This window comes from Haliotis asinina, chromosome 4, assembly GCF_037392515.1.
Source record: "Haliotis asinina isolate JCU_RB_2024 chromosome 4, JCU_Hal_asi_v2, whole genome shotgun sequence".
In the NCBI taxonomy this organism is placed as follows: Eukaryota; Metazoa; Mollusca; class Gastropoda; order Lepetellida; family Haliotidae; genus Haliotis; species Haliotis asinina.
In genome coordinates, this window is record NC_090283.1 from 69993430 (window position 1) to 70065518 (window position 72089).

A 72089-nucleotide genomic window follows, 5' to 3' on the forward strand; every position below is an offset into this window, starting at 1 on the left:
TCAATAAGCTCAAATTACACTCTTCACAAAAGGAACACAAAACCCAAATATGAATGAAAATTTGGTGTTATTCAAGGACGTATAGATCAGCGGAAAACAAAGATACATGAATGAAATTTTGTGGAGCAATGCATTCCTATCTTGTCCATTTTTGCATGAGAATAACAGTCATCACCGTCATTACTGCTGTCCACCAGGTGGTGTTGAAGTCAGTACCTCGTATGACCATCTCCAGCTGCTACCACTGCCCGTCACCTCCTGGGTACATATCGAATCAGTCATTGGATGTTTCGTTGTGGAATCCTTCTCCATTCCGCCTGCAGCATGTGGAACAACTGTTGAAGATTCTGTGGTGGATTACGACGTCGACGTATCCGTCTATCGATATGACCCCATAGGTGTTCGATGGGGTTTAGAGTACTGATGTTGTTATTGGCCAGGTAGTCCACGGTGGCACGTGCTGTGTGGGGCCTGGCGTTGTCCTGTTGGAAGACTTGTCGTTGACGGTCAACAAGGTGAAGGACGCGAGGACGGAGAAACTGGTCGATGTATCGTTTGGCCGTCAGATTGCCTAGGACAAGCACAGGTTCCGATCTGCGGGTGTATGAGATCTTCCCCCATGCCATAACACTTCCATCACCGAATCTGTCCACCTGTCTGATGCAGTTAAGAGCAAAATGTTCATGACGTCGTCTGTGGACACGGTCCCTACCATCACGTCGCCGGAGAGATAACGGGATTCATCGCTAAACCATATGAAACTACAGTTGCCAGGCTCCATAGCAGCACCGTGTTACACCACCTCACTCGTCGACGTCGATGTAGTCGTGTCAAGGAGGGGGCAACTTTTGGACGTTTAGTAGGTATTCCTATCTCTCGGAGACGGTTCCTGATTGTCTAGTGGGACGCTCTTCGGGCGGTACCCGGGCGGTACGATGGCGGTCACGTAGGTGGGTTACCCGGATGTACCGATCTTGGGCAGGTGTGGTGACTCTAGGTCTTCCTGATCTTGGACGGTCATTTGTCGAATTTGTTTGACGAAATCGATCCCACATTCGAGTTATTGTGATGGCATGAACGTTGAAGATCCTTGCCATCTCACTCTTTGATTCGCCAGCTTGCAATCGTCCAATTGCCTGATTTCGAGCAACAGCGTTGAGACGTCCCAATTTTGTGTACAGTACTTAGAAAGATCGTGGATGGAATTGTGAGATTCATTTGGGTTTTTTATAGCTACATGCTGTACTCGTGCTTTGCAGGTGAGAAACAATCATTGTGCCTGATATTCCTGCTGCATGACATCCACGCACATCATGACAATCCTGATTGTTAAAACCGTTCAAAATCATTTTTGGTAGCGTCTGGTCAAGCATGATTTTCAAAGAAATTCCAAACAATGAGCAATCCTAAAAATGTTTCAGTTTAGATATGTGTACACAATTGCATGTGTCATCTTGGATTTTCATTTTGCGTTTCTTTCTTTGAAGAGTGTATCATATTAATGTTTATTTCCATGAAGTACGTTTCTTTTCAAATAGCTACAAGCGCCGTGTCATCAGCAAACTGTGGAACGCCATCTTTTAACATTCTCGGCGTGGATAAAGGTCCATTAAGAAACACTGACTGGCTACGTTTGCTTACATAAGTTTTGAACCAGTTAAGTAACTTTCATTCAACACTATACATTTCAAATTTGAACAAAAACTCTTTATGTCATACTCTATCAAACGCTTTAGATACATCGCAAAATACCATAGTCTGGTTTTCTTTGTTGTCGAGTGACATACAAATTTCATTATAAATTTCATTTAGTTGATGAACAGTTGAATGACCAGTTCTGAATCCACATTGATATTTATACAATAAATTATTGTCTAAAATATAGTTGTACACATACCTAAAAACTGCTCTCTCAAACAACTTTCCAACACCACTGATAAGCGATATAGGTCTGTAGTTTGACACAACGGAGTGGTCACCGTTCTTAAATAAAGGCATTACATTGGCAATTTTCCAATTATTGGGATACACACAGCAACTGAAGGACATACTGAACAGTAAGCACAGTACAGGTCTAATAGAGTTAACCGTTTTCTTAAGCAATTGATTCTGTTTTATCCAATATTGTCCAATGTTTCTAAGGTTCCATCTTCGTCTAAAATGCATATAGATTCAAAATATTCATTCACCGTATCAGCTTTTTCCAAGTCAGAGAACGCTAGCGGACCCTCCTTGTTGCTATTTCTCTGTGGAGCGGAAATGCAGGACGCTGAACCGGACTTTTTTACTGTTTCTTTACAGTTTAGAATAGTTCATCGAGGTTGGAATAGGAACTTTCTTTAGCGTAATACTTCATACTGTTAACTGTTGCACTGTTTTTAAAATTTAATTAGGTCTTCATCCCCTTTCGACTTCCTTGCTTTTTTTTCTAACCCTTGCGCTACATTGACGCCGTAAGTGCGAACTGATTCTGATGGAAAGTGGTCTGATTGTAACTTTCTGGATGAAATACGTTGCTTTGTATAATCAATAATACGTTCATAAAATACATCACAATCATCTTCAACGTTTTCACAATTGGAAAACAGTTACTTCCAATCAGTAGTGTTAACACGATCGTCAAGGTTTTCATAATCTCTATCCTAATACGACCAAACCTGTCTGGTGTAATCAATACTAGTACAGATGTTGGCACCAGTAAACACATACGTTACCCTATGGTCACATATTTTCTTATGAGATTCGATCACTCCACTATCTCATCGATCTCATAACTTACAACGACTGGTTCTATCAGTGTACTTACTGAATCAGTTATCCTCGTATCACTTATCGCATTACGCAAGTTTATTTCTTTCTGTTATGTCCTTAATATCAGAATCAGACAATTGTAACTTTCTCAGACATAACTAAAGCTGTATCTTTACTGTCTAATCTGCTCCAAAAATCTATTTTGTTACTCTCTGGTTTGTAAACGGCACATAATATTAATGACTTTTGAGGAAGAAATACTTTTATCCAAATTGATTCGTCGAATACATTTCAATCTCACACAGTCGCTTAAAATCTAAATTCTTTGATATGTAGATCATCACAACTACTCCAAAGCATTCCTGTCCTTATGTTCTGGATCATAAAAAGTATCCTGTGTTGAGCGTTCATTGTCATACTATGCATCTAAATGAGTGTCAGTGAAATAAACAATGTCATACTTAGATAGACATTCTGACAGGTACGACTGTATGTTGCGAATGCTTCTCGCATCGAGATGAAACACAGATAGCATGTTTTCCGACAGACTAAATGAACCTGGGTTAGATTCAACGTCGCTAACAAGCTGAAGTAAGAAAAGAAGAGTGAGCTTGGATGATACATAGATGCATAACTAAACCACAAGCTTTATATTCAATTAAGAACAAATCAAGCACCAATGTTGCTTAAACACAGATAAATCGTGCCAGTATGTATTTGTCAGCAAAAATAACTTTGAAACTCTTGATATACTTTCTACTACATGCGTTACACATGAACAACCCGATGGAGGCACTGTGTGGTGGAATATCATTACCCGTTTGGTATGTTCAACTGACAAAGAAATGTCATAGACATGGGAATTGGGGATCGGGTTATTTGCCATTTTGACATAACATAATACTTATAGGGAATTTGTTCAGGCGATGCAGACTCTCTTAACCCAAACGATGCAGTTTGGTTAAGCACTAAGAAAAGAAGTGATACAAACGTGGATGTACTCGTGCAGTAGAACGAGATGTAAACAACAAAGGTAAGCAAATAAATTATGAATATATACAGTAGGATATGGATAGCAAAACTAGGTGATCCTTATGTGTGATGATTGAATTTTCGACATAATATCCAATAGCTGGTAGATAAATCTAGAAGACATGTTCCACAATACAACTCATATATTCCTGCGTGACACATTTATGTTCTGTATTAGTCCAGGTGTAATTCTCTCATCACAGTTAGAACGCGTCATTCTGGTTGTTCACAAAGGTAAACTTTAGGATCGTGTGTCCATGCTGAGTAGATCTTGTGTTGTTTCTTCAGTTCTCGTGTCATCTTGAAAAAATAGTTGTGTTTTGTGAGGTCCTCATTGAAGTAAACGTTTTGTCTCTTTTCGTTCACTTTACGTTTGTTTCTCAACACTGTGTTCTTGTCGGCATAACTTACAAACTTGACTAATACATGTACGATCCTCGACACATCTGGTAACTTCCTTCCTTGGCACCTGTCTTGATCCGTCAGTGAGATATCCTTTTGGACATCGATCCTTCAGTACATCAAGCACAACTTCATATACATGTTCTTCTTCACCATCCTTCACCTCCTCTTTACCCCAGTTATGGTAATGCTTTGACAGCACTATAGACACCTAAACACGTGACCTAAACACGTGAGTAAGAATATGTGATATCGTAGACATGTGGCAAAACCAGATCAGTGTCATGTGCTCGTTTGTCAACATTAACAGTAATGTGTTCATTTGTCCATATTCAGGGCATATGATATAAAATACTTGAATTAGTCTTTCTTCACCTATATATTGATAGTGTAATTGCCTTATTTGTCCATGTTCGTGACATAAATGAATATGTATGACATAAATACAGGACAGTCTTTCTCCAGATGTATACTGATCCAGTAATATGCTCATTTGTCAACATTTGGGTTATGTGACATAAAATACGGACTTAGTTTTCAGGACCCCCTAGGAGGTAACGGAATGATTTACAGCAAATTTGAAGGAATTGCATCTCAAATGTAAGTAAGTCATGCCCTTAGAGGTTGTTTACGAGTGAACATCGGAAGCCTCAAGGGGCATCATTTATAACGAACGCTCTTCTGCAGTGACGATCTTTCCTAAAACATAATCAGTAGCCCCGACAACGCCTCATACCTAAACGCATTCAACACGGGTGGCTAAAGATGGATAATTAATAAACTGAAATGGTAGACACAAAACTCACCAAGACGGGTGCTCCTTCCAATGACGCCATGTTTTGATGTGTGAGTTTCAGGACGCGACCGACAAATCAAGGAACGGAGCCGTGAAATCGCCGAGAGATGGCCGAGGGGGTTTCAAGTTATACCGACATTGCTTCGCATAGGGGTGTTGTGTTTATTATCGCTAAACTACCGATATCGCTGCAATTGTTCGGCGTGTAGACTGTGTTTGTTTACATTTGAGATGCAATTCCTTCAATTACTAAGCGGTGCCTGATCTTTCTTCACATGTATATTGATCCAGTAATGTGATCATTTGTCAACATTCGGGATAGTTAAAGACAGAAGTACAGGCAAATCTTTCTTCAAATGTATCCTGATCCAGTTGAGAGGCAGAATGATATCATTCTTTTTTTTCTCCAGTTCTAAAACTCATTGTCGCGTTCCACAAATGGATGTACCATTATGTCACTGCTCTAAGGATGAGACATTTCTTTCGAGCATTCATTTCAACATCTGCTCCAGAGATCAGCTTCAACCTCACCGCGAAAGGCGTTTCTGTTGATACGCCAAATGTCAACCACAAGGGTGACATATGCTCCAAGTCAAACACCCTCAAAACTTCATTCTTTGAAATGTCCAGAAATGTAAGTTTCGACTTTACAGCATCAAATACACCGCCGAATCTCAAAACAGTTTCTCTTTTTGAGATTGTGACACATTTCACATGTTGTCCATGTTTCCATATCTGCTTGCAGACCCAATCGTGCTTTCGACACAAACACAACACAATGCACCAAGAGAGTTCGCCAGTTGATACTAAGGCATGTTTATCCAACGCTGTCTCCTCAACAACGCCTGTCTCCAAAACAGGTTCTCTTTTCCGTGATTTGATGAACTCTTCGTCAAGGCCAGTTATGTCAGCTTCCACCTCCCAATACACAGGTTCATGATGAATTTGACAAGGTGCTGGATGAAGCGGCTCGGAACCGGAAGTGCCCCCAAATTTTCGAAATCGTACCTGACTGGGCTCCTCGTCCTTGGTGTCCGACGGCAAGTTGGTTAACTCCCCATCCTCCACACGGCACCATTGTGTATTTACACGATGGCTACACATCCTAAATCTGGGACCTGTGGGTATTGAAAGACCAGTATTACACTCAATCATAGTTTATTGATATTTAATTAATCGACCTATGCAGGTTATCAACACTTGACATGAAGCATATACATCATGCGCAAATAATAGCTAACGTAATATAACACCCTGAATTTGAAATGACACATGCCAAAATGTGCATCAATGAATGGATATCAGTCAACAGTAATATACTTTCGTTTCCGATGCAAATATACCCATCAATAAGATGAGCCGCTAAACCATAATCAGGATTGCTGTGGTCTGGTTTGTTCAGATGAAACAGATTACTATGAGACAAGTACTTATGCAAAAAAAGAATGTAAATGTCGATATCGCGAAAGAATATAAAACCCGGTTTGACTGCTGTTTCAGAAGGAATAATCACTGACAATAATCTAGTCATTGCAAGAGAAGAAAACCTTTTTCCATAGCCTGATGAAGTTATAGTTAATGTAGAGACACTCACAAACGATGAGAATGTTGTCCAGACTATTTCGATGGCTGCCAACGCAAACTACTTTCCGTTCCAGTGCTAGAAAAATGAGTGAATGAGTCCTGCTTTAAATAGTATTGTATTGATGTGTCAGTCTAAACAGGGAATAAACCCCGAATTACACAGGTTGTGGAGGGTAACAACTGCTTCCGTTAACACATACATTTTGTCCTAGGATCAGTCCTACAAAGTGAGTGAGTAAGTTTAGTGTTAAGCCACACTCCACACAGCGATATTCCAGCTGTATGTCGGCGGTCCTACAAAAGGACCATAATCCAAGTAATATTGTCATTTGTAATGTTCCTTGCGGCGTTTGCCCATGTTAACAAAGAAATATTCTCACGTGTTTAGCACATGATGCAGGACAGGAAATTGGTTATAACTTGAATAACTAATTTTACATTGTTGAATTACGAATGTGTTTGTTTCGCTTCAACTCAAACATGTGAAATCACCGATTGGTACAATAGGCAACGTTCGAAATACCATTTGGCTACGGTGACACTCTGTCTGTAATAACACCTTGTCTAACACCCCTCTCCATCCAGCCTGCCCATTCAAGCAAATATTATTGACGGAAACCATTAACTGTCAGATTAACATATATAAAAAGAGAGAGGCAAATGTACTGCGCACCTTGCTCAAGGTGTCCACATCTTTTTCGAAAAACGTCGATCGTTTCATTCAGAGATGCAGTTTCCTGTAACAGAAAAAAAATATATCTCGATCTAACCATTCACTGCAGCTGAAATATTGACAATGTGGAGAAAGGAAAAATACATTTTATGAATTTCTTACCTTTTCGGCTTGACACAAAAGATCCTTCTTCAAATTCGTTTCTCTAATTAGTTCTGAAAGAGTTATGTTTGTAAAGCATGTTATAAGTAAAGAATATTCTAGTATGTTCATGATGTTTCATGCTAACTGCACGTTTTGCGTTGGTAAACACGTGATTTTAAGGTAATCACAAAGGTTAACTGCACGTTTTGTGTTGGTAAACACACGAGGTTAAGGCTATCACAAGTTAACTGCATGTTTCGTATTGGTAAACACATGAGGTTAGGGTTGTGACAAAGGTACCATATACGACATTAACAAATAAACTGTTCAAATTGAAGACGGTAAAAAGAGTGACTCGAATACATACTGTCCTCCAGATCGCTGCATCGTTGTTCTAGGAACGGCAGGTTCTCCAATTTCTGTTACATAAAAAATATAAACGCAAATGTATACTTAGACATAGATGTTTGCACTGATGTCAGGACCGAGCTCAGAGACCCATTATTCAATATTCTGGGGAATCATAGATTCTTATTAAAATCTTCACTTATTGGATATAAAAGGAATTATACCTTGTCTTTCAAAGACGAAACATTCTCTGCGGACTGCAACTGTTTCGCCTTTAGGTCAAGTTCTAGGAAAAAATGCATTCGAAAAGTTAGGAATCGTTCATAATGTAGGGTGTGAGTGTGTGTGTGTGTGTGTGTGTGTGTGTGTGAGAGAGAGAGAGAGAGAGAGAGTGTGTGTGTGTGTGTGTGAGAGAGAGAGAGAGAGAGTGTGTGTGTGTAGGGGATGGTGTGTGTGTGAGTGTTTGTGTGTGTGTGTGTGTGTGTGTGTGTGAGAGAGAGAGAGAGAGAGAGACGATTATATTTTATGGAAAAGCATGTACAATGCGAAAGACCACCCCCTTTAAATTGTATGTACAAAGTAAGTGACCCACATGCATGTCAAACACAAATCAGTGACCCACATTTCCATAACTGTAAGCATAAATAATGTTTAACAGAATTATGTACACAATTGCTGACCCCCTAGTACATGGCTTGTGAGCATTTCCATACCAACACTGTGTGTCGTTAACCTGAAATCCACTTACCTCGCCTTGCAAACCCAATATCTTTCTTCATCTGGGAAAACGTGCTTGTCAGGCTAGCTATCGCCTGAAACATGAACAATGGCTATATTTCATCACTTGAGAGGCGAACAAAGAAGATAGTTCTGCTACATGTGGCACGTAGATGTCTAACACATGTGGCATGTAGTTGTACAGTACATTTGGTACGTAGGTGTCTAGTACATGTGGCACGTAGATGTCTTGTACATTTGGTACGTAGGTGTCTAGTACATGTGGCACGTAGGTGTCTAGTACATGTGGTACGTAGGTGTCTAGTACATGAGGCACGTAGGTGTCTAGTACATGAGGCACGTAGATGTCTAGTACATGAGGCACATAGGTGTCTAACACATCTGGCACGTGCGTGTCTAGTACATGTTGCACGTAGGTGTCTAGTACATGTGGCACGTAGGTGTCTAGTACATGTGGTACGTAGGTGTCTAGTACATGTGACACGTAGGTGTCTAGCACATGTGGTACGTAGGTGTTTAGTACGTGAGGCACGTAGGTGTCTAGTACATGTGACACGTAGGTGTTTAGTACATGTGGCACGTAGATGTATAGTACATTTGGCATGTACGTGTCTAGTACATGTGGCACGTAGATGTCTAGTACATGTGACACGTAGATGTCTAGTGCATTAGGCACGTAGGTGTCTAGTACACGTGGCACGGAGATGTCTAGTACATGTGGCACGTAGATGTCTAGTATATTTGGTACGTAGGTGTCTAGTACATGTGGCACGTAGGTGTCTAGTACATCAGGCACGTAGGTGTCTAGTACATGTGGCACGTAGATGTCTAGTACATGTGGCACGTAGATGTCTAGTACGTGAGCCACGTAGGCGTCTAGTACATGTGGCACGTAGATGTCTAGTACATGTTGCACGTAGGTGTCTAGTACATGTGGTACGTAGGTGTCTAGTACATGTGGCACGTAGGTGTCTAGCACATGTGGCACGTAGGTGTTTAGTACGTGAGGCACGTAGGTGTCTAGTACATGTGACACGTAGGTGTTTAGTACATGTGGCACGTAGATGCATAGTACATTTGGCATGTAGGCGTCTAGTACATGTGGCACGTAGATGTCTAGTACATGAGGCACGTAGATGTCTAGTACATTTGGTACGTAGGTGTCTAGTACATGTGGCATGTAGATGTCTAGTACATGTGGAACGTAGGTGTCTAGTACATGTGGCACGCAGTTGTCTAGTACATGTGGTACGTAGGTGTCTAGTACATGTGGCACGTAGGTGTCTAGTACATGTGGCACGTAGATGTCTAGTACATGTGGCACGTAGATGTCTAGTGCATTAGGCACGTAGGTGTCTAGTACATGAGGCACGTAGGTGTCTAGTACATGTGGCACGTAGGTGTCTAGTACATGTGGCACGTAGATGTCTAGTACATGTGGCACGTAGGTGTCTAGTATATTTGGTAAGTAGGTGTCTAGTACATGTGGCACGTAGATGTCTAGTACATGAGGCACGTAGGTGTCCAGTACATGAGGCACGTAGGTGTCTAGTACATGTGGTACGTAGATGTCTAGTACATGTGGCACGTACATGTCTAGTACATGTGGCACGTAGATGTCTAGTGCATTAGGCACGTACGTGTCTAGTACATGAGGCACGTAGGTGTCTAGTACACGTGGCACGTAGATGTCTAGTACATGTGGCACGTAGATGTCTAGTATATTTGGTACGTAGGTGTCTAGTACATGTGGCACGTAGGTGTCTAGTACATGAGGCACGTAGGTGTCTAGTACATGTGGTACGTAGATGTCTAGTACATGAGGCACGTAGATGTCTAGTACATGTGGTACGTAGATGTCTAGTACATGTGGCACGTAGATGTCTAGTACGTGAGGCACGTAGGTGTCTAGTACATGTGGCACGTAGATGTCTAGTACATGTGGCACGTAGATGTCTAGTACATGTGACACGTAGATGTGTAGTACATGTGGCACGTAGATGTCTAGTACATGTGGCACGTAGATGTCTAGTACATGTGGCACGTAGGTGTCTAGTAGATTTGGCACGTAGGTGTCTAGTGCATGTGGCACGTAGATGTCTAGTACATGTGGCACATAGATGTCTAGTGCATTAGGCACGTAGGTGTCTAGTACATGAGGCACGTAGGTGTCTAGTACATGAGGCACGTAGGTGTCTAGTACATGTGGCACGTAGGTGTCTAGTACATGTGGCACGTAGGTGTCTAGTACATGTGGCACGTAGATGTCTAGTACATGTGGCACGTAGGTGTCTAGTATATTTGGTAAGTAGGTGTCTAGTACATGTGGCACGTAGATGTCTAGTACATGAGGCACGTAGGTGTCCAGTACGGGAGGCACGTAGGTGTCTAGTACATGTGGTACGTAGATGTCTAGTACATGTGGCACGTAGATGTCTAGTACATGTGGCACGTAGATGTCTAGTGCATTAGGCACGTACGTGTCTAGTACATGAGGCACGTAGGTGTCTAGTAGATGTGGCACGTAGGTGTCTAGTACACGTGGCACGTAGATGTCTAGTACATGTGGCACGTAGATGTCTAGTATATTTGGTACGTAGGTGTCTAGTACATGTGGCACGTAGGTGTCTAGTACATGAGGCACGTAGGTGTCTAGTAGATTTGGCACGTAGGTGTCTAGTGCATGTGGCACGTAGATGTCTAGTACATGTGGCACATAGATGTCTAGTGCATTAGGCACGTAGGTGTCTAGTACATGAGGCACGTAGGTGTCTAGTACATGTGGCACGTAGGTGTCTAGTACACGTGGCACGTAGATGTCTAGTACATGTGGCACGTAGATGTCTAGTACATGTGACACGTAGATGTGTAGTACATGTGGCACGTAGATGTCTAGTACATTTGGTACGTAGGTGTCTAGTACATGTGGCACGTAGGTGTCTAGTAGATTTGGCACATAGGTGTCTAGTAGATGTGGCACGTAGATGTCTAGTACATGTGACACGTAGATGTCTAGTGCATTAGGCACGTAGGTGTCTAGTACACGTGGCACGTAGATGTCTAGTACATGTGGCACGTAGATGTCTAGTATATTTGGTACGTAGGTGTCTAGTACATTGGCACGTAGGTGTCTAGTACATGAGGCACGTAGGTGTCTAGTACATGTGGTACGTAGATGTCTAGTACATGTGGCAGGTAGATGTCTAGTACGTGAGGCACGTAGGTGTCTAGTACATGTGGCACGTAGATATCTAGTACATGTTGCACGTAGGTGTCTAGTACATGTGGCACGTAGGTGTCTAGTACATGTGGTACGTAGGTGTCTAGTACATGTGGGACGTAGGTGTCTAGCACATGTGGTACGTAGGTGTTTAGTACGTGAGGCACGTAGGTGTCTAGTACATGTGACACGTAGGTGTTTAGTACATGTGGCACGTAGATGTATAGTACATTTGGCATGTAGGCGTCTAGTACATGTGGCACGTAGATGTCTAGTACATGAGGCACGTAGATGTCTAGTACATTTGGTACGTAGGTGTCTAGTACATGTGGCACGTAGATGTCTAGTACATGTGGCACGTAGATGTCTAGTACATGTGGCACGTAGGTGTCTAGTATATTTGGGACGTAGGTGTCTAGTGCATGTGGCACGTAGATGTCTAGTACATGAGGCACGTAGGTGTCCAGTACATGAGGCACGTAGGTGTCTAGTACATGTGGTACGTAGATGTCTAGTACATGTGGCACGTAGATGTCTAGTACATGTGGCACGTAGATGTCTAGTGCATTAGGCACGTACGTGTCTAGAACATGAGGCACGTAGATGTCTAGTACATGTGGCACGTAGGTGTCTAGTACACGTGGCACGTAGATGTCTAGTACATGTGGCACGTAGATGTCTAGTATATTTGGTACGTAGGTGTCTAGTACATGTGGCACGTACGTGTCTAGTACATGAGGCACGTAGGTGTCTAGTACATGTGGCACGTAGATGTCTAGTACATGAGGCACGTAGATGTCTAGTACATGTGGTACGTAGATGTCTAGTACATGTGGCACGTAGATGTCTAGTACGTGAGGCACGTAGGTGTCTAGTACATGTGGCACGTAGATGTCTAGTACATGTGGCACGTAGATGTCTAGTACATTTGACACGTAGATGTCTAGTACATGTGTCACGTAGATGTCTAGTATATTTGGTACGTAGGTGTCTAGTACATGTGGCACGTACGTGTCTAGTACATGAGGCACGTAGGTGTCTAGTACATGTGGTACGTAGATGTCTAGTACATGTGACACGTAGATGTCTAGTACATGTGGAACGTAGATGTCTAGTACATGTGGCACGTAGATGTCTAGTACGTGAGGCACGTAGGTGTCTAGTACATGTGGCACGTAGATGTCTAGTACATGTGGCACGTAGATGTCTAGTATATGTGGCACGTAGATGTCTAGTATATTTGGTACGTAGGTGTCTAGTACATGTGGCACGTAGGTGTCTATTACATGAGGCACGTAGGTGTCTAGTACATGTGGCACGTAGGTGTCTAGTACATGTGGTACGTAGATGTCTAGTACATGTGGCACGTAGATGTCTAGTACGTGAGGCACGTAGGTGTCTAGTACATGTGGCAAGTAGATGTCTAGTACATGTGGCACGTAGATGTCTAGTACATGTGGCACGTAGATGTCTAGTACATGTGGCACGTAGATGTCTAGTACATGTGACACGTAGATGTGTAGTACATGTGGCACGTAGATGTCTAGTACATTTGGTACGTAGGTGTCTAGTACATGTGGTACGTAGATGTCTAGTACATGTGGCACGTAGGTGTCTAGTACACGTGGCACGTAGATGTCTAGTACATGTGGCACGTAGATGTCTAGTACATGTGGTACGTAGATTTCTAGTACATGTGGCACGTAGATGTCCAGTACGTGAGGCACGTAGGTGTCTAGTATATGTGGCACGTAGATGTCTAGTACATTTGGTACGTAGGTGTCTAGTATGTGAGGCACGTAGGTGTCTAGTACATGAGGCACGTAGGTGTCTAGTACATGAGGAACATAGGTGTCTAACACATCTGGCACGTGGGTGTCTAGTACATGTTGCACGTAGGTCTCTAGTACATGTGGTACGTAGGTGTTTAATACGTGAGGCACGTAGGTGTCTAGTACATCTGACACGTAGGTGTTTAGTACATGTGGCACGTAGATGTATAGTATATTTGGCACGTAGGTGTCTAGTACATGTGGCACGTAGATGTCTAGTACATGAGGCACGTAGATGTCTAGTACATTTGGTACGTAGGTGTCTAGTACATGTGGCACGTAGATGTCTAGTACGTGAGGCACGTAGGTGTCTAGTACATGTGGCACGCAGTTGTCTAGTACATTTGGTACGTAGGTGTCTAGTACATGTGGCACGTAGGTGTCTAGTACATGTGGCACGTAGATGTCTAGTACATGTGGCACGTAGATGTCTAGTGCATTAGGCACGTAGGTGTCTAGTACATGAGGCACGTAGGTGTCTAGTACATGTGGCACGTAGGTGTCTAGTACATGTGGCACGTAGATGTCTAGTACATGTGGCACGTAGATGTCTAGTATATTTGGTACGTAGGTGTCTAGTACATGTGGCACGTAGATGTCTAGTACATGAGGCACATAGGTGTCCAGTACATGAGGCACGTAGGTGTCTAGTACATGTGGTACGTAGATGTCTAGTACATGTGGCACGTAGATGTCTAGTATATTTGGTACGTAGGTGTCTAGTACATGTGGCACGTAGATGTCTAGTACATGAGGCACATAGGTGTCCAGTACATGAGGCACGTAGGTGTCTAGTACATGTGGTACGTAGATGTCTAGTACATGTGGCACGTAGATGTCTAGTACATGTGGCACGTAGATGTCTAGTGCATTAGGCACGTACGTGTCTAGTACATGAGGCACGTAGGTGTCTAGTACACGTGGTACGTAGATGTCTAGTACATGTGGCACGTAGATGTCTAGTACGTGAGGCACGTAGGTGTCTAGTACATGTGGCACGTAGATGTCTAGTACATGTGGCACGTAGATGTCTAGTACATGTGACACGTAGATGTGTAGTACATGTGGCACGTAGATGTCTAGTACATGTGGCACGTAGATGTCTAGTACATGTGGCACGTAGGTGTCTAGTAGATTTGGCACGTAGGTGTCTAGTACATGTGGCACGTAGATGTCTAGTACATGTGGCACGTAGATGTCTAGTGCATTAGGCACGTAGGTGTCTAGTGCATGAGGCACGTAGGTGTCTAGTACATGTGGCACGTAGGTGTCTAGTACACGTGGCACGTAGATGTCTAGTACATGTGACACGTAGATGTCTAGTATATTTGGTACGTAGGTGTCTAGTACATGTGGCAGGTAGGTGTCTAGTACATGAGGCACGTAGGTGTCTAGTACATGAGGCACGTAGATGTCTAGTACATGTGACACGTAGATGTGTAGTACATGTGGCACGCAGATGTCTAGTACATTTGGTACGTAGGTGTCTAGTACATGTGGCACGTAGATGTCCAGTACGTGAGGCACGTAGGTGTCTAGTACATGTGGCACGTAGGTGTCTAGTACATTTGGTACGTAGGTGTCTAGTACATGTGGCACGTAGGTGTCTAGTACATCTGGCACGTAGATGTCTAGTACATGTGGCACGCAGTTGTCTAGTACATTTGGTACGTAGGTGTCTAGTACATGTGGCACGTAGGTGTCTAGTACATGTGGCACGTAGATGTCTAGTACATTTGGCACGTAGATGTCTAGTGCATTAGGCACGTAGGTGTCTAGTACATGAGGCACGTAGGTGTCTAGTACATGTGGCACGTAGGTGTCTAGTACATGTGGCACGTAGATGTCTAGTACATGTGGCACGTAGATGTCTAGTATATTTGGTACGTAGGTGTCTAGTACATGTGGCACGTAGATGTCTAGTACATGAGGCACATAGGTGTCCAGTACATGAGGCACGTAGGTGTCTAGTACATGTGGTACGTAGATGTCTAGTACATGTGGCACGTAGATGTCTAGTATATTTGGTACGTAGGTGTCTAGTACATGTGGCACGTAGATGTCTAGTACATGAGGCACATAGGTGTCCAGTACATGAGGCACGTAGGTGTCTAGTACATGTGGTACGTAGATGTCTAGTACATGTGGCACGTAGATGTCTAGTACATGTGGCACGTAGATGTCTAGTGCATTAGGCACGTACGTGTCTAGTACATGAGGCACGTAGGTGTCTAGTACATGTGGTACGTAGATGTCTAGTACATGTGGCACGTAGATGTCTAGTACGTGAGGCACGTAGGTGTCTAGTACATGTGGCACGTAGATGTCTAGTACATGAGGCACGTAGGTGTCTAGTACATGTGGCACGTAGATGTCTAGTACATGTGGCACGTAGATGTCTAGTGCATTAGGCACGTAGGTGTCTAGTGCATGAGGCACGTAGGTGTCTAGTACATGTGGCACGTAGGTGTCTAGTACACGTGGCACGTAGATGTCTAGTACATGTGGCACGTAGATGTCTAGTACATTTGGTACGTAGGTGTCTAGTACATGTGGCACGTAGGTGTCTAGTACATGAGGCACGTAGGTGTCTAGTACATGAGGCACGTAGGTGTCTAGTACATGTGGTACGTAGATGTCTAGTACATGTGGCACGTAGATGTCTAGTACGTGAGGCACGTAGGTGTCTAGTACATGTGGCACGTAGATGTCTAGTACATGTGTCACGTAGATGTCTAGTACATGTGGCACGTAGATGTCTAGTACATGTGGCACGTAGATGTCTAGTACATGTGACACGTAGATGTGTAGTACATGTGGCACGCAGATGTCTAGTACATTTGGTACGTAGGTGTCTAGTGCATGTGGCACGTAGATGTCCAGTACGTGAGGCACGTAGGTGTCTAGTAGATGTGGCACGTAGGTGTCTAGTACATTTGGTACGTAGGTGTCTAGTACGTGAGGCACGTAGGTGTCTAGTACATGAGGCACGTAGGTGTCTAGTACATGAGGCACATAGGCGTCTAGTACATGAGGCACATAGGTGTCTAACACATCTGGCACGTGGGTGTCTAGTATATGTTGCACGTAGGTGTGTAGTACATGTGGCACGTAGGTGTCTAGTACATGTGGTACGTAGGTGTTTAGTACGTGAGGCACGTAGGTGTCTAGTACATCTGACACGTAGGTGTTTAGTACATGTGGCACGTAGATGTATAGTACATTTGGCACGTAGGTGTCTAGTACATGTGGCACGTAGATGTCTAGTACATGTGGCACGTAGATGTCTTGTACATTTGGTACGTAGGTGTCTAGTACATGTGGCACGTAGATGTCTAGTGCATTAGGCACGTAGGTGTCTAGTGCATGAGGCACGTAGGTGTCTAGTACATGTGGCACGTAGGTGTCTAGTACACGTGGCACGTAGATGTCTAGTACATGTGGCACGTAGATGTCTAGTACATTTGGTACGTAGGTGTCTAGTACATGTGGCACGTAGGTGTCTAGTACATGAGGCACGTAGGTGTCTAGTACATGAGGCACGTAGGTGTCTAGTACATGTGGTACGTAGATGTCTAGTACATGTGGCACGTAGATGTCTAGTACGTGAGGCACGTAGGTGTCTAGTACATGTGGCACGTAGATGTCTAGTACATGTGGCACGTAGATGTCTAGTACATGTGGCACGTAGATGTCTAGTACATGTGGCACGTAGATGTCTAGTACATGTGACACGTAGATGTGTAGTACATGTGGCACGCAGATGTCTAGTACATTTGGTACGTAGGTGTCTAGTGCATGTGGCACGTAGATGTCCAGTACGTGAGGCACGTAGGTGTCTAGTAGATGTGGCACGTAGGTGTCTAGTACATTTGGTACGTAGGTGTCTAGTACGTGAGGCACGTAGGTGTCTAGTACATGAGGCACGTAGGTGTCTAGTACATGAGGCACATAGGCGTCTAGTACATGAGGCACATAGGTGTCTAACACATCTGGCACGTGGGTGTCTAGTATATGTTGCACGTAGGTGTGTAGTACATGTGGCACGTAGGTGTCTAGTACATGTGGTACGTAGGTGTTTAGTACGTGAGGCACGTAGGTGTCTAGTACATGTGACACGTAGGTGTTTAGTACATGTGGCACGTAGATGCATAGTACATTTGGCATGTAGGCGTCTAGTACAAGTGGCACGTAGATGTCTAGTACATGAGGCACGTAGATGTCTAGTACATTTGGTACGTAGGTGTCTAGTACATGTGGCATGTAGATGTCTAGTACATGTGGAACGTAGGTGTCTAGTACATGTGGCACGCAGTTGTCTAGTACATGTGGTACGTAGGTGTCTAGTACATGTGGCACGTAGGTGTCTAGTACATGTGGCACGTAGATGTCTAGTACATGTGGCACGTAGATGTCTAGTGCATTAGGCACGTAGGTGTCTAGTACATGAGGCACGTAGGTGTCTAGTACATGTGGCACGTAGGTGTCTAGTACATGTGGCACGTAGATGTCTAGTACATGTGGCACGTAGGTGTCTAGTATATTTGGTAAGTAGGTGTCTAGTACATGTGGCACGTAGATGTCTAGTACATGAGGCACGTAGGTGTCCAGTACATGAGGCACGTAGGTGTCTAGTACATGTGGTACGTAGATGTCTAGTACATGTGGCACGTACATGTCTAGTACATGTGGCACGTAGATGTCTAGTGCATTAGGCACGTACGTGTCTAGTACATGAGGCACGTAGGTGTCTAGTACACGTGGCACGTAGATGTCTAGTACATGTGGCACGTAGATGTCTAGTATATTTGGTACGTAGGTGTCTAGTACATGTGGCACGTAGGTGTCTAGTACATGAGGCACGTAGGTGTCTAGTACATGTGGTACGTAGATGTCTAGTACATGAGGCACGTAGATGTCTAGTACATGTGGTACGTAGATGTCTAGTACATGTGGCACGTAGATGTCTAGTACGTGAGGCACGTAGGTGTCTAGTACATGTGGCACGTAGATGTCTAGTACATGTGGCACGTAGATGTCTAGTACATGTGACACGTAGATGTGTAGTACATGTGGCACGTAGATGTCTAGTACATGTGGCACGTAGATGTCTAGTACATGTGGCACGTAGGTGTCTAGTAGATTTGGCACGTAGGTGTCTAGTGCATGTGGCACGTAGATGTCTAGTACATGTGGCACATAGATGTCTAGTGCATTAGGCACGTAGGTGTCTAGTACATGAGGCACGTAGGTGTCTAGTACATGAGGCACGTAGGTGTCTAGTACATGTGGCACGTAGGTGTCTAGTACATGTGGCACGTAGGTGTCTAGTACATGTGGCACGTAGATGTCTAGTACATGTGGCACGTAGGTGTCTAGTATATTTGGTAAGTAGGTGTCTAGTACATGTGGCACGTAGATGTCTAGTACATGAGGCACGTAGGTGTCCAGTACGGGAGGCACGTAGGTGTCTAGTACATGTGGTACGTAGATGTCTAGTACATGTGGCACGTAGATGTCTAGTACATGTGGCACGTAGATGTCTAGTGCATTAGGCACGTACGTGTCTAGTACATGAGGCACGTAGGTGTCTAGTAGATGTGGCACGTAGGTGTCTAGTACACGTGGCACGTAGATGTCTAGTACATGTGGCACGTAGATGTCTAGTATATTTGGTACGTAGGTGTCTAGTACATGTGGCACGTAGGTGTCTAGTACATGAGGCACGTAGGTGTCTAGTAGATTTGGCACGTAGGTGTCTAGTGCATGTGGCACGTAGATGTCTAGTACATGTGGCACATAGATGTCTAGTGCATTAGGCACGTAGGTGTCTAGTACATGAGGCACGTAGGTGTCTAGTACATGTGGCACGTAGGTGTCTAGTACACGTGGCACGTAGATGTCTAGTACATGTGGCACGTAGATGTCTAGTACATGTGACACGTAGATGTGTAGTACATGTGGCACGTAGATGTCTAGTACATTTGGTACGTAGGTGTCTAGTACATGTGGCACGTAGGTGTCTAGTAGATTTGGCACATAGGTGTCTAGTAGATGTGGCACGTAGATGTCTAGTACATGTGACACGTAGATGTCTAGTGCATTAGGCACGTAGGTGTCTAGTACACGTGGCACGTAGATGTCTAGTACATGTGGCACGTAGATGTCTAGTATATTTGGTACGTAGGTGTCTAGTACATTGGCACGTAGGTGTCTAGTACATGAGGCACGTAGGTGTCTAGTACATGTGGTACGTAGATGTCTAGTACATGTGGCAGGTAGATGTCTAGTACGTGAGGCACGTAGGTGTCTAGTACATGTGGCACGTAGATATCTAGTACATGTTGCACGTAGGTGTCTAGTACATGTGGCACGTAGGTGTCTAGTACATGTGGTACGTAGGTGTCTAGTACATGTGGGACGTAGGTGTCTAGCACATGTGGTACGTAGGTGTTTAGTACGTGAGGCACGTAGGTGTCTAGTACATGTGACACGTAGGTGTTTAGTACATGTGGCACGTAGATGTATAGTACATTTGGCATGTAGGCGTCTAGTACATGTGGCACGTAGATGTCTAGTACATGAGGCACGTAGATGTCTAGTACATTTGGTACGTAGGTGTCTAGTACATGTGGCACGTAGATGTCTAGTACATGTGGCACGTAGATGTCTAGTACATGTGGCACGTAGGTGTCTAGTATATTTGGGACGTAGGTGTCTAGTGCATGTGGCACGTAGATGTCTAGTACATGAGGCACGTAGGTGTCCAGTACATGAGGCACGTAGGTGTCTAGTACATGTGGTACGTAGATGTCTAGTACATGTGGCACGTAGATGTCTAGTACATGTGGCACGTAGATGTCTAGTGCATTAGGCACGTACGTGTCTAGAACATGAGGCACGTAGATGTCTAGTACATGTGGCACGTAGGTGTCTAGTACACGTGGCACGTAGATGTCTAGTACATGTGGCACGTAGATGTCTAGTATATTTGGTACGTAGGTGTCTAGTACATGTGGCACGTACGTGTCTAGTACATGAGGCACGTAGGTGTCTAGTACATGTGGCACGTAGATGTCTAGTACATGAGGCACGTAGATGTCTAGTACATGTGGTACGTAGATGTCTAGTACATGTGGCACGTAGATGTCTAGTACGTGAGGCACGTAGGTGTCTAGTACATGTGGCACGTAGATGTCTAGTACATGTGGCACGTAGATGTCTAGTACATTTGACACGTAGATGTCTAGTACATGTGTCACGTAGATGTCTAGTATATTTGGTACGTAGGTGTCTAGTACATGTGGCACGTACGTGTCTAGTACATGAGGCACGTAGGTGTCTAGTACATGTGGTACGTAGATGTCTAGTACATGTGACACGTAGATGTCTAGTACATGTGGAACGTAGATGTCTAGTACATGTGGCACGTAGATGTCTAGTACGTGAGGCACGTAGGTGTCTAGTACATGTGGCACGTAGATGTCTAGTACATGTGGCACGTAGATGTCTAGTATATGTGGCACGTAGATGTCTAGTATATTTGGTACGTAGGTGTCTAGTACATGTGGCACGTAGGTGTCTATTACATGAGGCACGTAGGTGTCTAGTACATGTGGCACGTAGGTGTCTAGTACATGTGGTACGTAGATGTCTAGTACATGTGGCACGTAGATGTCTAGTACGTGAGGCACGTAGGTGTCTAGTACATGTGGCAAGTAGATGTCTAGTACATGTGGCACGTAGATGTCTAGTACATGTGGCACGTAGATGTCTAGTACATGTGGCACGTAGATGTCTAGTACATGTGACACGTAGATGTGTAGTACATGTGGCACGTAGATGTCTAGTACATTTGGTACGTAGGTGTCTAGTACATGTGGTACGTAGATGTCTAGTACATGTGGCACGTAGGTGTCTAGTACACGTGGCACGTAGATGTCTAGTACATGTGGCACGTAGATGTCTAGTACATGTGGTACGTAGATTTCTAGTACATGTGGCACGTAGATGTCCAGTACGTGAGGCACGTAGGTGTCTAGTATATGTGGCACGTAGATGTCTAGTACATTTGGTACGTAGGTGTCTAGTATGTGAGGCACGTAGGTGTCTAGTACATGAGGCACGTAGGTGTCTAGTACATGAGGAACATAGGTGTCTAACACATCTGGCACGTGGGTGTCTAGTACATGTTGCACGTAGGTCTCTAGTACATGTGGTACGTAGGTGTTTAATACGTGAGGCACGTAGGTGTCTAGTACATCTGACACGTAGGTGTTTAGTACATGTGGCACGTAGATGTATAGTATATTTGGCACGTAGGTGTCTAGTACATGTGGCACGTAGATGTCTAGTACATGAGGCACGTAGATGTCTAGTACATTTGGTACGTAGGTGTCTAGTACATGTGGCACGTAGATGTCTAGTACGTGAGGCACGTAGGTGTCTAGTACATGTGGCACGCAGTTGTCTAGTACATTTGGTACGTAGGTGTCTAGTACATGTGGCACGTAGGTGTCTAGTACATGTGGCACGTAGATGTCTAGTACATGTGGCACGTAGATGTCTAGTGCATTAGGCACGTAGGTGTCTAGTACATGAGGCACGTAGGTGTCTAGTACATGTGGCACGTAGGTGTCTAGTACATGTGGCACGTAGATGTCTAGTACATGTGGCACGTAGATGTCTAGTATATTTGGTACGTAGGTGTCTAGTACATGTGGCACGTAGATGTCTAGTACATGAGGCACATAGGTGTCCAGTACATGAGGCACGTAGGTGTCTAGTACATGTGGTACGTAGATGTCTAGTACATGTGGCACGTAGATGTCTAGTATATTTGGTACGTAGGTGTCTAGTACATGTGGCACGTAGATGTCTAGTACATGAGGCACATAGGTGTCCAGTACATGAGGCACGTAGGTGTCTAGTACATGTGGTACGTAGATGTCTAGTACATGTGGCACGTAGATGTCTAGTACATGTGGCACGTAGATGTCTAGTGCATTAGGCACGTACGTGTCTAGTACATGAGGCACGTAGGTGTCTAGTACACGTGGTACGTAGATGTCTAGTACATGTGGCACGTAGATGTCTAGTACGTGAGGCACGTAGGTGTCTAGTACATGTGGCACGTAGATGTCTAGTACATGTGGCACGTAGATGTCTAGTACATGTGACACGTAGATGTGTAGTACATGTGGCACGTAGATGTCTAGTACATGTGGCACGTAGATGTCTAGTACATGTGGCACGTAGGTGTCTAGTAGATTTGGCACGTAGGTGTCTAGTACATGTGGCACGTAGATGTCTAGTACATGTGGCACGTAGATGTCTAGTGCATTAGGCACGTAGGTGTCTAGTGCATGAGGCACGTAGGTGTCTAGTACATGTGGCACGTAGGTGTCTAGTACACGTGGCACGTAGATGTCTAGTACATGTGGCACGTAGATGTCTAGTATATTTGGTACGTAGGTGTCTAGTACATGTGGCAGGTAGGTGTCTAGTACATGAGGCACGTAGGTGTCTAGTACATGAGGCACGTAGATGTCTAGTACATGTGACACGTAGATGTGTAGTACATGTGGCACGCAGATGTCTAGTACATTTGGTACGTAGGTGTCTAGTACATGTGGCACGTAGATGTCCAGTACGTGAGGCACGTAGGTGTCTAGTACATGTGGCACGTAGGTGTCTAGTACATTTGGTACGTAGGTGTCTAGTACATGTGGCACGTAGGTGTCTAGTACATCTGGCACGTAGATGTCTAGTACATGTGGCACGCAGTTGTCTAGTACATTTGGTACGTAGGTGTCTAGTACATGTGGCACGTAGGTGTCTAGTACATGTGGCACGTAGATGTCTAGTACATTTGGCACGTAGATGTCTAGTGCATTAGGCACGTAGGTGTCTAGTACATGAGGCACGTAGGTGTCTAGTACATGTGGCACGTAGGTGTCTAGTACATGTGGCACGTAGATGTCTAGTACATGTGGCACGTAGATGTCTAGTATATTTGGTACGTAGGTGTCTAGTACATGTGGCACGTAGATGTCTAGTACATGAGGCACATAGGTGTCCAGTACATGAGGCACGTAGGTGTCTAGTACATGTGGTACGTAGATGTCTAGTACATGTGGCACGTAGATGTCTAGTATATTTGGTACGTAGGTGTCTAGTACATGTGGCACGTAGATGTCTAGTACATGAGGCACATAGGTGTCCAGTACATGAGGCACGTAGGTGTCTAGTACATGTGGTACGTAGATGTCTAGTACATGTGGCACGTAGATGTCTAGTACATGTGGCACGTAGATGTCTAGTGCATTAGGCACGTACGTGTCTAGTACATGAGGCACGTAGGTGTCTAGTACATGTGGTACGTAGATGTCTAGTACATGTGGCACGTAGATGTCTAGTACGTGAGGCACGTAGGTGTCTAGTACATGTGGCACGTAGATGTCTAGTACATGAGGCACGTAGGTGTCTAGTACATGTGGCACGTAGATGTCTAGTACATGTGGCACGTAGATGTCTAGTGCATTAGGCACGTAGGTGTCTAGTGCATGAGGCACGTAGGTGTCTAGTACATGTGGCACGTAGGTGTCTAGTACACGTGGCACGTAGATGTCTAGTACATGTGGCACGTAGATGTCTAGTACATTTGGTACGTAGGTGTCTAGTACATGTGGCACGTAGGTGTCTAGTACATGAGGCACGTAGGTGTCTAGTACATGAGGCACGTAGGTGTCTAGTACATGTGGTACGTAGATGTCTAGTACATGTGGCACGTAGATGTCTAGTACGTGAGGCACGTAGGTGTCTAGTACATGTGGCACGTAGATGTCTAGTACATGTGTCACGTAGATGTCTAGTACATGTGGCACGTAGATGTCTAGTACATGTGGCACGTAGATGTCTAGTACATGTGACACGTAGATGTGTAGTACATGTGGCACGCAGATGTCTAGTACATTTGGTACGTAGGTGTCTAGTGCATGTGGCACGTAGATGTCCAGTACGTGAGGCACGTAGGTGTCTAGTAGATGTGGCACGTAGGTGTCTAGTACATTTGGTACGTAGGTGTCTAGTACGTGAGGCACGTAGGTGTCTAGTACATGAGGCACGTAGGTGTCTAGTACATGAGGCACATAGGCGTCTAGTACATGAGGCACATAGGTGTCTAACACATCTGGCACGTGGGTGTCTAGTATATGTTGCACGTAGGTGTGTAGTACATGTGGCACGTAGGTGTCTAGTACATGTGGTACGTAGGTGTTTAGTACGTGAGGCACGTAGGTGTCTAGTACATCTGACACGTAGGTGTTTAGTACATGTGGCACGTAGATGTATAGTACATTTGGCACGTAGGTGTCTAGTACATGTGGCACGTAGATGTCTAGTACATGTGGCACGTAGATGTCTTGTACATTTGGTACGTAGGTGTCTAGTACATGTGGCACGTAGATGTCTAGTGCATTAGGCACGTAGGTGTCTAGTGCATGAGGCACGTAGGTGTCTAGTACATGTGGCACGTAGGTGTCTAGTACACGTGGCACGTAGATGTCTAGTACATGTGGCACGTAGATGTCTAGTACATTTGGTACGTAGGTGTCTAGTACATGTGGCACGTAGGTGTCTAGTACATGAGGCACGTAGGTGTCTAGTACATGAGGCACGTAGGTGTCTAGTACATGTGGTACGTAGATGTCTAGTACATGTGGCACGTAGATGTCTAGTACGTGAGGCACGTAGGTGTCTAGTACATGTGGCACGTAGATGTCTAGTACATGTGGCACGTAGATGTCTAGTACATGTGGCACGTAGATGTCTAGTACATGTGGCACGTAGATGTCTAGTACATGTGACACGTAGATGTGTAGTACATGTGGCACGCAGATGTCTAGTACATTTGGTACGTAGGTGTCTAGTGCATGTGGCACGTAGATGTCCAGTACGTGAGGCACGTAGGTGTCTAGTAGATGTGGCACGTAGGTGTCTAGTACATTTGGTACGTAGGTGTCTAGTACGTGAGGCACGTAGGTGTCTAGTACATGAGGCACGTAGGTGTCTAGTACATGAGGCACATAGGCGTCTAGTACATGAGGCACATAGGTGTCTAACACATCTGGCACGTGGGTGTCTAGTATATGTTGCACGTAGGTGTGTAGTACATGTGGCACGTAGGTGTCTAGTACATGTGGTACGTAGGTGTTTAGTACGTGAGGCACGTAGGTGTCTAGTACATCTGACACGTAGGTGTTTAGTACATGTGGCACGTAGATGTATAGTACATTTGGCACGTAGGTGTCTAGTACATGTGGCACGTAGATGTCTAGTACATGTGGCACGTAGATGTCTTGTACATTTGGTACGTAGGTGTCTAGTACATGTGGCACGTAGATGTCTAGTACATGTGGAACGTAGGTGTCTAGTACATGTGGTACGCAGTTGTCTAGTACATTTGGTACGTAGGTGTCTAGTATATTTGGCACGTAGGTGTCTAGTACATGTGGCACGTAGATGTCTAGTACATGTGGCACGTAGATGTGTAGTGCATTAGGCACGTAGGTGTCTAGTACATGAGGCACGTAGGTGTCTAGTACATGTGGCACGTAGGTGTCTAGTACATGTGGCACGTAGATGTCTAGTACATGTGGCACGTAGATGTCTAGTATATTTGGTACGTAGGTGTCTAGTACATGTGGCACGTAGATGTCTAGTACATGAGGCACATAGGTGTCCAGTACATGAGGCACGTAGGTGTCTAGTACATGTGGTACGTAGATGTCTAGTACATGTGGCACGTAGATGTCTAGTACATGTGACACGTAGATGTCTAGTACATGTGGCACGTAGATGTCTAGTACATGTGGCACGTAGGTGTCTAGTACATGTGGCACGTAGATGTCTAGTACATGTGGCACGTAGATGTCTAGTACGTGAGGCACGTAGGTGTCTAGTACATGTGGCACGTAGATGTCTAGTACATGTGGCACGTAGATGTCTAGTACATGTGACACGTAGATGTGTAGTACATGTGGCACGTAGATGTCTAGTACATGTGGCACGTAGATGTCTAGTACATGTGGCACGTAGGTGTCTAGTAGATTTGGCACGTAGGTGTCTAGTACATGTGGCACGTAGATGTCTAGTACATGTGGCACGTAGATGTCTAGTGCATTAGGCACGTAGGTGTCTAGTGCATGAGGCACGTAGGTGTCTAGTACATGTGGCACGTAGGTGTCTAGTACACGTGGCACGTAGATGTCTAGTACATGTGGCACGTAGATGTCTAGTATATTTGGTACGTAGGTGTCTAGTACATGTGGCACGTAGGTGTCTAGTACATGAGGCACGTAGGTGTCTAGTTCATGAGGCACGTAGGTGTCTAGTACATGCGGTACGTAGATGTCTAGTACATGTGGCACGTAGATGTCTAGTACGTGAGGCACGTAGGTGTCTAGTACATGTGGCACGTAGATGTCTAGTACATGAGGCACGTAGATGTCTAGTACATGTGGCACGTAGATGTCTAGTACATGTGACACGTAGATGTGTGGTACATGTGGCACGTAGATGTCTAGTACATTTGGTACGTAGGTGTCTAGTACATGTGGCACGTAGGTGTCTAGTAGATTTGGCACATAGGTGTCTAGTAGATGTGGCACGTAGATGTCTAGTACATGTGACACGTAGATGTCTAGTGCATTAGGCACGTAGGTGTCTAGTACATGAGGCACGTAGGTGTCTAGTACATGTGGCACGTAGGTGTCTAGTACACGTGGCACGTAGATGTCTAGTACATGTGGCACGTAGATGTCTAGTACATGTGGTACGTAGATTTCTAGTACATGTGGCACGTAGATGTCCAGTACGTGAGGCACGTAGGTGTCTAGTACATGTGGCACGTAGATGTCTAGTGCATTAGGCACGTAGATGTCTAGTACATGTGGCACGTAGGTGTCTAGTACATGTGGCACGTAGATGGCTAGTGCATTAGGCACGTAGGTGTCTAGTACATGAGGCACGTAGGTGTCTAGTACATGTGGCACGTAGATGTCTAGTACATTTGGTACGTAGGTGTCTAATACATGTGGTACGTAGGTGTAGATGCATACGCCGTTAGCAAGCACTCATCGCCAGCACTACACTGAAACGTCGAATATATTGTAATAAAAAAGTCCATGTACATAGAACCATCCCAACGTTTTCAAAAGAAGACACTTTTGAGGTGAAACCAACCTCCCAGTAAAAACATACAAACACATCAGATGTGAATCATTTCCTGAATGCTTCATGTCACTATACATAAAATCGACTTACAAGTTTGTTTTCTTGTATTTCTTCCTCCAACAAGTGGATTCTCCTCAGGAAGTCTGAAAAAACAATGTTAAGCCAACGCGTGTCACAACACCTTTGCAGTAACACTGTAGCCTCGTTTGTGATTGGCTATTTTCTCCTAGTATTGCAGCAACATCATGGCGGGTAATGTTTTGATGATACGAAGCCTACATTAAACATTTGTCACGTTTTCTTTTATTGATTCTTTAACCAAATTATTATTTTGATTAAACTACAGTATACTTTGTTCCGAGCATGTTCATAAACTGAAATGTATTGTTTGTGTCAACCACCATTATGAAGTAAAACATCAATACAAATCCTAAGAGCTGCCTTGAAGCGACATTGGTTTTGCTTGCACATACGGACTTCTCTCAAGCAGAAGCGTCGGATAAAGGGAATATATACTATTAGATATATTACATACCCTCAACTGTTGGGGTGGCATCCGATAGTGGTTCTGCATCCATTTTCATCGGACTGTATAAGGCAAATAAAGACTGCACCGCTCTCTCTAGATTGTTCTGCCCATCCAACAATAACCATACTTCATTACCACGTCTGTCTGAAGAAGGCAAAGGCATTGTCAAGTCATCCCTTGACCTATCATGTACAATCTGTTTCAACTGAAGAAATTCAGATTTCGAACAGAAGTGAAGAATTTGATTCCCAAATTCAATTGCAGTGGACACTGAATTGTATGTCTTGAGCAAGCGGCACCGATTCTCCTGCAGGACCATTCTTGGTGCTTCCAGACTTTGGATGACTTCATCCTGCAGCTGACTGCCTCTCCGGAGCAACTGAAGTGATAAATTCTCCCGTGCTGCTGATATCTGGTTGCATAAAGATGCTTCACGTCTGTCCAAGACCAACCCTTGGTCTTTCAGGTCTAAAAAGATTCTCTGTATTTCATCTGATCTTGCTTGAAGACACTCCAGGAGTACCTCCAATCCCTTCTTTTCTTGGTCATATTCCTTTTTGAGTTCAACAGTTTCATGGTTTTTGTGGCCATCTTGAATGCAGACTAGACAAATGGCCATCTTACAGTCTTGGTCATAAAGCACAAGATCGTACTCTTCATGAGAAGGACATGTCTCCTTTTTCCTGAAGTGTTGATAAGGGCTGGTTTGAATTTCATCCATGGGGTACATTGCGTGCCCAGAACAGCTCCTAATCTGGTCGTGGTTGTTGATGCATTCTAGACATAGGTAGTCGTCACATCCTTCACAAAATGATGCAGCTTCTCTGTCCTCATGGTGAATGTTATGTGTGCAGGTCCCCCTTGTCTCTTTTTTCTCCCACCGTGCTTTGTTTCTTATGGACTTATCAGGCTTGACGCCTGTACGATCGAAAACTCTTGAACACTCTGAACAAATTCCACTGGTATCATGGAATTGTTCAAAGCATGTCTGGCACATCACGTGAATACAAGGAAGTCTGTAAGTGACGTGGTTCTCACCACAGCGTAGTCTGCATGCCACACAGGTATCTCTGTCCCAATCAGTGTGGTCTGAAATGTGAACTATATCAAATATTCTCGAATGGATTCAAGCGTTACGAATGATTAAGCTTTTGAAACAAGAAATGCTCAAATAAAATAAAGAGACAACACAAAAGGGATGAGTGGGTTAAAATGTAAAGTCACACTGGCAGTATTTCTGCCATTTCGGGACTATAAAAGTATACATAATATCATATATCATATAATAAATACATTTAAACTAAATTTATATAAAGTCAGTTTAGTTTGCCGCCACAATCAGCAATATTCCAATCGCGGCGATCTCTAAATAATTGTGTTTTGACCAGACAGTCCAGTGATCAACATCATGAGTATTGATCTACGCAAATGGGATTCGATGTGAACCAAGTCTTTTCCACCCGATTGGTCGCCTCTCACGACTGAAGATTACTAAGCGAGTAGTGGAGTGAGGGCCCGTAGCTTGTACTGTAAATGACGTCAGCATAATTACCTCTCAGTTTCATTCCCGTTTAGTCGCGAACACATGTCAAATTGGTGACGGCTTACTGCATTACCTACTCACCCACTCTCATTCTCGTCAACACCATACTCGCGTTTTCTGCGTTGATGCATTGTTCAGGCCGGAAGGACTTTGTAATAGCAGCGTACTTCTCTGTACAGTCAGCTAGTTCCTGAAATTGTCAGCTTGTATGACAGTATCTGAGATGTATGGAATACAGACGTGTGCGTGCTTCCCCAATAAAATGCGAAAACATATGTAAAATATTTCGTAGAAACAGTATAAAAAGTAAAAGTATAAAAAACAGTACGGATGTAACAATACATGAAGAAACTGCAACTACTAATTTGTAGAAATGCTAATACAGTTTACATCCTTAAGGAAGATCTTCTAAAAGAATCAACTGTACAATTCCGACTGTATGATGAACATATGTTTATGAATAGAAATCAAATAGTAATGATATAAACTGTTCACGAAGAGGTATCATATCCTGCACCAAGGGTGGGATCTGTGATAAACACATGCAAAGGCTAGTTAACTGTTCAACAAAAAAACAGCAAGAGCGTATCTTGTCACTCATCAGTCACATTTTAAAATTTCGTCTATATATACTGAGTCACATTCTTTCTTCAGGGCACTATAAAAGAACAAGTGATGGTAAGATGGTTAAACTGCTATCATTTCATAGCTGAGATCTGTGTGATGTACTCGATACGCTGACAGTGCCACAATCAGTTCCATTAGGCTACACAACCGTTCCAAAACATGGATATACAGAATGTCAAGTCACACGAATAAAAATTCGAAAATTCTCAGTTCAGTATTGTGCATGGCCGTCCCGCGCATTCACCAATGCCAAACACCGTCTCCTCATCAACTGCCTGATGCTATTGAACACGTGGTTGGGGATTCTGCGTCATTGCTCTTGCAGCGCCAAGTTTCTGAGGTTGGTTCCTAGGACCACGAAGCCTTGTCCCAAGTGCATCCCAAACGTGCTCTATTGGATTAAGGTCAGGGGACCACGATGGCCAGTCCATGACGTTGATTCCAGCGTTTTGAAGGAAATTTCGTGTCAACCTCGCGGTATGTGGCCGAGCATTATCATGCAGGAACTGCAGACCTGGCCATGAGCCTCCATGAAAGGAACGAGTTCAGTGGTGAGCACCTGGTCGCGGTAAGCAGCACCTGTGAGCTTTCCACGGATGACCAGAAGTCGGGATGGGTTGTTCCTACAGAAAGCACCCCACACCTTGCAACTTCCGCCCCAGAATCTGTCGGCTTCCTGTACACAGCATTGAGCATACCGTTCACGACGTCGTCTCCAGACTCTATGCCTGCCGTCCTCGAACCTGAGGGTAAACCTGGATTCATCGCTAAAGACGACTTGATTCCAGTCTTTCTGGTTCCATCGGAGGTGACGTTGGGCCCACAGCAGACGTTGACGTTGATGAAACGGCGTCAGTATTGGCGCACGATATGGACGTCGAAAATGGAGACTTCGATGCGAAGATCACGTGATCGACTGCACGTGCAAAACCCGATTTTGCATTAACGTCATTTGCACGACGAATGGATGGGTTTGAGTGGGATTTGCTAACGTTTTTCTAGTCTAGAGCCGAAAGACAGGAATCCCAATTCGGATGCATAGATGTATCATGAGAGAAACATCATTTATTATTTTTAAAAATTACAATTTGTGAAGTTTCGTTTTTGACTCAGTATTTGTCAGTAATACGCCAAGACGGAACGATTTAGTGCATGTGCACAGAGGCATGTCTTTTTGTATCGCAGATGATTGTTGCTCCGAGAGCATTGACTTGTTTCCAATAAATGACTCAGATTCTTTCATGAAGTAGCATATGAAATGAAAGGACGTGAAAAGGAGGGTTAATTGTAAGTATATCAAAAGTATAACCCTTTCAAAGCCTTGAGGCCCCGAGGCCTACTTCTTATCAAGATTGGTAATACAGTTTGCATGTTCTGTTGCACTAACGTGGTGTAATGTAGAAAAAAAAGGCTGGCATTGTTGGATTATTGATCGATAGCAAATAAGATGACTTGGAAAGTTGAGACCACCCGTTTTGTTATACACGCTTTGTTTTTGTCAGCACCGAATCTTTTATTTATTGGGTATTGTAATATCATGGTATTATGTTCAAATCGATTATATTGGCAAACCTTAGCCTATAAGTTCCATGACAATGGCAAAATAAAAGATACTGGAGCAAGTTGCAGAAAAGAGTGCACGACGATATGTTTTGTATTACGGGCCATTTCTGGTGTCCCCGCCCTGATATATGCTGGTTTATTGCTAAAAGCGGCGTAAAAATAAATTCACTGACGCATTGCATGACTGTTAGTTGTTCCCTGTACCTCCAGACCCAAGCACAGTGTGAAGTTTATATGAATCATTAGGACTGATTATGATTAAATATTTATGTGAAACACGACATAACGGGAGTCTTACCTTCTCCAAGAGCTCTATCCGGGATTGCAGTTCCCTCTGGAGCGCTACGCTTCCCTCTAGCGCTTTCTCAACTGGAACAAAATTTGCCCGCAGCTACTTAATGAAACCCTTTCTCATAAATATCTCTCTTACACCAACATGGGAAGGGCGATACATTAAATCAGCAATATCCCAGCCGTATGACTCTGGTCTGTAAATAATCGAATATGGACCAGACCAGTGGTCAACATCATGAGCATCGATGTACGAAACTGGGATATGATGACATGTGACAACCAAGTCAGCGAGTCTGACCACCTGATCCCGTTTGTCGCCTCTGACGACAAGCATAGTCGCCTTTTATGGCAAGCATGAGTTACTGAAGGCCTATTCTACCCCGGGACCTTCACGGGTTCAACGCAGACAGTGATGTTGTCCAATGTTAGGTTGCTGATGACCAGTTCTTACTCGGATGTTCATGGGTAAAATCAGTCAATGTCATGACTAAATAGTTGAAATATCAATGTACCTTAGGAGCGTTTGGGCCATCACTGACTAAAGGACGCAAAACAATCTTCTGGTCCAGGTATGTCTTGTATTATGAGGTTACTTACCATTCAGCTTCTGACTTTCCACACTGTGAATTCTTTGCTGCACATCAGCAATGATCTGTTCCTTTTCTTCCACAGCCCTGTCCAATGCCAGCTTCGCTTGTGACGCGTAGTTGTCCATTTCCATCTTGTGATCACCACACAAGTGTGTGATGTCAGAATTTCTTTCTTCTAATTCCTGCGATAACACAGAAAATACTCGCATGAGTGGCTTCAACTATATGTTCATGTACAAAAGCAACATTCTACAATACACATAGTGTTTTCGTCTATTCGATCGAACTTCAGGATTTCCCAAATGCAGTGTCTTAGCTCAAAAATGTTCAGATTTATTGCTTACTACATGGCCTCTGAGTGTATATTATTGTCCTGTGACATGAAATATGAATTTGAATAAAACTACCTATATACGTTATCGGCAAAGGTTACCCAGTCGCGATGTGCACCTCCATCTATTTAGCTGCAGCTACTGTATCCTCCTTGTAAAATGTGCTTATTACTTAAGATGAAAGGTTATACCGACATGCGAAGTAAATAACACTATTGCAGTGATATTCACACGTCAATCGTTTCAAAACAACACATGTTTAGTTTTCAGTGGAATATTAAATTCTAAAGTTCTAAATTAAATATGTGATGGCACAAAGAAGCTTTCCAGCTAAGATAAACGGTCCAAAGAAGGATACTCACCCTTTCCAGCCGAGCAATCTGTTTATCTTTACTGTCTATTAATGTTTTGTATTTGCTTTCAATCGTGTTCTTACTGACGTACAAAGCTGTTTCTTGTCCATCTGAAATTTGATGACACAACATAGTAAAACTTTGTGCTGAAGGTTTACTTTTTGTTTTCATGTCCACGGACACTATTTATTTCCCTTTAAACAGATCAAAGAGCACTTCTATTTCGAGAAGGAGGAATGTCAGATGAAAAGGCTTCACAGAACCTAAGAATCACTAAAACAAAGTTTAAGCTTGTACTTCAAAGGTACAAATTGAAAAAACTGCTATTTAGGGAAGCAATACCAGAAATTTATGACAGAGTCCACATCACGCAAGTAGAAACAAAGGGAAAGTGATGGGTCTGATTGGTCATCAACAATAACTTTACCACAGAGGTCGGAGGAAATACACTTCAGTACATTCGCCCCTTCTTTTTTTAACGATAAACTAATCCAGAAATTAGAGTAAACGCTTAATGTGGTAGTGACCCAAGCATCTAAACTTGTTTCCTTGAACATTATAAGATCATTCTTGGATAGACTGATCTTATCAACACTTTCACCATCCGATTTCTCAGTCTGAACATCTCATGAAGCAGCCTCAGGAGTATCATCCTCAATCATTTCATATGGCAGAAGTTTCAAATGATCAGCTTCAGACTTGCCTCTGGCCACTGTTGTCCATCGAATTCAATATTTTCTTCTTCACACTGTTGTGCACCAAATTCATGTCCAGCCTTCATCAGTCAGAATCTCTTACAAACACACCACCATATCGCACAAAGATAACTTTGCCGTCCTGAAAAATCACCTTGCCAGAGCCCAATCATTTATCACTGCCTTCGCGCTTGTCAGTATGGCTTGTCAGTATGGCCTCCATGATTGTAGATTTCCTCTGCTGCTCTAATTTTAGAGCGCATCGCTCTACGTGTTCGTTCACTTGCTTCAGACTCAATGAAAGCTTTAAGGGCAAGATGCAGAGCATTCAAGTGTTGGGCAAATGTTTCACTTCTTGTCACACCACCTAGACTCCAGCAGTCATGATATTGGGTAAATTAGGATTTTGTCCAAACACAAGCTGGTAACTACTATACCCATGTCACATCTGTAATGTATTTCTTGTCATATTTGCCCAACACAAGAGAACATTCTGTGGTGTTTCAGGACATTGTTCTTCCATCTTTGTGAGCAAAGTGTATCCTCTCACACAGACCATTCTGGAATATACTCTCAGCAGCAGTGGCGTGAACCTTTACATTGAGTATGCTGGCTGCCTCTCTTATCTTTTCAGCATTGATTTCGCCCCATTATCTGTCAGTATGGCCTGCATGACACCCAAACCTGTGCCGATCCATGAGTCATAATTTTATCAATTACTTCACTTGGTGTCTTTCTTTGAATAAAAACAGAAATCGTAAGTCGTAATCCATCCTCTTCCCCGTGTCTTCAAATCCATTGCAACTGTATCAATAAACTGTGATGCCATTGGCAGGGCGACAGCATGGCTTACCTGGGTTCTTGTATAAACTTTGCACAACTGGCAGTTTCCATAAATCTTGCTGAGGGTGTCCTGGAATTCATCTAGCCAAGTTTCCTCTCTGGTGGGTGGGCAAACTGCCCATGTAACTTCAGAATTGCCTTGTGACGCTCATCATTGTTTATCTTGTGTAACAACACGGCATTCACTTCTTCAACAGGTGTTTTCTCATACTTGTCTGTGGGGATGCAGTAATGTTCTGACGATGTGTAATTCACACTTTCTGACCTAAGATTTCTGCCGAGTCATGCTCCAAATCCAACCCGACACATACTTCCTTCATTGACTTCAAAGAGAGTAAAAGCGGTATATCTGAATCCACAACATCAGTTTGATATAAATGCTGTTATTTCATGACAAACATGTGACTTGAGCTTTTCACCTCCGCCAGACTTGAACACCTTCACACCTTCACATCTTGTCACTGTTTCTCTGTCCTCCTTATCAAGTGGGTCCATGTAACCTTCAAGCCATTTCCTGCCACATACTGTACCTGAACATGCACTGTCCACTACTGCCCAACATCTTGCATCATTCCGAAGCTGTGCATTGTGATCTTTATTATTCCAAGTAAACAAAATGATCTGTTCAGCAGTGCCTTCATTTTCACTTCCGCTTTCAACATAGTGAACTTGAGACATATTTTCCCAACTGTGAGGACACTGAGCAATTAAGTGCCTAAAAGACCCACATGCCAAACATGTAAACGTTTTTCCATTGGTGTCAGCTGTATTCATTTGACGCTCTGATAGCTGTTTCATTCCTCTCCATCCTTGTCCTCTATCCCGAAACCCACGTGCTCTCCCATCCATGAGCCCTCGACCACGGCTTCTAAAAGAACATGTCTGCTGAAAGCTTTCTCATTGACATGATTAATGTCATTTGAAGATTCAGCATTAATCATTGACTGTATATCAGTTCCTCCACCACTAGACTGTTGACCACGAAATTTCTTCAGAGATATTTTAGCCTGTTCATATAAGGTTGTTTTCTTGGCGTAACCCATGCACATCATCACTAACATTTTTTTCTTCCTTTGTTATTTTAGGACGTTTGAGGAGCTTGAAGGCTAAAAGTTCCTGTGGAAGTTTGGAAATAAATTTGGAAATAAAGTCATTGATTGATTGCCCCACTTCTCTTCAATAATCTTCAAAGTCTTCGGATTTTTCAAGATGATCAAATTAATAGTTTCCAAGCTGAGAGTCAAAGAAAGCTATCAGTGTATCAAAACCACCTTCTCCCTTCAAATCTGTGATAGGTATGTTATCAAACACTTTCTCTCTTATACCACATTCATGACATGACATTCATCTTCAGGAAGTGACAAAGCTAGCATTACTCCCTGTTTTGTGTCCTTAATCTCAGTAATTCTACGCCAAACAAATAATTCCTGTCTATACCTCTCATAACTCTTTCCTTTGCATAACTCAGGGGGATTCAGTTTCAATGCCATTCCGTCTTCTTATAAACACAGTATGCACTCGTTAAACGGAATGTCAGCACTCGTAAATTGCCCACTTTTTATCAGTCCAAATGCGCTTTCATCTCACTTTAAATCTCACTAAAGACGCCAAATTCACTTGTTTGTTGGAATATGCTCTCGCAAGGTACCCTTCATAAATATATATCATTCATACTTCACGACAACAAGATGTCTGGGGTTGAAAACAGTATTTCACACAAATAAGCAGTTTGCGAGAGGTGACGAATTTTTCTCAGATGATGGTGAAGACAACCATCAAAATAAAGGTTCGTTGATGTAACCACTATTAATTTGCTTATTACATTAATCAATGTAAACTTCTAAACAAAAATTTTTTTTCTGTTCAACGTGATCTGTTTGAATTGGGTTTAAAAGAGTACATGTCGTTAATCAAATTCCCTTATTTAGCCTGTATAATCTCCTAATTCCATTTACTTGATCAACAGGTCCTTTGACAAGCTTTCTGTGTTCTTGCATGACTACTGTGGGCCTATACCAGAGAACATTTACTTGATCAACAGGTCCTTTGACAAGCTTTCTGTGTTCTTGCATGACTACTGTGGGCCTATATCAGAGAACATTTACTTGATCAACAGGTCCTTTGACAAGCTTTCTGTGTTCTTGCATGACTACCGTGGGCCTATATCAGAGAACATTTACTTGATCAACAGGTCCTTTGACAAGCTTTCTGTGTTCTTGCATGACTACTGTGGGCCTATATCAGAGAACATTTACTTGATCAACAGGTCCTTTGACAAGCTTTCTGTGTTCTTGCATGACTACTGTGGGCCTATACCAGAGAACATATACTTGATCAACAGGTCCTTTGACAAGCTTTCTGTGTTCTTGCATGACTACTGTGGGCCTATATCAGAGAACACTTACTTGATCAACAGGTCCTTTGACAAGCTTTCTGTGTTCTTGCATGACTACTGTGGGCCTATACCAGAGAACACTTACTTGATCAACAGGTCCTTTGACAAGCTTTCTGTGTTCTTGCATGACTACTGTGGGCCTATATCAGAGAACATTTACTTGATCAACAGGTCCTTTGACAGGCTTTCTGTGTTCTTGCATGACTACTGTGGGCCTATATCAGAGAACATTTACTTGATCAACAGGTCCTTTGACAAGCTTTCTGTGTTCTTGCATGACTACTGTGGGCCTATACCAGAGAACATTTACTTGATCAACAGGTCCTTTGACAAGCTTTCTGTGTTCTTGCATGACTACTGTGGGCCTATATCAGAGAACACTTACTTGATCAACAGGTCCTTTGACAAGCTTTCTGTGTTCTTGCATGACTACTGTGGGCCTATATCAGAGAACACTATGTCATCACAAAGAAATGCATCATGTCAGGCTGCAGCTGATGAAGGTTTCCTTCAAGCCATCTCTAGTCAGGAGAAGCCATTGGCACCACACCAGATCAGTGCCTGTACACAGACAGCCTTCACACAGACTTGTGAGCAAAGTATACAGGTGTTGCTACCATCGCTGACATTTGCAGATGTAAAGACTGATCCTGAGCTAGTTAAGTTTTAGAAAGATGGAGATGGAAATACATTTTCATGTATTTTTGATGAATTGTCTGAAGCTTATGAGAGAGATTGTTCATCATCAAAGTTTGGTAGACCAAACTCATTGTCACTAACAGATCAGGTTTATTTTATGGTATTGATGAGACTTCGACCTGGGCTTAGTCGTAGATATGTTTCCGTGTTTCCAGAACAACCTGTGACCGGACAGTTAATACATATATTGATCTCATATACAAAAATCTGTCATTTCTGATTTCCCGGCCAAAGCGAGACATTATTGATGCTACTATGCCATAAGGATTCAAGGACATATGCCCTCAAACATGGGTCGTAATAGTTTGCACAGAAATATTTATTGAGAAGCCTTATTCAGTAGCAAGACAATCACAGATGTATAGTCATTATAAAAGCTATATTTCATTAGAGGGTTTAATTGCCATTACTCCGAATGGTGTTTCCGATTTATGGTCTAGAGCTAGAAGTGACAGACCGATTACTACAGAATCTGGTATATTAGACTTGTGCGAGTTTGGAAGTGCAGTAATGGCTGATAAAGGATTTCTAATATGTGACCTAACATACCCTAAAGGATTAAACTGAACCACCCCTTCATTAAAACGTAAAAGAAAGCAATTGACATTGCAAGAAAGTAACAAAAACTAGACGACTCTTCTTTATCAGCAACCACACTCTGGTACCATTGTTGATTTTACTAGCATCTTTATTCTTCTTGTTGTACATGACACACTGTCAACATTCCGTCACGCCGGCTCGGTCCCGGTGCTCATATCTTCTCTGTCTTTCACCACTACCTTCTACCAACAGTCTCACCTCGTGCGCAGACAGATACCAGCCTAGCAGACAATACATTATCTCAACACGTGTGCATGCGTGCGTGCGTCGATTTTAGATTCTTTGGATGCTAACATTTTATGTGTAACAAAATAACCATGGAGCTACAAGAAATTATTTCTCCAGAGTGACTGAGTGAGTTTAGTTTTGCGCCGCACTCAAAAGATTCCAACTATATGGCGGCGGTCTGTAAATTCCCCAGAGTGATTAACAAGAGGCTATGGTGCAGTGTTTATAGTACTTTGGTTGCTTATAGAACGTAATGACTTGGTAAATGTGAAATTAAAGAAAATACACTGTGGCTTACAGAGGACGAAATATAAGCACACGTTCTCTTGCGTAATGAAAAATGAATGACGACACCTGGTGTTTGACGACACAAAGAAACTATTACATGATACATGTCCGTCCTCAACAAACCATCAGCATAAGAATCGCTAAATACAAATGAGCAAATATGTGAAATATATCATACTTATTCATTATTTTATATTGAATTAAATTAAAGTTTTCACGACACAGCCTTCCTCAATATATCATTATCTGTATATCAGTGTAAAGGTTTTTCCTGTATATTCTTCCTTGATTCACTTTCATAACCGCATAATCGCTCTTACCGATCCTGGCTCGCTGCGAACACCACTGTTACAAATGTGACTCATTGTGTGTGTTGTAGTCAAATAGTAGCGTGTCTCGAATAGCATTGACTAGTACATGGTACGGACGTCTGTTGCAGGGTTTAAATGACACAAATAGGACTGACGAATACCTGGATGTTTACTCACGTTTACCTTTTTCGTTGTAACTATGGCGTTTTGCTTCCAATAAGTGATCGCAAATTACCGTATTTCCTCTAATAAGCGCGAGGGATAAAGCAGTGGTGTAAGATATTAGTGTATATAAATGAAATCTCCCTTGATCCAAAAAATAGATTGAATAAGGAACGGTCCCTTTACTGATAACGTTCTGTGCTACACAAGGCAACAGCGTCTTCCATAAGCAGCTGTTAAAGAAATAAGCGCCTGGCCTCTAGTAAGCGCCGGATACGTTTTAAATACACGTACTCTCCCTTGATAAAAAACAACAACTTTGAATAAGGAATCGTCTCCTCAGTCATAACGTCCTGTTCTACACAAGGCAAAAAGAACATGGCCGCTCTGCGTCTGTTGAAATCAGTTCGGTAGAAATAAGCGCCCGGGCGCTTATTACGGGAAATACACTATTTACAATTTAACTTCAGTATTGTTTCCGTGTATGGAGGTCTAAATATTATTATCTCTGTGTACATCCGAGCTGCCTTCAGATATGTCCTTTGGGTCAGGTGGTTACAGCGTTCACTTGAGTAGAAGACCCGAGGAACCCAAAGACCCGGGTTATATTCCCTTGCAGTAGAACGTGTGAAGCCCATTGCTGGTGCCTCCATATATATTGCTTGAATATTGCTAACAATAAATATACTCACCCACTCTAAAATCTCCCACTCAGACAAATTACCTAAAGTTTGATATGGTCTTACAACAGAAACCTTCCTACTTATTGACAGATAAATATTAAGCACAGGTAGACTCCGCACAGTTTCGATTTGTATATACTCGAAGCATTTGCTCGAATGCTTGCTATTTGCAGTGAGTAAGTGAGTTAAGTTTTACGTCTCACTCAGCAATATTCCAGCTATATGGTGGTAGTCTGTAAATAATCGAGTCTGGACCAGACAATCCAGTGAACAACAACATGAGCATCGATGTGCGCCATTGGGAACCGATGACATGTGTCAACCAAGTCAGCGAGTCTGATCGCCCGATCCCGTTAGTCGCCTCTTACGACAAGCATAGTCGCCTTTTATGGAAAGCATGGGTTGCTGAAGTTGTTATTTACAGACTAAGATCTATGACAAACGTTATTCCTGGGAACCAGCTTAATACTGAAATGTAACTTTTAAGCTCACTTTTTGATACGGGTTTCTTTAATATGCTTCGAAATTACGTATCGGAAACGGGATTTTAGATGAGATGTTCTCTCTCAGGAATATCAATGATCTCTTCGTTTTAATAACGGTGAAGCAGTCAGTCCCTTTTCATTGACCCTTGTATCTACAAATTCCAGGAGGGGATTTCAAATAGCGATGTAAACACTATTTGATCATGGCTATAGCATTCAGGAACGCTGAAGGCGTTTCGAAATATGACACGTTAGTGACCAAGATTAATGGGACGCAAATGCCTATTATAGGTCATATCGATGAAGATAAATGTGCAGCAGAGAGGGTTCGGGTGACCCTGGCACAGTCGGATGGGGCTCATCATCAGTTCAGGGTCCTCACCCCGTCTACCCGCAGCCCAAACAGCGAGTGCGTGAGTGAGTGAGTGAGTTTAGTTTTACGTCGCACTTAGCAATATTCCAGCTATATGGCGACGGTCTGTAAATAATCGAGTCTGGACCAGACAATCCAGTGATCAACAACATGAGCATCGATGTGCGCAATGGGGAACCGATGACATGTGTCAACCAAGTCAGCTAGTCTGACCACCCGATCCCGTTAGTCGCCTCTTACGACAAGCATAGTCACCTTTTATGGCAAGCATGGGTTGCTGAAGGCCTATTCTACCCCGGGACCTTCACGGGTCAAACAGCGAATGGGACTTCTCCCAGGAAACGCTGCGTAGTCGAACCCAGCAAGAACTTTCCAGAGAGTACGGAAAAAACTGCAGCCTTCTGCATTACCCAGATTGTCAGAAGGGTTGTGCTCCCGGTGGAGAACCCGGGCACTCTCCTTATCTGCGCCAAGAGATCAGGAGCTACCAACCCAAGGGCACCGAGAACAATGGGGAGCCTGACGACAGTGTACATGTTATCCAAGCGAGACATTTCAAAGGCGAGGACCGCATATTATCAGTCCTTACCTGAATCTTGCCAATCACATCACAAAAGACACATCACACAAGATAATACATGTATACCGAAAGCTAACTTGGTGATATCAGTGCCATTGTAAACAAAGGACAGTAAATACTTAGAGAATAACCCACAAAGTACGAGTGATTACGGGAAACATGTCCCAAGTGAAATTATTGTTCACTGTCTCGCAAGGGACTTGAACATTAATTTCACGAGGGACATATTTCCCATAATCACTCTTACTTCGTGTGTTATTTATTACCCATTCTGCAATTAAACTGAGAAACCAGCACTTCTGAACTCCATGTCGCATCTTGCAATGTATTTACAACGTAATCAGCTGGTTTGTATTACTGCGCGGATAAAACCAAACTGCATACGAGCCGCAATATAGTTCTGTAGAAAACGGTATGAAACACAACACATTTCATTAGTTTCCAAAATTCGTTTGGTGGCGATTTATTAACCACATCACCTTGTAAAGATTCAGTTTAACTCTAACGAATAGAATCGCATGTTAATATTTAGTCATAGATCGCATATGAGCAATCTATATCGACTCGTGTCAAATGGATGACTGTGGTGGGATACAAAAGAGCGAAAACATGTCATTTTTTTGGAACGTTAACTATTGCAACCGTAAACATCTTCAAGGGAACAATAAAACTCGGGTAAGGTGAACCTGTTTCTAAGAAGACGGTTCACAATTATCAAAGTTAGTCACCATTTTGCGGAAACGCACAGTGCCCTAGGTTTGGCTCGCGTCAGTGTCCTTGTCAGGAACGATAACTCTACAGTAACTTCGTCCGTGTCCGAGTCGACAACGGGCAAAATACGCCTTTTGGGGGCAGGTGGACGTCTGAAAGAAGAATCATTTCAAACATAGAAGTTGAAAACTCCACCGTAAATTGGACGAGGAAAGAGAGTATGAAGAACATGGATGTCATGTGAAACTGAATTCATTTGAGACATGACTGACGGGGACTGATTTTCGACTGAGACTTCGATGGATTATTTAGACAAGGGAGAGACAGACCTGTGTCACGTGGAGTAGTATCACAGTTGGAAGACAGGAGTCTGTTGATGTTTTGGTTTTGATTTTCATTCATTGTGGAGTAACTGTTGATCGATTGAACGTTTTTTGTGCCCGGACACTTGCATACTCTGGTGAGCTGGAACACCTTGGTCAGACAGAGTTTGAATCATACGTTTCCTAGCGCTATGGTTTGTCAACCGTTTGTCATTAGAAGGCCCTGCTTTACTTGCCATTGTTTACATGAGAGATCCCAATTTATTTCTGCCGACCGCTTGACGTTTAGGCCAAATATTCTCGGTTCGTACCCCAAGCTGGGTGTTTGTAGCCAAATAGAAAGGATGGTCATCGCTTGAGACGTTTAGTGGTCTCAAGTCACTGTACGACTTGTAAACAGCGACAGGACAACACGGATCCCCTGGTTGTGCCCATGCTTTAGGAGCAAGATCACGAGTCTGGTCACCCTGACGGGTTTTTGACTGCCGGTCAATATACTGGAAATATTCTAAATCAGCTTTTAGTGTTACATCACCCCACTGCATACGCCAGTGCGGGTTCGCAGATCTGAAGCCAAAATAAATCGTGCTGTTCCACCATAATGTGTTTAAAATGGAATCTTGCGTGGTAATGCCTAGTTGGCCACATTCACTGAGTTTCTGTAATTCAGTGTCGGATACAGGATCAGCACGGAATTGTTAGGTTTCGTTTACCTTGTTTTTTAATGACTTGAGTTTAGATTTCAAAACCTCTCTCAGTTTCATGAAATGCACTGATTCAGCTAACACATGCGAGTACCCTTGATGCTTTAAATAGCGTTCAACGCTACCCTGTATTCCCCGAACGGAAGACGGTTCATACTCCGAACCATCCGATTTCCTTGCAGCTATGAAAAATTGTTTCCGGCAACACTTTTAAGTCTGTACCTTGCAACTTCCATTTCCCCACATTCGGTGTTTATAACGTACACATGGAAGGCATTTAGTGGTTGTGTTATTCTTATTACACGTCCAGTGATGTCTCCGTCCACTTTGACCAGGTCATTGAATCGATTGGCGTTAACTAGGTAGCCATGTTTGTTTACAAGAGGCGATGTTATCAGTTATAAACATATTTTTATTACAAAACATGTTTTAAATCGATGACGCTGTGTTGTTAATGAAGCAAAGCATTAAACGATATCAAAATCGAAATCTGGTGTGTTGTTTTTGTTCTGTTTTAAAATCTCGAATCAGTGAGATTACAGCACGTTCTATTAATCAAGGAATCGATGAAATATTGAATATAAATGAATAGGAATATGTATGAACGTAGCAGTGTGAAAGTAGTTTCGTCATCCAATGAAAATGTACAAAATTACGATTGACCGAGAATAACTAAATTGCACAATGTGCAAATATCAAAAAGATATTACACGGGATCTCCTCGCCCGTATAGGTGAGTGAGTGAGTGAGTGAGTTAATATTTTACGTCACATCGGCAATATCTCAGCCATATCGTGACGAGAACATTTAAATTAAATATATACATGTGGAAAAATCTGTCAACGAAGGACAGTAAAACAACTAGAATATCACAATTTTAATTAAAACTAGTATGGAAAGTTAAAACTAATATCACTATTTAGACAAAACAATATAAAAACAGACTATAGATCGCCAACAACTGAAGGTAGATCACCACACTAGGGACCATGGGGACTTACAGTACCTTTGCTACCTACATGGACCCCAGTTGGATTTACATCATCCCCTCAGCTGCTGGCGATTGTACGAAAGTTTAGCCAAAATTAAAAGAACATGAATAATACGATTAAAAACCTGGTAGACCTAAATTTACTGTGAATGTTTGTGGACTTACGTACCCTCTCAGGAGGACAATAATTTTACAATACTTCAACCCCCTTTGAGGGTACATCGTCGTAGTATGACCTCTTCAAATCTGGACTGACAACCCAAGTGGGTATAACCAATGTAAGGTTTTATCTCATGTAATTTATTTATACCCACTTGGGTGTCCCACTTCTTTTGCATCAGATCACGGATATAAGATCTAATGGTGGTTTTGTAATCACTGTAGGGAATAAGAAGCGGTGTCACAGATTTGTTGAGTGCTGCCTTGGCAGCAAGATCGGCCATTGTGTTACCAGAAATGCCTATGTGGCTGGGTAACCAACAGAAGACGATGTCGTATTGGCCAGTAGCAAGATTATTATACATTTCAATAATATCAATAACAAAAGTGGATGTTTACATGACAAACTTTTAATCGCCTGAAGACATGAAAAAGAATCTGAATAGATTATATATTGTTTACGTTTAGGGTGTCTTTGAATATATTTAAGAGCTGTGAATATGGCGTTAGCTTCAGCTGTAAAAATAGAACTATTATCTGGTAATCTAGAAGATATTGTTCTGGATCCAATGACAGTGGCACAAGCCACTGCGCCACCATCCTTGGACCCATCTGTAAATAAGGATATATAATTGTTATATTTATGTTTTAATTGATTATATTCTTGTTTATACTGTAATTCATTCGTTTCTGATTTTTTAAAAGTCGTTAATGTTAGGTCAACTTGTGGCCTAACCAACTGCCAAGGAGGAGAAGAAAGAAGACGGAAAGGAGCTATGTTTTCCAGCTCAATGCTGGCAGCAGAAATAAGTGGTTTTATTCTTAAACCAAGAGGCGGAACAAGAGAAGATTTCTTTTTGTATAAATCCTCATACAGGGGATTGAAAACACAGTTATATGCAGGGTTTGACTCATTTGAATATAGTTTTGTTACATACTGTAAAGCTAATTTTATACGTTGCTGCTCAAGAGATGGTTCATCAGCCTCGACACACAGGCTGTCAACAGGTGAAGTTCGAAAGGAGCCAAGACAAAGTCTTAGACCTTGATGATGGACTGAATCTAATAGTTTTAAGTTGCTTTTGCAGGCTCCACCATAGACAATGGAGCCATAATCGAGTTTCGAACGCACGAGAGATCGATATAGACGGAGAAGGGTAGCTTGATCCCCTCCCCATTTAGAATTTGAAACCACTTTCAACAAGTCAAGTGCTTTCAGGCATTTAGTTTTAAGTGATTTAATATGAGGTAAAAACGTTAAGTGTGAGTCAAAAATGAGACCCAAGAATTTGGCTTCCTTCACAACTTTAATTGGTGTGCCATCTAGAGACAGATCAGGGTCTTTATGTGGTTTGTATTTACGACAAAAATGTATGCAGTTAGTTTTGGATTTCGAAAATTTAAAGCCGTTTTCAAGACACCATTTATTTATCTTGTTTAAACACAACTGCAATTGTCGTTCAATGGTATGCATATTTTTACCACGACAAGAAATATTAAAATCATCCACAAATAACGATCCATCAATTGAATCGTTTAAAACTTTTGATAAACTGTTGATCTCGATGCTAAAAAGTGTGACAGACAAAATACTGCCTTGTGGAACACCCTGATCCTGATTGTAATGATCAGACAGGGTAGACTCCACACGGACCTGAAATTGTCTGTTATTTAAAAAGTTGGCAATAAATTCAGGCAAACGACCTCGCAACCCGAAGTCATGTAAATCTCTTAAAATGCCATATTTCCAAGTAGTGTCATATGCCTTCTCAAGATCAAAAAAGATAGACACAGCGTGCTGGTTGTTTATTAGTGCGTTTTTAACAAATGATTCCAGTCGCACGAAGTGATCAACAGTACTTCTGTTTTTACGGAAACCACATTGTATATCTGTTATGAGATTATTTGTTTCCAAGTACCAAACAAGTCGATTATTTATCATGCGTTCCATGGTCTTGCAAACACAGCTAGTTAATGAAATCGGACGATAATTGGATGGATCCGTATGATCACGTCCAGGTTTAGGTATTGGTACTACTATTGCATCACGCCATGAGGGAGGAAAGTCACCCGATGTCCAAATATCATCAAAAATATTCAGGAGAGTTTCTAGGCAGGATTCTGGTAAATGTTTCAGGAGTTGATAATGTATGTTATCAGCTCCTGTAGCAGTGTCATGAGCTTGATCAGGAGTAGTATGGAGTTCATGAATAGAAAAAGTTTCATTATAATCTTCCCCATTATCAGAATTGAAATTAATAGTTTTCTTTTCTTGTTGTTTTTGATATTGCTGGGATTTTGATACATAATTTGAAGAGGAAGAATGTTTAGCAAGGGTTTCACCTAGTTTATTAGCAATATCTGATTTATCAGTAAGCAATTGATCTCCCTGTTTAAGACGATGGACACTAGATTTAGTACCTTTACCTTTAATTTTCTGGACCATGTTCCATACCTTGGACATGGGTGTCCGAGAATTTATTTTGGATACATAATTTTGCCAAGATTGACGTTTGTTCTGTTTAAAAGTATGCCGTGCTGTAGCATTTAAAATCTTAAATTTATTTAAATTATGCACCATAGGATGGCGACGGAAATAATGTTCTGCTTTTTTCCTTGCCTTCCTAGCTTGTTTGCACTCATCGTTGAACCATGGTTTTCTTATGTGTGGAACTACAGAGGACTTTGGTATACATTCATCAGCTATGGAATTCAGTTCATCAGAAAAGCATTTAATAGCGTCGGGAACGTCAATAAAACTTTCCAGTGTAAGTTTCTCCGTACACAGTGTTTCATATAAAGCCCAGTTAGCCTTTTTAAAATTTCGTCTTGATGATGGAGGAACATCGGATGGAGTTACAGCTTTTAATATAGTAGGAAAATGGTCACTTCCACAGAGGTCATCGTGGACTGACCATTCGAATTCATTTAGTAGTTCTGAATTTGTCAATGACAAGTCAAGAGCAGAATAAGTCCCTCTCCCAGGGTGTAAATATGTGTTGGAACCATCATTACAAATACATAAATCATTGTCAGAACAAAAGTCCTCCAACACCTTACCTTTAGTGTTTATATTTACACTACCCCAGAGTGGGTTGTGCCCATTTAAATCTCCCATTACAATACAGGGCTTCGGGAGTTGGTCATAGGGAGCTTGCAGATCAGTTTTGGCAAACGTCGAAGACGGCGAAATATAGAGCGAGCATAGCGTAAACGCTACATGTAAAGTAATTCTCACAGCAACAGCCTGCATATTAGTATTTAGTGAAACAGGGCTTTGAATAACGTTTTGTCTGACTAGAATGGATGATCCGCCAGTGGCCTTATCACCCGGAGGGGAAAAACAATGATATGCATTAAAATGACGAAGGTCAAATATATCTGTTTGTTTTAAATATGTCTCTTGGAGACATAACGCTGAAGGTGTAAAATCTTGGACTAATAGCTGTAATTCATGTAAATTAGTCCTCAATCCTCTGCAGTTCCACTGTACAATGTTATTAGAATAAACTATCTTTTGGGGGGATTTATTGGTGATCTACCCCGCACTCTTTTGGAGGGCGACAAGTTATGTGCCCTAGAATGGACGTTTTCAGGAACGTCCATGTCCTCGAGAGACCCATATTTGTTAAACAATTGTATTTTGTTCTGTGACCCTTTAGGGGCTCTGCCACTTTTTCATAGGATCTGGACTGTTAGGTTTAGTTTTAACAGTTTCTGAAGATTTTGGAGTTGATTGAGAAGACGCATGATCAGAGGATGCTACTGATTGGATTTGGGACGAATGTGACTCTGGCGTTTGAGTAGATATTGCAGGTGAAAAAATCAGAGGAGCTTCTGATGTTATCCAAGTCAAGTCAGTTTGACAGCTTGCGGTTGATTTTGTACTTGCTTCCGACGATGTTTTAGTAATGGAAGCATAGCTTTCTTTAGGTTCAGAACTTTGGACCAGTTTTTTGGCATCTGCAAAACTAATGTTTCGGGTGAATTTTAGTTTGTTGATCTCCATGTGATACTTCCAGACAGGACATTCTTTGGAAAACGATGAATGGGCACGAGTGCAGTTCGTACATTTCTTAACGTTACTGTCACAATCTTCCGTTGTATGTGTCTTTTCACCACAGTGAGCACAAACAACAGACAATGTGCAGTTATTAACCCCATGGCCGAACTTTTGGCATTTGAAACATCGAAGAGGATTTGGAATGTACATTTCAACGTTGATGTTACAGTATCCTGCTTTCAATGATTTTGGAACATTTGGAGAAGAGAAAGAAAACAAATATGTATTTGTGTTGACAGTAGCATCATTTCTACGGGTTGTAAAACGTTTGACAAAAAGGACAGCTTGCTCCTTCATCTCTGAGGCGATTTCAAGTTCTGACATGTCAGCAAACAAACGTCCACGGTCCTTGACAATTCCTTTGCTCTTGTTAAGTGTTTTGTGAGCCGAGATCGTAACTGGAATACCGACAAAAGATTTAGTACTCATAAGATTGGTGGCTTGCTGTCTTTTTGCACACTCAACCAGAAGGGCACCGGAACGTAATCGCCTAATGTTTTTAACATCACCAGCGATGCCTTGTATACCTTTAGCTACGGCAAAAGGATTCAACTTTAAAGGGGTCTTGTCAACAGTCTCAACAACAAGAAAACGTGGCCAGTAATCAATTGAGTTGGGCAGTCTGTGGTCAGTTTCAATGGGATCAGTATCAAGTTGACGTTTGCTCTTTTTTTGAGGGGTTTCGTAAGCCATGTTTAGTTAGTTAGATTTCATCATCTGAGCTCCCCACCCACCACGGAGTATCACAAGGACAATGCTGAATGCAAGTGGGTCTCCGACTTGCAGCACCAAGAATACTCAGATGATATACTCTAGCGGAAGAATTAAAAATAACTAATCCACCAGATTGGCCCATGAGCCATCGCCTTCTGGCATAAGACTCTAGGCAAAGTTCATACGATCATAATTCAGAATAAAAAAGTTACAAATCAACAGTAGTGCCAAGACCGAATTTCAAAACAATTCCAAATATCAAAATTGTGCAATGACACAGACACAGTCCATGCACAGGGCTTGGTGAAGTAAGGGCCGAAGTGGTGTGTTGGGCAAATGGAACGCAGTTAAAAGCCCAACTGCCCTCAACCACCAGGATCCCGTCCTCCACCGACACGGGACGCAACCCACGGCCAACAGGTTGCCCAATTTAGTCGCCTCTTACGACAAGCAGTGGGGTGCTGTGGACACATTCTGTCCCGGGTCCACACGGGAGAAGAGCACTTAGCCTTACCCAGCACCCACCACGAGGAGGTGGCTCTTCATGGGTGCCATGCCCTTATGGGCAATAATAAGTCATCACACCTTTACATTTATAACTGGCATGTCACCTTGAAACGGTACATTTAAAACTAGCATGTCACCTTGAAACTGCATGTGTGATGTGTGAGCCATAGATCGCCTGCAGCTGAAGGAATGTCCCCACACTGAATGCCAAGGAGTCTTATTGTTCACTTATACGGGTAGGTATAAATAATTGTAATTGTAAAGAAAGACGTAGGTCTGTAAGTGAACAGACTAGCACTGTCATACACTGATGAAACAAGTTAATGAATCTCTTTCTGTTTTCCCAATGCATAAATAGAGTTCCTGCTGCTGTAAACTCTTGTGGGAATACTAGAGGAAACAATAACTTGGTCTGTTGTAATAAATGATGTGAGTTTCCTTTAAAACCTATTTGTATCATTCATACGTGTCTATAGCCTTACCATCCTTGTCCAGATGTCTCTTTACATTCGGCTGGATATGGTGTAGGATGGCACAAAAGGTCCTATAGTCCTCAACATCCTTCCTCCGCAGGATATCCAAGAGGGTGTTACATTGTTTATAGCGTGTGTCTCCTGCACGACAGGCTTCTATTTCCGCGTCCGTGAATACTCCTTCTTGGAAAAGGTGGTCCAGGAGACCTATCACGTTAAGGTGGTCCCTCAGATACACATGGTTTCTCCGCAGAGTATCCTTATGACTCATTTTGGCGTCAAAAGATCCTCCTTATTAATCTGTGATCCAAAATGTGGTTCTATTCATTTATGCAAAACAGGCACCGGCAAGAAAGGTGCAGAGTTCCAAAGTTCCCTTGTTCTTTGATGCAGTTGGTTTTGGTATAATATATCCGTCAAGCAACATTCCTTTAGCCCTTCGTTCTGACCTGTGATCCAAAAGGTGGTGCTAGTCATTTATGTAAAACAGACACCGGGAAGAAATGTGGAGTTCTATGGAGAAACACATTTTCTTTGCTTTTTGTACACTGTACACTGCAACATTCCTTTGGTATCTTCCATACGACATGCTCATCATGGTTGATAATTCATCAGCCCATACTGATTACATCCATTCAAGATGACGCTCTGGTGCAGCAACCTGCACAATAAATGAGAAGTCATAACAACATGCTGAAGATCAAGATCATGATTGCTTTCAAGGAATATAAAACATCAGTGGAAAATAATGCCAGATTTCGCCTATCATCATAAATATATTCCATATAGTGTAAAGAGCAAAGCGGAACTAAGATAGACAAATGTACATTAAGAGTTCACAGGAGGGTAGGATATTTTACATGGAAGACTGTGCTTTGTTCATGATGGTATTACGTATCTATACACACTTATTGTTTACAGTTAAAACACTGGGTTTTTAACAACGGGTTAGGATACAAATGTATATGTTTTCCGATGGTGTTTGAAGAAAAGGACAGATAAAAATGTAATGGAACTGAAACATCACACGTGTCTTATAATAGACTGCCAAAACATTGTTATATGATGCTCAAGTCCGTAGATGATGTTGGCCGAAATACTTGGGCAACTTGCGTCAGACATATTTTATTTTTACGTATGGCTTTGGCTATGCATGGATCAGTCAGGATGTTGGTAATATTGATTACTTCATATTCTTGTTTAAGCAGAGACTGTCAGGTAATCTTAAACAATGTTGGTTCACTTCTGTCCAAAACTCTAATAAATGTTTTTATTACTCCCTATTCAAGACGCTCTTAAATGTGGAAAGGTATTTAAATTCTGATATTCCTTTACATCTAAGACCTGCATTATCGTAATTTTAATTTAGCAGTTGAAACTGGAAGATACAATAAAGTTAATTACAATGAGACATTATGTTTATCTTGTAAATTGAATAACAAAAATGTTGTTGAAGGTGAATTTCATGTACTCCTGAAGTGTGAACGCTTTTCGGATTAAAGAGTAAGATATATTCAGAAATATTTGACTGATTTTAATCCAAATGCCAATTTTATTAATGTTGTGAAAACAAGTAATGACTATGTTATAAAATATATTAGTATGTTTCTGTATTAAGTACTTCAGCGCACTAGAAACGCTTCTTTTAAAGACCATGTGCACTAAATTCAACATCATATGCAAATGACTGTATGATGGGCCTGTGGCTTTTACTGAATAAATTTGTCTGTCTGTCTGTCTATTGTTTACAGTTAAACAAATCTTTAAATGCTCAAACACTGGGTTTTCAACAACGGTTTAGGATATATGTTTTCCGATGGTGTTTGAAGAAAAGGGCAGATAAAAATTTAATGGAACTGAAACATCACACGTGTCGCAGAGGTGACACATTCTAAATTCTAGTGGAGTTTTGTGTCATGTGCATACTTCTTCAGATAAACGATGGCAAGAAGGTCTAAACAAGAGGCCATCAGAGCCAGTGTGAAAAGCATATGAATGGATCGCTAAAAAGCAGTGATGACGTGGTGATAAAGTGCCTCTGACGTGGCATTATCACCCCTATTTCTGAATCTGTCACAGTTTAAAATAAATCAAACACATTGTAAAACATGAACCAGTAGATAGTTCCATACAGTAATAAAACCCTGGGTTCCTATTTTATTCGTGTGTTTACATCAAGCACATGGTGTTTAGATCAAGCATATGGTGTTTAGTTTGCTGTTTGGGGAGTATTTCTGATTGTTAAATAGTTGTGTAACATGGTGCTAGTGTCTTGATTGTTATATTTGTTCAGTGATTGAGACAGGTACTTCTGCATACTGGGAAACCGGTCTTGAAGTGACCGTCTTGTTTTGTGTGTATCGGACGCAACACAATGGTCTACACCCATCCACACGTACAGACTGTCGAACCTAACGGAGCATGAAACGGCAACTTGGAAGGTTTTCTCACATACGTGTAACCCCTTGGGATATGAATAACCGAAACGTTAGTCTTGATTTCATTGCAGAACATTTTAATGTGAAATGTAGTACAGCATTTCTAGGAGTTAGGAACTGTGGGAGGTTACATGAGGTCGAATGGCAGGTTGACAGGTTGAGTACACACCAACACCTTGTGTAGGCAGTTAATCATAATCTTAGTGATTGAGTTATGACCGCGCTATACAAACACCCAGAAAAAGTGCTTGTAAATCGACAATTGTGTCTTGCAGATATATTTACAGTCCAACTCACATGAATCCAGAAAAGTCCCAGATGAAGGAGAAGACAGTTGTTGTTTGATACAAGGCAAATGAAATCGCTCCTCCTTTGCACAAACGACGTAGTGTTTGTTTCTCTGAAATTTAAATGCACGACTCAATCCTGTTTGACAGTCGTCATTAACCTAGCTAAATTGCTATACGTCCTCCTTGTCTGTATTGCGCCGTCATTATATTTTACTTCCCGGTGTATATAGACTAGGGCGAGTAAAATATGCATTCGATACGTGCAGTTGTGGGAAATTGGGGTCACGCGTACCCATCATTAAAAGGACTCGTAAAGAAAGAAACTGCATAAAGCTGTATCAAAATAACCTCATCAGATAGAGGAAAATGGCTGTGCATAAGAAGATATCTGCTATGTTAGCCTGTGGTAGTGAGGTTGCCCAGTGGATAAAACGTTCGCAGGTCACACTGGTTCGATTCCCTACATGGGTACACCGTGTACCCCATTTCCAGTGTTTCTCGCTGGAATATACAGTGGAAGCTGTCTAAACCGGCACTCACTGGGACTGAAGGGATAACACGATTTAGACAGTGTGCCAGATTGTACACCTAATGATGAATGTACAAGCCAGGCGAGGGACTGAGATTATATGCCGAACGTTGACAACTTGTCGGATTGGACACAGATGACGGTTTTGACAGCCTCCAGGAATATTGCAAAAGCTGCGAAACTCACTCAAACATAATCAACCCCTCATATCTGTATCATGTATGTTCGAAAGCATGTGCCATATTTTGAAATTTATGACTCCGATACCCTTTGAAACTGCCACTGTTAACACACATGCAATGCGATTATTAGGCGATTAGTTGACATAATACATTAGAGTGGATGAGTGGGTGGGTCGGTGGGTGGGTAGGTGAATTTACAATGCTCAAGCAACATCACGTCGGGAGATACCCGAAATGGGCTTCACACACTGCACCCATGTGGGGAATCGAACCTATGTCTTCAGCATGACGAGCGAACACTCTAACAAGTAGACCATATCCCTGCTCCCCATTCATTGAAAACATATAGAACACAGTTTGGGAGCATAATTTTGCCTTTCCAAAACATGATGTGTTCAATAGATAATAAAATCTTTAAACATGAAATCATACTTTAAGTAATTTAGGATTAAGACGTACTCATTCGTTTAGCGACGTCCATTCATTTATTTATCATATACTGCCAAATGCCTCAATGCTGATATCCTATCACATAAACCTATTATTTATTACAGATTTATGCACAGGTGTTTGAGCAAGCTGGCGTCTATTTTGTTATGTTGAGATTTCTTAAAAGTGGTTTTATATGAGACCAACTTTATCGGACTAATGTATACTATGCGTGACTTTTGAGTTTGAGATAAATTTTAAGAGTATTGTCTGAAACATGTCATGCGGATAGGACTGTACTGATCTCACATGTGTATACAACATGTTCCACGCATAACAGCGCTTCGTTGCGTGATTACACAGATGGTTACGTTTCGAAACACCCCTAACTTCCTGATACACTTATTCAATACAAAGTTCAAATTGAAGGGTGACCCTGACATGTTATTAACGCCATACGTTATAGTTGTCTCTGGGTTTACGCCGCACTCACCAGCATTCCACCTATATGACGGCGCTCTGTACATAATCGAGTCTGGACCAGACAATCCAGTGATCAACAGCATGAACATCGATTTGCGTAACTGGAATACGAGGACGTATGTGAACCAAGTTCGTGAGTCTGGCCACCCGATCCGGTTAGTCACCTCTTACAACAAACATGGGGTGCTGAAGATCAGTTCTAACCTGGATCTTCACGGTAAGGCTTATTTCCTGCTTAAAAGCTGTAACAGTTCATCATGGCTGCATCATTAGAGCGTCTTAGTAAAGCTTTGAAAACGTTTTATGGAGCGCAATTGAATACATCAGTCAGTCTGGTGCTATTCCCTAGTTGGACTTGTATGATATGTCTATTATTTGTTTTGGTTCGTATATTGTTGATTTTCCTTGTGGCAAAGTTTGCAATTGCATGTGTTTTTGGGGTGGACCTTTCACGAACACCTGTCATCATTCCTATGACCGTGGATTCGAACCCACGTTTACGTAGGGTATGTTTCTAGGTTCGTCTGCACCATGCGCCGGTCGTGGATTTCATTAACTTGTAGACGCCAAACACCTGTGTCAGTTGTGCGTGTCCTCCCACATCTAAAAATGTTTTGTTTGCTTATTGCCTTGCACAGCACTGTGCAAAACGCCAGCTAGTTTCTGAGTGTAAATTAATCGAGCATAACCATAGAAATACGCAATTGGGCCACAGTGGCATGTGTCAGCGAGCCCGACCACCCGATCCCGTCAGTCGTCTGCCATCCATCACTTCACTGGATGAGTTAGACCGCCTTGTAGAATACTACAATGTCAAGGAGTTCCCACTGTGTGGGAAAAAGATATTTCAGTCGCAAGCTGAACACTTGATACACAATCTGGAGTTACCAAAAGACACGGGTGTTCATTAAGACCAATCTAACGCAGAGATAGATGACTTGTTGAGTGAAGTGGATTCAACATCATCAAGAAATTAAAACGCCAACATTATCATGCATGTCCTATATGCTCCAAACAACATGCGTGGGATCTTAACTTGTCCGGCCATAAGTGAAAAAAACCCCAACAACAACAACAACAAAAAAAAAAAACATTGAGGAGAAGATCTCAAGCAGCAACAACTGCAGCACCAACAGTAACAGCAGCCTGATTTTACGATGGCCTCCAACCCAGGGGTCCCTTTCACAAAACTCTCGTAAGCCTAAGGTCTCGTAACTTTTCTCGTAGCATTCCTACTTCCTATGTTATGGTAGAGGAGGTACGAATGCTACGAGAAAAGTTACGAGATCTTAGGCTTACGAGAGCTTTGTGAAAGGGGCCCCAGGTATTCACAGATATATCCTCAAGTAACTCACTCAGTCGGTTATATACTTCCGACACTTTTATTCAAGGACTGAACACGTGTTTGTCCCGGTTACGGATGCAACAAAAGTAGTAAATCATGTACCCACTTTGCCTGACTATGTCACATGTTAGAAAATGTGGTATTCGTATATTTGGACTTGATTCACAGCATTCAAGAACACTATTTCCCTTTCCTATTCGATAGGCTGAGTGAGTGAGTGAGTGAGTTAACATTTAACGTCACATCGGCAGTATTGCAGCCATATCGTGACGAGAGCATTCTTAAAAAGGAATCTATGTATATCATAAAAACCTGTCAACGAAGGACAGTAAAACAACTAGAATATCACAATAAGAAATAAAACTAGCGTGAAAAGTTAAAACTAATATTCCTATTCAGACAAAACAATATAAAAACAGGCTATATAGATCACCAACAACTGAAGGTAGATCACCATACTAGGGGCCATGGGGACGTACAGTACTTCTGCTACCTGCATGGTCCCTAGCTGGATTTACATCATCCCCTCAGCTGCTGGTGATTGTATGCAAAATTGCCAGAAATTAAAATGACACATATTCTACGGCTAAGACAAAATGGAAGATCAAATTTGACTTCAAATGTTTTGGGACTTACGTACCCTCTCAGGAGGACAATAATTTTACAGTGCTTTAACCCCCCTCGAGGATACAGCCACTAACACTCTAAGTTACTAATTCAAACTTCCAAGCATAAAATATTTTTCTATTTACAATTCATTTAGCAAATCTAATTCTTTTAAAAATGAAATAATTAAATGAGAGCTAACAGAATTAAAAAGATCCTTCAAAATTCGTGTATTAAAATATTTATCCCTTGTGATGGAATATTCAACACAGTCAAGCAGGACATGCTTGACTGTGATTCTTTCATCACAAGGGATGCAAAACGGAGGATCTTCACCTTTTAATAGATGCTCGTGAGTATACCTCGTATGGCCAATGCGACATCGTCGCATAATGACCTCCTCAAATCTGGACTGACAACCCAAGTAAGTATAACCGATATAAGGTTTTATTTCATGTAATTTATTTATACCTACTTGAGTGTCCCACCTCTTCTGCATCAGATCACGGATATACGTTCTAATGCAAGCTTTGTAATCTGAATATGGAAGAAGAAGTGGTGTCACAGATTTGGTGAGTGCTGCCTTGGCAGCAAGATCGGCCATCACATTCCCAGAAATACCTACGTGACTGGGTAACCAACAAAAGACGATGTCGTATTGGCCAGTAGCAAGAGTATTATACAGTTCCATAATTTCTATTAAAAGTGGATGTTTACAGGAAACATTTTTAATAGCTTGAAGGCAAGAAAGAGAGTCGGAATATATTATATACTGTTTACGTTTCGGGTGTCTTTGGATATATTTAAGAGCTGTTAATATGGCGTTAGCTTCTGCTGTAAAAATAGAACTATTATCTGGTAATCTAGAACATATTGTTCTGGATCCAATGACAGTAGCACAAGCAGCTGCACCACCGTCCTTGGACCCATCTGTAAATAAGGATTTGTAATTGTTATATGTATGTTTCAATTGATTATATTCTTGTTTATACTGTAATTCATTGGTTTCTGATTTTTTAAATGTAGTTAATGTTAGGTCAACCTGTGGCCTGACCAACTGCCAAGGGGGAGAGGAAAGAAGACGGAAAGGAGCTATATTGTTCAGCTCAATACCAGCAGCAGCAATAAACGGCTTTATTCTGAGCCCAAGAGGTGGAAGAAGAGAAGACTTTTTGCTATACAAATCCCCATAAAGAGGATTGAAGACACAGTTATATGCAGGGTTAGATTCGTTAGAGTATAGTTTTGTGATATATTGTAAAGATAATTTGATACGGCGTTGTGCAAGAGATGCTTCATCGGCCTCAACGTAAAGACTGTCAATAGGTGAAGTTCTGAAGGACCCAAGACAAAGTCTTAGACCTTGGTGATGGACAGGATCAAGAAGTTTAAGATTGCTTTTGCAGGCTCCACCATAGACGATGAAGCCATAATCAAGTTTAGAACGAACGAGTGATCGATACAGGTGGAGAAGAGTAGCTTGATCCCCTCCCCATTTTGAACTTGAAACCACTTTCAACAAGTCAAGAGCTTTCAGGCATTTAGTTTTAAGTGATTTAATATGTGGTAAAAACGTTAAATGTGAATCAAAGATTAAATCCAAGAATTTGGCTTCCTTCACAACTTTAATGGGCGTCCCATCTAGAGACAGTTCAGGGTCTTTATGTGGTTTGTATTTACGACAGAAATGTATGCAGTTAGTTTTCGATTTAGAAAATTTAAAACCGTTTTCAAGACACCATTTATTAATCTTGTTTAAACACAACTGCAATTGCCGTTCAATGGTATGCATATTTTTACCACGACAAGAAATATTAAAATCATCCACAAATAACGATCCATCAATTGAATCGTTTAAAACTTTTGATAAACTGTTGATCTTGATGCTAAAAAGAGTGACAGACAAAATATTGCCTTGTGGAACACCCTGATCCTGACTGTAATGATCAGACAGGGTATACCCCACACGGACCTGGAATTGTCTGTTATTTAAAAAGTTGGCAATAAATTCAGGCAAACGACCTCGCAAACTGAAGTCATGTAAATCTCGTAAAATGTCATATTTCCAAGTAGTGTCATATGCTTTTTCAAGATCAAAAAAGATAGACACAGCGTGTTGTTTGTTAATTAGTGCGTTTTTCACAAATGATTCTAAACGCACTTTGTCAATGACAAGTCAAGAGCAGAATAGGTCCCTGTCCCAGGATGTAAATATGTGCTGGAACTATCATTATAAATACATAAATCATTGTCAGAACAAAAGTCCTCCAACAACTTACCTTTAGTGTTTGTAGTTACACTACCCCAGAGTGGGTTGTGGCCATTTAAATCTCCCATTATGATACAGGGCTTCGGGAGCTGATCATATAGAGCTTGAAGATCAGTTCTGGCAAACGTCGAAGACGGAGAAATATAAAGAGAGCATAGCGTAAACGCTACATGTAACGTGATTCTCACAGCAACAGCCTGCATATTAGTATTAAGTGAAACAGGGCTTTGAATAACGTTTTGTTTGACTAGAATGGATGATCCGCCAGTGGCCCGATCACCCGGAGGTGCAAAACAATGATACGCATTAAACTGACGAAATTTAAATGTATCTGTTTGTTTTAAATATGTCTCTCGGAGACATGTCGCTGAAGGTATAAAATCTTGGACTAATAGCTGTAATTCATATAAATTAGTCCCCAATCCTCTGCAGTTCCACTGTACAATATTACTGGAATAAACTATCTTTTGGGGGGATTTATTGGGGATCTACCCCGCAGTCTTTTGGAGGGCGACAAGCTATGTGCCCTAGAATGGACGTTTTCAGAAACGTCCATGTCCTCAAGAGACCCGTATTTATTGAACAATTGAATTTTGTTCTGTGACCCTTTTGGAGCTCTGCCACTTTGTTGTTTTGAAGCATCAGGCTTTGGCTTCGATTTATTTTTCACCGTTTGTTGACTATCAGCTGTGGATTGTGACTTTGAGTGTGACTGAGATGATGATTTGTGATCAGAAGAAGACTTTGATGTACTAGGAAGTGATTCCTCAGTCTGTGATGATATAGCTGGGTACAAAAGCTGTGGAGAATCGCAATTTACTCAAGTCAAGGTAGTTTGGCAGCCTGTGGTTGATGTAGTGTTAGATTTAGATCCCGATGATGTTTTTGCTACTGTAGCATAAGGTTGTGGAAGATCAGATCTCTTTACCAGTTTTTTGGCCTCGGAAAAAGAGATATTTTGAGTAAATTTGATTTTATTGATTTCCATTTGCTCTTTCCAAATAGGACATTGCTTAGAAAATGAAGAATGGTCGCCTGAGCAATTGGTGTATTTTTTATAATCACTGTCACAATCTTCTGTTGTGTGTGTCTTCTCGCCACAGTGAGCACACACAACAGACAATGTGCAAGTATTCACGCCATGTCCATATTTCTGGCATTTAAAACACCTGAGCGGGTTGGGGATGTAGGTATCAACTTGTATGTTACAATAGCCTGCCTTCACTGATTTAGGAGCATTTGGACATGAAAAAGTAAACAGATAGGTATTAGTTTGAAATGTTTCATTGTTTTTTCGGGTTGAAAAGCGCTTCACATACAGCACACCTTGATCTTTCATTTCTGATCCTATGTCAATTTCGGACATATCAGCAAACAATCGATCACGATCTCTGATGATACCTTTACTAGTATTCAAGGTCTTGTGAGCAGAGACCGTGACCGGAATGCCCACGAAAGATTTCATGTTCATCAGGTTCGTTGCTTGTTGCTTTTTCCCGCATTCGACTGGCAGGGCACCCGAACGCAAGCGTCTAATGTTTTTCACCTCCCCAGCAATACCTTGAATACCCTTGGATACAGCAAAGGGGTCCAACTTTAACGGTGTCTTGTCAGGAGTGTCAATAACAACGAAACGCGGCCAATATTCAATCGATGCAGACGGTCTATGGTCAGTATCAACAGGGTCAATATCAAGTGGACGTTTTTTTTTGTTTTGGTTGGGGTTTCATACGCCATAGTTAGTGTAATATGGTTCATCATCCGAGCTCCCCACCCACCACGGAGTATCACAAGGACAATGCTAAAGCAAGCGGGCCTCCAGCTTGCAGCACCAAGGATACCTGGATGATATACTCCAGTAGAAGAATTACAAAAAAATAATCCACCAGATTGGCCCATGAGCCACCGCCTTCTGGGCATAAGACTCTAGGCAAAATTCAGAACTTCAAATACATTCCAAAACCACAAAAGTCGATGAATAATTCAGCCAAGACCGAAATTAAAAGTCCAAATAACATTTGTGCAATGACATACATATATAATCCACGCACAGGGCTTGGCATGACCAGCCGATTGGTTGAATCAGGCCAATTCAACCACCCGTCTAAGTGAAGTAAGGGCCAAAGTGGTGTGTTGGGCAATTGGAAAGCAGTTAAAAGCCCAAATGCCCTCAACCACCAGGTTCCCGTCCTCCACCGACACGGGACGCAACCCACGGCCAACAGGTTGCCCAATTTAGTCGCCTCTTACGACAAGCAATGGGGTGCTGTGGACACATTCTGTCCCGGGTCCACACGCGAGAAGAGCACTTAGCATTACCCAGCACCCACCACGAGGAGGTGGCTCTTCATGGGTGCCTCGATAGGCTGAAGTAACTAAGGGACCGTGGCCATGGAGGTGAGAGGCTGGGAGGCTGGGAGGCTGGGAGGCTGCGAACTGATGATGATTTTTATGGAGGAACATGTGCAATGAAAAGACCCCCTTAACATTCATGTACACAGTAAGTGACCTACCTGCATGTCATGGACAAAACCGATGACCCCCCACCCCCTTGTACAAAATATATTGTACAAAATATACAAAATATACAAGCTACAAAATATGGTGACCCACTCCCACCCCCTAGTACATGTGTAAAAAAATTATGACCCCCTTCGTCCCCATCCTCCCGAGAAGCAAATAGGTCTGGACAATGCTCTGTAACATGCAGTGAGGTGGGGGGATACAGCCTTCACTTGTTATGTCGAATACATGGATTCAATCCTTGTATACAACGTGTGAAGGCATTCTCCATATGCTTTTGTTGAAATAATATCAAATCGGCACCAAACTCAACTCACTTTATCAAAAGCATGTCAGCAATATCCCTTCATGTCAGTTCAACCCACAAGCCAAAGTATTAGCCACTGGGTATTGGGTATTTGTACGAGAGTGTCCCGTTACCCATTGTCATAGTACAGAGATAGTCCACATTCCAGAGATAAGCTCAAGCAGGCCACAACATGGATTGAACCGGGCAACATCAATACAGTAGATATCAATGACTGAGTCGAGCTAACTGCGGATGGTCATCGGAATGCTGTTACAGACGGACTCACTAGCAGTGATCCTGTCACTGGTCATACACCAGGTGTTAGCCGATGGGCAGTGTGTAACCAAGGGAACCACTCCTGAAATACGGGAGCTGGTGTTGGGGAGGTGTATCGACTACCAGACAAACATCAACCCTGGCGCTTTTTGTGTCAACGGGTAAGTTGGACTAGGACTTCCGCAATTACTTTATCTTGAATCAAGGTACTACACATTTGTAACATGTTTCATACCTGGGTGTCCCCACCACTTGAATCCGGTGGCTTAGTTGGCTAGAGGGCTGATTTGTGTATTGGCGATTAGGCCTGTGTGTTCAAATATGTTTCGACGACTTTGTGCATGGCATCGTATATTCATCAATCCTCCAATGCCGAGGTTGGACTTCATGGCCGAAGAGGTGACAAGCTATGGCTGCTATCTATAGCCATGACTGTATTAACACACACACACACACACACACACACACACACACACACACACACACACACACACACACACACACACACACACACACACACACACACACACACACACACACACACACACACACACACACACACACACCGAAGAAAAGACATACACACGCGTTATTTACAACCTTCACTGACTGTCAATTACACAGCCAACACACATAAAAAACGTTATCATGCCATCGTAAATCTGCAACAATACTCAACATGTAACTCGCAATTGTCATTTTAGAGTGAGTAAGTGAATTTAGTTTTATGCCTGTTTAAGCAATATTCATCCTGTCAGCAGAAATGGGCTCCACATATTATACCCATGTCGGGAATCGAACCCGCGTCTTCACCATGAACGCTTTAACCATAAGGCTTCACAACCAGATCTTAAAATGATTACCAGTAAAGGTTTACTTTTCCAGCGTATCTACCCGTAGAAACTGTTCGGCTCTAGCAGATTTGTTCATCTCTGCATTCTCCTTCCAACCTGCGTGTAATGTAAGTTACAGTCGTTATGATGACTTCATCCAAGCCGCCAACATTGACGTTCCTTCCGGACAGGTACGTTGATTAGCACACATGCAAGCAGAATTTCAGGTCAATAAAATGTTTAGCCCACCACAGCTCAAGATACAGCTCTTCTTTCGAGTAAAGTAGTCACTGCTTTAATAGGTCGACTAAAGGCGTCACCAAAGTCCCAATTTTACAGAAGTTTGTGTTTATCTTAGAAATACGTTATGAGCACATACATCGACATATAAGTATATATTCAGGTTACGTGATTTCAGTCTCAGGCACAAGTAGGCACTCAATATCAGGTAGGGTCGTGTATCTAGATTCACATCTCCCCATGGAAGTGCGTAGTCACTTCGAGGTTAGCACACATGAACTGTGCCACCTCAAGGGTAACATACAGTTGTTTCATCAGATTGAAGAGCATTCCCCATGAAGAAATGGTCTACAGTAATCCATACTTGTTTTGGGAGACAACTAACGGGATCGGATGGTCAGTCACGCCACCTTGGTAGACACATGATACAAATTGACACCTTGTGGTATCTCAAATACGCAGATAGATGCATCACTGGATTGTGTGGTCCAAACTTGATTATTTACAGATTGCCGTCATATAGCTTAAATATTATACTACACCATTTGTATATCACCGATATCCAGTTCATCAGTTCAAATGCTGAAGGGCGTTTTGTTTTTCCCCCATTCATTGGATGTGCATCACAACGAACATCGTATTTTCAATCTCAACTCCCTGGGAATCATACAATATAGCGTTAAACCACAAAGAAAGAAAGAAGTATGTAAGTGAAAGACCGGTATGGCCAAGTCACCACGACGGTAATGCAATTAGAACTCCTTGACGCATTTGTAACACAATTTATTGAGATAATTAAAGAATAAAAAAATATATGCTCATTTCACAAACTAGATGCTTTTTCGATGCTATCGATGGAAATTCTTCAACAAATAGACGGTGTAGGTGTATGATTAGTTGGTAAGCTGCTGAGCACACAGATGAACGCATTTACACCCATATATATATATATATTGGACAACCGTTGGATAAGGGCCAAGTCTAGTACTCCTCAAGAGTAAATAGTATCGTTTTCACACATGTACTTGTGATCCCGGCGAATATATTGCGTACAGGCTGAAATGAGTCATATCTTGTCCTCATATCAGAATGAAGGCTGACATGACCTCAAATGTAATACAAATTGAGTCAAGTCACCTCGAAATTAATACCGAGATTTACGTCACCTCTTAGTACATGAACACGCTGTGAACACGGTATACGGCAGTGGATCGTTGAGTGCCAAAACGTGTCTAATTGAGCTCATACATAATCAGAGATATGGGACGGTTGATGGTGGCCATACACGGGGTACTTAAATGCTTCACCCCGGTGAAAGTGTTGAACGTAGATACGTATCAGTGTACGCCATTGTGGTTCAACATTTTTTGACAGCATGAACATATGGTTCAATGAATCTGTCTGTCCATCTGTGTGGTTACTGTGTCCAGCTTCTTCTGGGAATGTATTCGGGGAAAGAGGGGGTTGGGATGGGGTGGGTACCCAAGAACCCCTCTGGATCCGCCCCTGTATGAGCATCCAACAAGGCAAAGGGGATATGATGACATGTGTCAACAAAGTGAACGAGCTTGACCACCCGTTTCCATTAGTCTCCTCTTGCAGTAGTATGAGCTACTGGAGACCGGATTTCCATTGGTCAACACGCTGAAACACACACACATATACACATAGCCATTGACTGAATAAATCCTGTTTTAGGGCATGTTCTGGTCTGGTGTGTACGGTGTCGTACAGATGTACAGTAACCATGGTCAGAGAGCAACAGTGCTTGAAGATACACTCATAGGTAACTTTCACTCATCCCGTTTTACCATAAGAGTTGTGTTGCATCAAGCAAGTCCGGGGACTTAGTATTAAAGTTAAAACTATTGAATGCCTAAATAGGAGTTAACTCCCCTTTTAGCAAGGAGACATCGGAAAGGGTTTCACACAATGTACCCATCACGGGAATCGAACCTGCTTCTTCAATGAGACAAGCAATAGAATCATCTACTTGGCTACCCTACCACCCCTATACGAATAAAGGGTTTGTTGTATGTACTTTATAAATAAATGTGAAAGTTGACTGTCTATTGTGTACTTGTTGCAATTGTCTGAAAGCGTTATGTCAGTTGTGAAACAAAACAGACTTAATAATTTACAGACACCCACCGATGTAGCTTAGATATTGCTACTTGTAAGTGCAGCGTTGAACAACACACTAGACAAAAAACCAAAGGCATATGTGGTTAGTGCATGTTGTCTTCAATTGCAGTTGATATAGTTGACAGCAGAGAACAAACGTAAAATGTGTCATGTATTCGCATAGGTTGTCTCTGCATGTTTTCTCCTATTGCAGGCTATATGGTGGATGGGTTACAGTTCTGCGCTCAGACCAATGAGCCTGGAATAACGTACGATGAAGACTGTTCTGGATTTGGACAGAGAGACAACTGTACTCACAATGCAGAATATTCCTTCTGGGCCATGGCGTCGAAAAATGTGTGTACATTATCAGCGTTCTGTTCATTCATTTACAAATATGCACAACGACATACGTATCCAAATTGGGATATGAAAATTAAAAAGTGGGACATTTTCGGAGATCGAAATTTTTCGATACCAAACCTAAATATCAGAGAAAATGTACTACAGTTTAATTTAAATGAAACCGATTCATTGCTGTAGTCATTATTAAAGTTTCATCAATTCTGCACACTGTATTCAAGCATCCTTTCAAATTTTCGACGGAACCTCTTTTTAGCGGATGAATATGCAAACAGACGTCAACATGTGTGGTTTGGTTGTCATGGCAATATAAAATATGTATCACTAGGCATGATGTGTGCGAAAGTTTCTGATGTTAATTGTGAACCATGTATTTCCTAAATTGGAAACAGTAATACGGGAAGACAAAATACTCGGCTTTTACAAATTTACTAACATTTTGCTTTAATTTCCTATGTTCCCGGTCACCAATACAACTAAGAAGACAGGTTTACTAACATTTAGTTGTAATGTCTTATGTTCCCGGTCACCAATACAACTAAGAAGACAGGTTTACTAACATTTAGTTGTAATGTCTTATGTTCCCGGTCACCAATACAACTAAGAAGACAGATTTACTAACATTTAGTTGTAATGCCCTGTGTTCCCGGTCACCAATACAACTAAGAAAACAGATTTACTAACATGTAGTTGTAATGTCCTATGTTCCCGGTCACCAATACAAATAAGAAGACAGATTTACTAACATTTAGTTGTTATTCATGTTAAGAACCACTCGTAATGAATCCTCTGTATACAGTATGTGGTATAATGAGTAATACACCAGTCAGGGAAGACGTTATGATTAACTAGATTTACTAACCAAGACTGCATGGTGTGTCATCTGAGGTCTCACCTTCTTAATGGCCATACTTCAATGCTTCAGACAAGCACTTCTTTTTCTGGCTTTACAGTGTGCGCCATTGCCTGTGGAATTACCTTAATGGTTCCATTTCAATGCAAGAAATGGAACATCTCTTTGATGTCTACTTCAGCTGCCTCCCATGTCAGTGGCTTTGGAATAACCTTCTCAATGGTTATTTCAGTGCAGGAAACGGAACATTTCTTTGATTTCTTTTACAGTTTGCCTCCCACGTTAATGGCAACGTACAGGTTATGTTGAATGCAAGCCTGGACCAGCCATTCCGAGATCTGTCGTAAGTATTTTCACACATAGCAGATAGCTTCGTGGCAAGAACGCTCTGAATATTTTCTGTACATGTGTGAAAAAGGACCTTTGTTACATTCCCGCTTCCTATTTTCTGTAACACTGCTGAGAGGATTAACTGAAACGTGGAGCAAGCTGGTTTAATTTACAATATATCTTCTACAGCACTTAGAGAGGCACGCTCAGGATGAACTGATCGTTACCTGATGTCTTACTGAGTACTGGGTAATTAATGCTGTATAATTATCTGGTCTCCTTTTTTCCAGTTTCTTTTCAACTTGGGAAGTACCGAATATGAACGCTAGCCAAATATCAAACGTCAATATCCTCATGGTTCATATACCCGGACAAGTAATCAGGTTCGTTTGAAGGTGTATGTATTGTCCTGTATACCTTCTGAATCCTAATAATGGTTTTGCATGAATGGTGCGGCAATACGGGTCCATTTACTGTCTGTTATTTAAATATCATTATAGGCTTCACGATATTACAAAAAAACTACACTTTATTTTAATTGGTAAAATACTTTTCAAACCATGAAAGCTTACCACCCGTATAAGTCCGATTTGAGGATGGTCTTCAGCAACCCCTGCTTGCCATAAGAAGAGACTAACAGGATTTGATGGTTAGACTCGCTGGTTTGGTTCATGATTGTCCCCGAGTCCCAAAAGAGTCGACGTTCATGATGACAATCAATTGATTGTCTTATTTCAAATTTTATCATTTTCAGCGACACATAATGGGCCAATTGTTGATGGGTGCAGCTTTCTTCAATGAATGTATCACAAAAATAATTAAATAGTTAATGACATACATGGAGTGGAAAAATATCATTCACACACACTAATAGGAACAAAATACCTGTTCCTTACTTCCCGATCGCCGTGACCAAGCAGGTGTTCCATTTCCTTTGTTCGATGAAATAGGGGTTAGTGAGGAGAATGATGGAAAGCCTAGAAACACGTAATCGGGACAGCACCCTGTGATATACATATATCTGGGCAAATATTACCCGCTGCTACGGTAACCGCCAAACTCTCCTCCAAGAAGCCGTATCACTAACAATCGTATAACGTCATAATATGACGTATGCGTGAGTGAGTGAGTTTAGTTTTACGCCGCACTCAGCAATATTCCAGCTATATGGCGGCTGTCTGTGAATAATCGAGTCTGGACCAGACAATACAGTGATCAGCAACATCAGCATCGATCTGCGCAATTGGGAACCGATGACATGTGGCAACCAAGTCAGCGAGCCCGACCACCCGATGCCGTTAGTCGCCTCTTCCGACAAGCATAATCGCCTTTTATGGCAAGCATGGGTTCCTGAAGGCCTACTCTACCCCGGGACCTTCACGGGTCATCACGTATGCAGTGCATGGTGTTCGAAAGCCGTTCGGTTAGAATGTTTTGAGTTCACTGGTTTATTTATGCTTATACACAGAATCGTTGGCAAGACTCTGCTCTATTTTTTTTACTATGAGCTGAATATGTCTTTCAATATTGTTAAGATACAATTAAAAAACTCGTTAAAACTCATCCTTGTCAGATGAGGGATATATACACTGGTGATGAAACGTAAGGGGGATACGGGCGGATGTCTTTCCGAGTTGTTTGCACACTCAACTTAACATAATTTACCATTTTTATTGCAGTTTGAAGCATGTCAGAATACGTTTTTAAAATGATTACTAATTATAAAAATCCAGATGCAGAAGCGGCCTTAAAAATATAATAAAGGCAATGTACACTTAACATTGAGGTAAGATAAATATGATGTATGCTTCTCCCTCTAGTAATACAGACTGGTCTGCGCCTTTTAGTATCCCTTCGGGTGATGATGCTACTCGAAGGCAAACATCAGACCGCATCACCCTCGAGAGAAGCATGCATGTCATAGTTTTAATCAATTTTCCTGTTTGTTGTAGGTCAAACTGTGACAGTGACAGTATCTCTATGCTGAAAAAGCGACTGAAGGACAGAAACATTTCGTCTTCCTGTGAGGATAGCCCAAGGTAATATTGCATTGAACATAGACCAACCGTTGTCTATATATGAAATAATATTCGAGTTCCTTCAACATGAGTGTGCTGATATAAACCTTGAAAAAAATAAATTATTTATCACGTTTAAAATGTAAGCTTTTGTGTAATGTAAGTAGAAAGGTTGTTTCTCAAATCTTCTTCTTCATCTACAAACTGACTCCGTTTTGACAAAGCTCCATTACATGTCAAACTGCCCCACAAACCAAACGGTATATAGAAGTGTTCAACATGGTCGTGTTCACCTAAAGCATGCACCTTGGGGAAATTCACGTGCAGGTGAAACGCACGGGTAACAGGCAACGAACACGAACACAAACATGCATGTTTACCCTCAGATAAATTAGGCTGCGTTTTTCATTCCCTGAGTGACTCTTCGGTTAAAATGGCACCCAGGGTGTCCATAGGCCAAAGATGGCAGATCGTTGGTATGCACAGGACCGGGATGTCATGCCGTGCTATTGGCCGAGAAATGAATCTAAGCCACACGACGATTAGCAGGTTAATTGCCAAAAATGGTGCCACGGGAGATGTTAAGGACAATCCAGGACAGAGAGACTACGGAAAACAGATGACAGGGAGGACAGAGTATTGGATCGAATGGCTAGGCGTAATCCATTCCTCAACAGTGTGCAGCTACTGAACCTATGGCGCCCTTTCCAAAGACCACCGGCACCGGCACTGTCCGGAGACGTCTTCATGCTGGAGGTCTGAGAGCAAGACTACTACTGACCCCCTGACACAAACAGGATCGTCTACATTGGTGCACAGCAAGGCAGGGGTGGAACATGGCGGCGCATTCATTGGTCCGACGAAAGCTGGTTCCTCCGGCACGTTACAGACGGCCGTGTGCGAGTATGGGGGTCAAATGGAGCAGCATATCACCAGGGAAACATCCAGGGGGAGGTGCCCTTTGGAGGAGGTAGTGTCATGGTGTAGGGTTGCTGTTCCTTTGACTGCAAGCTTGATCTGGTCATCATTCCTGGGAATCTTATTGGACAGAGATACCAGAATGAGATTCTGAATGAACATGTGGTGCCTCATTTTGACAACCACAATCTTGCAAGTCGACCTGTCTTCATGGACGACAATGCTAGACCTCATCGAGCCCATGCTGTTCGCCAGTTTCTCAGGAACAATGCCATAGACACGATACCATGGCCAGCTCGAAGCCTCAACCCCTAGGAGCATCTGTGGGACATTCTGGGCCGCCAGGTCAAGCAGAGGGAACCTCAAGTCAATTCCCAGCAGAAATTGTCCCAGGCTTTGGTGGAGGAGTGGAACAGAATACCACTGAGGAGGATCCGGAGGCTCATTGAGAGCATGAGACGTCGTGTCAGAGTGACCATTGCTGCCAGAGGTGGATACACAAGATATTGAAGACATTTCTCTGAGTGAAACTGTCCCATGTAAGGTTCAATTTCTATGCACATTCGATGTCTTGTGTGTGGCAATACTTTTTTCAGGGGCTTGTTTTGGCTGGGATCGTAGTCATTAATAGATGTTGCCTCAAGCTCATGTATTACCATTTTTACAGGTGAGCTGCCAATGAGAACTATGAAAGATACCTAAAGATCACAAATATCCCATTCAACCGTCTTTGAATACAAGTCATCTTTATGTACCACAACTTTCTTAAAATGTGGGTGATGCGTTACTTTTGGTGAGGTGTATATATTGCTTCTTTCTCGTTTGCAGTGGCATTGGCTAGTGGTATGCTCGCAAAATGGAATATCCCCTTCTCTTTTAAATGGTATAGATAAAGGCAAGAACTTAATGGATGCCGACTTCTTTATCGACTGTCCATCACAATAAATAAGTTGACATCCTCAAAATTCTTGCCTTATTCGTGCCTTCTAAATGTCCTTCAAAGAACACCTCATACATAAGTACACATACTGCACAAAAACAGCATACTTGAAAGAAAGCAAAAAATCAAGCAGAAAATGAAATATTAACACGTTTTAAAACAATACGTGTATACTATTTCCATCAGACGCATTTGCTTCATGCAGTCCCATTCTCTGGTATTGCCCTTTGGATTGAACCGTATAGGATGTTAGGGCCCAATATTCCAGCTTTTCTCGAGGACAATGCTTCTAAGATTTTGTCTGATGTTAACATAACGGGGACAATCCAATAGATAGCGCTGAACTGACCTCTCATCACTGCATTGATCACGGTGTAAGCATCTACAGCGAGACGATGCATCCACTGTGATAAAAAGATGCCTATCCACAAAGAAGTCGCTGTTGGTCATCATGCCAGCTTCTAAATGACACTCAAAGAAACCAGCAAATATGGACATGATCAGAAACAGCTCTAAGATAGGATCAGGTCTCATACTGTGTAACGTGAACAGCCTATTTCAGACATTAGTTGCATATCTAGCCTAAACGTACATGGATTGTATCTATATTTTACAGAGGACCCCAATCAATACTTTGCGTGGACCATCCAAGGGAAAAGGAATGTTCTGAGGAAAAGGCCACAAGCACGTCGTCTCATCTTGTTTTCACTGGAGCACACATTGCAGTGATGATAGCAGTACTTACAGTGTTCTCTCTACAATTTACCAATTGATTACTACTTGCACTTAGTATGAAAAGAACTTTAGTACAATTATATATATCAGTTATCGACTTGCTAAACTGTTTTTGTTACTGCCACTGCGGTACGTTGCGGTGCTGCATTGAACTGTATAAAATATGTTTTCAAACGTACAACGTGACATTGTAAAATATTCATGTTAATTAATGTTTACATGAGCAGAATTGGTTATAGTTTAATTTCATTTCCAGCGATTTTCGAACAATTAAAATATGTCTGACTGTATGAAGTGTTTCTTCAAAGAAATCTTGGATCCACGTTGGAAGATCTGACTTGCTCAACAGCCATTGTGCGAAATAGTTTCCTCATTCTGCTAGCCAGTCGGGCTAGCTTGCCTGGCAGTTGTTAACCCCCAAAATAATTCACATTCCCGAAATGTGCATATAAAAACTAAGAAAAAGATTATACAAATGCAAGCTGCTAATATGATGAACATTT

The 72089-nt window shown here is 42.1% G+C and overlaps 2 protein-coding genes across 2 annotated transcripts in view; one reads left to right on the forward strand and one right to left on the reverse strand.

The window, feature by feature from the left end:
• Positions 1–5431: 5431 nt before the first annotated feature.
• On the reverse strand, positions 5432–53508 carry LOC137281130 (putative leucine-rich repeat-containing protein DDB_G0290503). Its single transcript, XM_067812259.1, has 15 exons — positions 53309–53508; positions 50583–51234; positions 33596–33696; positions 32909–33083; positions 32316–32386; positions 29936–30017; positions 28291–29373; positions 27846–27898; positions 8479–8542; positions 7955–8016; positions 7750–7801; positions 7401–7453; positions 7239–7302; positions 6576–6641; positions 5432–6099 (listed from the first exon to the last, which is right to left on the reverse strand). Exons 2-15 carry the CDS (start codon positions 50842–50844, stop codon positions 5432–5434), a joined length of 2856 nt encoding a protein of 951 aa, XP_067668360.1. The 5' UTR covers positions 50845–51234; positions 53309–53508.
• An 8605-nt stretch (positions 53509–62113) lies between these two features.
• Positions 62114–72089, forward strand: part of LOC137282679 (ADP-ribosyl cyclase/cyclic ADP-ribose hydrolase-like) — a 10020-nt gene continuing 44 nt past the window's right edge. The window contains exons 1-8 of the mRNA XM_067814466.1: positions 62114–62393; positions 63118–63256; positions 65004–65091; positions 65644–65786; positions 66915–66988; positions 67266–67358; positions 68928–69014; positions 71468–72089. The exon at positions 71468–72089 is cut by the window's right edge and continues 44 nt beyond it. Of these exons, the coding sequence (XP_067670567.1) occupies positions 62209–62393; positions 63118–63256; positions 65004–65091; positions 65644–65786; positions 66915–66988; positions 67266–67358; positions 68928–69014; positions 71468–71624 (966 nt within the window). The 5' untranslated portion in view covers positions 62114–62208 and the 3' untranslated portion in view covers positions 71625–72089. The remainder of the gene's footprint in view (positions 62394–63117; positions 63257–65003; positions 65092–65643; positions 65787–66914; positions 66989–67265; positions 67359–68927; positions 69015–71467) is intronic.

Excerpts from the sequence above, each read along its gene's own strand:
- LOC137281130 (XM_067812259.1), bottom strand. The coding sequence starts at position 50,844 with ATGAGTCATAAGGATACTCTGCGGAGAAACCATGTGTATCTGAGGGAC. Across the intron at positions 33,697-50,582 it reads GAGACATCTGGACAAGGATG|ATGGACAAGAAACAGCTTTG; the intron begins GTAAGGCTATAG and ends ATCAAATTTCAG. Across the intron at positions 8,543-27,845 it reads AAATACAAGAAAACAAACTT|GCGATAGCTAGCCTGACAAG; the intron begins GTAAGTCGATTT and ends TTCATGTTTCAG.